At 50.0% G+C, this 62,726-nt stretch overlaps 2 protein-coding genes across 5 annotated transcripts in view; one reads left to right on the top strand and one right to left on the bottom strand.

The window, feature by feature from the left end:
* Positions 1-4,162: 4,162 nt before the first annotated feature.
* P4HA2 (prolyl 4-hydroxylase subunit alpha 2) lies at positions 4,163-42,170 on the bottom strand. 3 transcript variants are annotated; one of them, XM_068981281.1, is made up of 16 exons: positions 42,096-42,170; positions 40,319-40,448; positions 27,543-27,642; positions 26,829-26,925; positions 26,383-26,534; positions 23,314-23,451; positions 19,884-20,123; positions 18,474-18,667; positions 17,509-17,685; positions 14,132-14,202; positions 13,795-13,894; positions 10,019-10,072; positions 9,429-9,494; positions 7,649-7,717; positions 7,163-7,259; positions 4,163-4,606 (listed from the first exon to the last, which is right to left on the bottom strand). In XM_068981281.1, the coding sequence occupies exons 3-16, from the start codon at positions 27,622-27,624 to the stop codon at positions 4,536-4,538; spliced, it is 1,608 nt and encodes a 535-aa protein (XP_068837382.1). In that variant the 5' UTR covers positions 27,625-27,642; positions 40,319-40,448; positions 42,096-42,170; the 3' UTR covers positions 4,163-4,535. The 3 variants fall into 3 exon arrangements, with proteins under 3 accessions (XP_068837382.1, XP_068837381.1, XP_068837380.1); XM_068981280.1 differs by lacking the exons at positions 9,429-9,494; positions 40,319-40,448; positions 42,096-42,170 and adding exons at positions 9,545-9,604; positions 36,130-36,264; positions 36,749-36,856; XM_068981279.1 differs by lacking the exons at positions 40,319-40,448; positions 42,096-42,170 and adding exons at positions 36,130-36,264; positions 36,749-36,856.
* A 16,790-nt stretch (positions 42,171-58,960) lies between these two features.
* The window catches only part of PDLIM4 (PDZ and LIM domain 4), a 14,215-nt gene continuing 10,449 nt past the window's right edge, over positions 58,961-62,726 (top strand). For both annotated transcript variants that reach the window (XM_068981159.1, XM_068981160.1), the window contains exon 1: positions 58,961-59,066. In XM_068981159.1, the coding sequence (XP_068837260.1) occupies positions 58,974-59,066 (93 nt within the window). In that variant the 5' untranslated portion in view covers positions 58,961-58,973. The remainder of the gene's footprint in view (positions 59,067-62,726) is intronic.

Raw genomic sequence — 62,726 nt, 5'->3', positions numbered from 1 at the left:
GCTTATTTTATTCCAAATAGTGTTCCAAATCTAATATGATTTCCTAGCAGCATTAGGAGAAGGCAATGGCAACCCAGTACTCTTGCCTGGAAAATCCCATGGACGGAAGAGCCTGGTAGGCTGCAGTCCATGGGGTTTCTAAAAGTCAGACACGACTGAGCGACTTCACTTTCACTTTTCCCTTTCATGCATTGGAGAAGGAAATGGCAACTCACTCCAGTGTTCTTGCCTGGAGAATCCCAGGGATGGGGGAGCCTGGTGGGCTGCCGTCTATAGGGTTGCACAGTCGGACACAACTGAAGCAACTTAGCAGCAGCAGCAGCAGCAGAATTATATATCTCCCAAAATTCATAAGTTTAAATCTTGACCCCTAGTACCTTGAAATGCAACTGTATTTGGAATTAGGGTCTTAAAGAGATGTTTAATATAAAATTAGGTCATATGGGTGGGCCCTAATCCAGTATAACTGGTGTCCTTATAAGAGGAGATTTAGACACAGACAACACATCCAGGGGTGACCGTGTGAGAAAGTGGCCATTTGGAAGCCAAGGAGAAAGGCCTCAGAAGAAACCAAACTTCCTGAAACCTCGATCCTGGACTTCTAGCCTCCAGGAACTGTGAGAAAATAAGTTTGTTTTAAACCACCCAGTCTGTGATATTTTGACAGCCCTAGCAAACTAATACGTGTTGTAAATTTGCTTTGAATTTTATTAGACAAATAAAGCACAGATTCCTTTTTATTATAGCTATATCAACATTATAATGACTATAAGTTCAATTAAATTAAGCTACATACATAGTTTTTGGTTTTTCAACTTTTAAATTCAACTTATCCTGGATATTAAAACAAGCATCCGAAGTATAACTGACAGAATTTGGGAAGTTAAAAGGGCATGTGAAAGTTAATTTTAACTGGGCTAGACTGTGGTAACCAGTTGCTTGGTCAAACACTAGATCTTCAGCTCACATAGTAAAATATCAGAAATGTCACCTTAGGCTTACAAAACAAAAAGGATGTTTGTGTTACCAGGCAAAGAAAGGACTATTAAAAAAAAAAATCAAAAAGTGACAAAAGGGAGAGAGAAGATGTAATAGAGGATAGTGAACAAAGCTAGATGATCATCTCTTTAATTTCTCAAGTGGAAAAATCAAGAGATAGCTTTGTAAATATATGATTATAGTCAGAAAAATTAGACAATTGAAAAAGGTTCCCTTAAGAATGGGGAATAGAGGAGGAGAGAATAGAGTAGGAAAGCATTATTCATGGTAAACTCTTCTGTTTCTTATTTTTAAAGCCATGTGCATGTATTTTAAACTGAGATTAGCAGACAAAAAAAAAAAACAATTCCTACTTATTCTTCAAGACCCAGATCTAACAATGTGGTAACTCCTGATTAAATGAGACCTCTTTCTCCTGTGCTACTCAAGCACTAAGTTCTTTGTTACCAAGCCTCTCAAACTTTACACATCTATTTATGATCCTGGAGAAGGATGAATCTCAGGTAGGTGAGCCAAAAGTCTGGTTTCTTTTATTCTTTAATTATTTACTGATTCTACACCTGAGATAAGAGACTGAGAAACCGGATAAAGAACCCAAGTAACAGGTAACTGCTAAAAGAGAAACCAAAACAATAAATAAATAAAAAATAAAAGAGAAACCAGCAGAGATCTTGGTGATCTCAAAGGGCACTGAAAGACAAAAAATTAGATTGTAATTTTTTAGAATACTTAACAGGAGAGAGGAGTACAGAACTCAGGCAACCACTCACCCTGTTTACCCATTAGGACATTTTGTAAATTCTGAAGCCATGCACAATGGAAAATTAAGAAGCTAAGCAGAAAACCTCCGGGGGAGAAAAAATGGATTTGAGGAGCAGTGTCTAAATACTGAGGGTACAAGGATTAGAATTATAGATCTGCCAGTGAGACAAATCCAGGGAACACTCTAGGCAGAGAAGTTGCAAATCTCTATTATTTCTGATTCCCTTACTCACTGGCTTCCTGTTAAGTTCTGATGGTGGAAGGCACTAGAGGAAGATTGTATGGCTGTCGATAGGTAACAATTTCCCTAGAACCAGTGATTTTTTGCATGAGAGACGGTTTCATTAAGCCACTAAGATTTAGGGATTATTTTATTACACTACCACAAGCTTCAGTTCAGTTCAGTTGCTCAGTCGTATCCAACTCTTTGCGACCCCATGAATCGCAGCACGCCAGGCCTCCCTGTCCATCACCAACTCCTGGAGTTCACTCAGACTCACATCCATCGAGTCGGTGATGCCATCCAGCCATCTCATCCTCTGTCGTCCCCTTCTCCTCCTGCACCCAATCCCTCCCAGCATCAGAGTCTTTTCCAATGAGTCAACTCTTCACATGAGGTGGCCAAAGTATTGGACTTTCAGCTTTAGCATCATTCCTTCCAAAGAAATCCCAGGGCTAATCTTCAGAATGGACTGGTTGGATCTCCTTGCAGTCCAAGGGACTCTCAAGAGTCTTCTCCAACACCACAGTTCAAAAGCATCAATTCTTCGGCGCTCGGCTTTCTTCACAGTCCAACTCTCACATCCATACATGACCACTGGTAAAACCATAGCCTTGACTAGTTTGACTTATTTACTTTGTTTACTTGTTTACTTTGACTTATTTACTTTATTGGCAAAGTAATGTCTCTGCTTTTCAATGTGCTATCTAGCTTAGTCTCTCCTAATAAAATACGTAAAAAGAATCTCTTTAAGTAGATTCTTGCATCTCATACCATATACAAAAATAAAACCTAGGTGTATTGTATTAAAGATATAAATGTAAAAGACATGACTATAATGCTTTAAGGAAAGAATACAAGAAATATCTTCATGATCTTGGGATATAGAAGAATTTTTTAAACAAGGCATAAAAGCATAAATCTAAAAGGAAAATCCTGATAAATTTGACACAGAAATTAAGAACTTTTGTTTAACAAAAGAACTAGGAATGAAAAGACAAAGTAGAAAAAAGATATTTGCAAAACATCTAACCAACAAAAAGCTTGTGTCCACAGTATGTTAAAAATTCCAATAAATTAGTAACAAAAAGATTTGAATAGACAAAAATAAAACCTAAAAACTAATAAACAAAAAGGTGTTCAATGTCATTAATAATCATGTTAAGATAGAAAAACTATATAATAAGCTAGCTAAAATGCAAAAATGTGACAGTATCAGATATTGGAGAAGACTGGGATAACAAGAACTTTTACTTACACCTGGTGGCAATGTGTGTAACCACTCTGGAATACATTATACGTAAGGTTGAAGACCCACCTACTAAGAGTCAGCATTTCCACTTCTAGGTATATATTCTAAAAAATGTTTATTTGCACTAGAAATCACATATAAAAATGCAACAGCAGCCTTATTAATAAAAGACTGAAACCAATTCAAATATCTATCAGTGGTATATCAGCCTATTATGATACTGTTCTATGATAGATGCTAATAAAACTGAACTACACAAATTAACATAAACTACAGCTTCACAACAACATGAAAGAGTCCTACAAACAATCAAATAAAAGAAGCCAAACACCCCCTAAAATATACTCTTGCTTCCACTACAAAAAAGTTCAAAATCAAGGAAAACAAAATAACTACTATTTATTTAGGGATATAGACCTGGACAGTGAAGCTACACAGAAAAGCAAAGGCATGACTACCACAGATCACTAGATAGTGGTTACTACCGAGGTACTGGGGGCAGGTCAGAGATGTGATCAGAGGGGCTCGCAGGGGCCCCTGAGGTGCAAGTCTGAAAATAATCTCTTCTCCAACCCAGGTGATGGTGACGTGGGTGCTCATGCTCACTTTCATAGTCTTTAAACTGTACATCTATGTATCACAACCAACTCTGTGTGTATGTCTCAAAATTTTAAAGTAAGACATTTCACATTATAACAGCATCACAACCATGTTCTCTGAGATGCAAGGAGACTGTCTCTCTCACTTTCACTTTCCAGAAAGAACACTGAAGCTTAGAGGAAAAATAAGTGTTGAAACCTGGTTTGGAACATCAGGGTTTGCCTCTCAAGTATTCATTATCCAGATTCATTATCCAAATGGTGAACTTGGTAAAAGCTCCCCATCTTAAAAAAATACTCCAAATAAGGCTCTTTAAGGCTTCTGGCAGGGACATTTTATTTTTGGTTAAAGCCACATTAATAGAAATTCCATAAAAACAAGCATGTAAACAAGGTGTCAGAACTTTGGTTCACTGAAACATCTCACACCTAAAGCATCTGAGGTACAAAAGCACCTTGCTAGGTGCAGACCACCTGACTCTGCTCCAACCCTACCCGAGCGTCCAGAGATAGCATGGGCTGGCCAGAGAGGCTGGGACCCAGGTCATCCAGGACCTTCCCTAGTCCACTCTCTACTCCACACAAAACATTCACGCCTCCAGAGACCCGTCTGATGGGACTGGAACATAGACAGGAGTCTGTCACACTGGACTTGAAGACAACACGACTGTGGGGCCAGGAAGGCGAAGGGCAGAAAATGATGTCAGTCAACTTCTGTCGATCCACACGGCCTCAAGAATTCCTGTCCTCGTTCATGGAACCACTTATTGGAGACTGTGAACAGACAGAAAGTATGTTACATTCCTGTTGGTTAGTTTAGCAGCCAAAATTAATGATTCCTTCATGATGACTCCTACAGTAGGCCTGGGAATCAGACATGAGTAAGACTTGGTTTCAGTCATCAAGTTGCTTATGAGCTAGTAAAGAAAACAGATAATTGTACAAAAGTCTGTCAGTGACACAAGATATATGTATGTAAGTTGCCACAGAAACAGAGCTAAAGAGCGTTTAACCATGTAGGGGAAGAGGAAACCCTAGGGCTTGGACAGAAAGCTGAACAGGAGTTATCCACAGAAGGAAATGGACAGAGCAGGTGGTTCCTATACCAAAGGGGTCTGGGAAGTGGGAACAGGATGAGAAAGAGAGCAAGGCACGACCCGCGCTGGTGTGTGTGTCAGGGACCCCAACAAGTCTGGCACTACTGGAATGTGGTGGGTGGGAAGTGAGATGCAAGAGGCTAGGAAGCCTGTCAGGACTGTGGCAGGCCTGGAGTCGACCTCAGGGGCTCTGGGCCAGCAGATCGATCCTGTGTGTTGTGGGCAGCAGGGAAGCAGAGCCGGTGCTATCACCTGAAGTCATGTCTTAAATGCTCACAAACCACGCTTTTCATTTCACAGACTCATAATGAATTTAGAAAATCGCTTTTAAGGTACGAATGAGGTCATGGCACTTTTAAAATACACTTTGTGATAATTAAATCATACAGGTACTTAGATGAAAAAATCAAATTGTTCTACAAGGCTTCTAATGATAAATAGTAATCTCCTACCTATCCCTTCCCATCACCAATCCCCACTTCCACTGAACATTTAACTCCTTCGTCTCTTCTGGTATTTATCCTCATTTTTCTAAGTAACATAATGTTATTGCTTGACTTTCAACTTTAGATCTTATATGTTGATAGTCCCATGGAAGATGGGAGCTTTGGAATTTTTTACACCACTCTTAAAATACATATTTCCCCTTCCTATCCCCGAATATAGTTATATCACAAGTTCTAGTTAAATTAATATTCAGTATTTACATTATTATGTCATGTAAATATTACTCACACTTGAGCTACCTAATAGATTATACAGCTGACCATTGAACAACACATTTGAACTGGGCAAGTCCACTTATATACATGGGTTTTTTTAAAAGATTTATCACTTTATGTTTAAAATTAAATCTATCTTTTGCTGCACTGGGTCTTCACTGCTGGGGGCAGGCTTTCTCTACCTGTGGCAAGGTGGGTACCCTCTAGTTGTGGTGTGTGGGTTTCTCGTCACGGTGGCTTCTCTTGTTGAGGAGTGCAGAGTCTAGGTACATGGGCTTTAGTAGCTGTAGCATGTGGAATCTTCCTGGACCAGGGATCACACCTGTGTCCCCTGCATTGGCAGGCAGACTCTTAACCACTGGACCACCAGGGAAGTCCTATTTTTTTCAGTAGTAAATACTACAGTACTACATGATCCACAATTGTATGAATTTGTAAAGGCAGAACTTTGGATATGGAGGAACCGCATATATGGAGGGCCAACTATAAATTACACATGGGTTTTCAACTGTGTAGAGGGTCAGCACCCCTACCTCAGTTCAGTTCAGTTCAGTCGCTCAGTCGAGTCCGACTCTTTGCGACCCCATGAATTGCAGCACGCCAGGCCTCCCTGTCCATCACCATCTCCTAGAGTTCACTCAGACTCATGTCTATTGAGTCCGTGATGCCATCCAGCCATCTCATCCTGGGTTGTCCCCTTCTCCTCCTGCCCCCAATCTCTCCCAACATCAGTCTTTTCCAATGAGTCAACTCTCAACCCCTGCTTTATTCAAGGGTCAACTGTATTTCCTTTCTAGTACAACTTTTTTCTTTTTTCTTATTTTCTTTCTCATTTGCTTAATTTTCTGTGGACCTATCACTATTTATCCTCATAACTCTCCAAGAGGGCTATAAATTCATCTCTTTGCGATCACTTCCTGTCACATCCTGCTTCAAGCCTCTCCATGACTCACCACAGCTGCTTCCAAAACAAAGCTCAACTTTCAGCCTCTACAGTTTGATTTCAGCCTCAAGCCTCATCTCTCAGTCTCTAAGCCACAAGCCTCCCCTTGTGCAACAGACAAAGGCAGCTAGTCCCCACACCTATGATGTTGGTTTTAGCCTGAGCCTTGTTCCACGTGGGCTTTGCTTGCCTGAGACACCTTTTCCTCTTTCTGTTTCCACTTCTCCCCACTGTGACCTCAGAACCCTTGCCAGAGCCCACTCTTCTGGGGGCCATCCTGGACCTAGGATGCCTGTATAGCTATTCTTCCTTGGGGCTTCCTTAGCTCTCTAGGCACCTCTGAAAGTGTTCCCAACCAAATGTCTTAGCACATAACCAGCTGAGTGGACAGCTAACATGGCTGGGTGGGACTACTGGTTATCAAGAAAAAACAAACACAAAACCCCAAAATCTCCAAAAGGGAGACGGTTTTGACTCTGTGAAAATTCAGCAGCAAGTATCTCTCAGTTCAGAGTCTCAGGCTGACCACCAGAGCCCAGAGGCCACCACCACAACTGAAGCCACTCACCCCACTTGCAGCCTACAAGCACGGGGCAGGCAGCATGTCTTGTTCGGTAGTCACCTTCCCCACTCCGCAGGAGGTTGTACCAGAATACAGCTGTGCCCTGGAAAGAGAAAGCCTGTCATGCAACACCCTTAGATACTGGGCCCAAGGACCTGATGCTGAGGACCACAGAGCCCCCTCTGAGCAGAGACACTCTCACTCACCTGGGTTCAGGGGCACAGGACTCTGGGACTCCAGCGTGGAGAAGTTCCCTGAAAAGCTCCTACCCTCCATGGTGGGGTAGATACTGAGAATCCCACCTGGCCCTCAAGGAATTTCCCTCTCCATTCCATCTCCCAAGGTGAACCCTCCCACAGGTCAGGGTTCAGGCAGGAAAGGACTAGGGTCCCTCAAAGTGACAGTCAAGCAAGCCAGGAAACTGGACTAGGAGACAGGAATGAGGTCTGGGCCCTGCACTTCAACTTTTGACTCCCAAGAACCACAACTTACCTTCTTAGGCCAAATTGCAGCCCCCAGATCAGGAAAGACGGTGGCACCACCAGCTTCTACATCACTCATCTGGGAATACAAGACACAGAGCTTGGCCCTTCTGCTCCATACTCTCAGAGCAACTGGGCCACAAAGGACATGAAAAGTATGTGGACTGTCCTCCTCTGAGCATCAGTAGCTCCACCACCAGCCCTCTGGCCAGAAAGGCTCTTCCCACACCCTGCCCTTCCCTAAACCCTGCTTAATCTGAGTGGTTCATCAGGGCAGTCTCAGGAGAGATGTAGGCCTAAGGAGACCCATACCCTGGCTGTCCTCAAATGGGGAAAATCTGAGTCTGTGCTGGGAAAATGCCTGGCTGACCCCCACGCCCTTTATCCTCATCCAGGCTGGCCCTCGCCTAAGCCAGTGTGCCCTGTGAGCTGCCCTGTGGCTTCTGTCACCATCGGTGGTCCCAACTCTGCACTGTTTCTCCAGCTCCAGTAACTTGCAGCTCTAGTCAGACCCTCACCTTCCCACAACAGCCACCCTCCCAGGGCCAGCTAGGGTACTCTGTCTTCAGAGGGCCTGCTTCTCCCGCAGTTAAAACCTCCAACTAAATGGAACACAATTTCCATAGCAGCAAGGCTGCACTCATGCCCACAGAGCTCAGCTCATGCCCGAAGCACTACTTCTTTCTCATCCGGCTCTCTTAATTCAAGTTTTTTGCCTGTAAGGTAATAAAATGTGAAACTAAAATATTTCCACAGGACACTTACCAGACAGACTGAAGGGCACCCAGCAGACAAACGCTATATGTGGAAAATGACAACCCCTGATGGCCTCCCACCAGAGCGAGGATCAAATCCAGGCTCTTTTCTAAAACGTGAAGGTCCTGGCAGTCTCACCTGCCTCTCTCTCTAGTCACCCCAGATTAACACACTATCTCTGAGACACACCACCCTTTTTTCTCTTGTTCCAACATCCCAAGTTCCTTCCCTTTTCCGGGCCTCCACACATTCTCCTCTCTACCAGAAATCTCTTCTACCAACAAATTTCCACTCAACCTTTAAGTCTCAACTGACATATTACTTCTCAAGGGAGGCTTTCTCAGAACCTCCACTCTGCATTACTTCTTCAAAGCACTTATCACGATGGTAACCAAACAATGACCTCTCCTGTGTCTAAAGTCTTTCATATTAGACCATAAGCCCAAGAGAAACCACACATGTCCTGCTCACCAGCACGTTCACAGCAGTCCCCAGCACATAATAACCATGCAATGAAACTTAAACAAGACACCAAAGGGGAAAAAGGACACAGGCTTCTGTCTCTAAGTTACTTCTATGCCTCTTCAGGGCTACCTCTTTCAGCCAAGGGGAGAGGAACCTGTTCCTCGTGTGAGAGGTAGACCTAACCCTGGCTGGAGTACAGGCAGCAGGTGGGAGGCAGGCAGGCCACTGAGCTCCGGGGAAATGAAGGCTGCTTCATCTAAGAGCACTTCCAGGCCACCTCCTCACTCTGATGCCAAGCAGAGACCTCTCCAAGACACCCATCCCCAAAGTCCAGACTAGCACTGGGCCCATCAAAAAGGAGCCAGGGTTGTAAATCACAGGAGTTGGGAGAAGCACACAAATGGAAACATGGGGCAACACTCTACTCCAGCGAAGAAGGGTGCTGAGGGCCAGGAGGACCCAGCCATTGAGCAACAGCTGGTGGTATCGGCTCTGATGGGAACATATTTAAGAGAGCACTCTGGACCCGGGCTCCCCTTAAGCCCACACACTGCAGGCATCATACTTACGTAGTTTAAGAACGTGGCCACACGATTCCCCGTCCCTAAACGCTTGAAAGCATCTTGCTCATCTTTCTATAAAATTAAGTGAGAGCACACAGGTGGGCCTGTACCCAAATACTTACATAGTTAAGAAACGTCGCTAACCTATTCCCCTCCGTTTTGAGGCCGCTGTCAAAAGGTCGCTGCAATAGACAACAACTTTCACCCAAGTTTGCAACTGACTTTCCCCGCCACCCACAGGACTGAGGCCAAAAAGGTCGGGGGAAGGTACTAAGCGGGAGTTCCATACATAGGCCTGGACCAGGGGCCAAAGTTGCAAAGGAAATCCTGGCTGGGCATGGAGGAGAAGGGGCAGGAAAGAGTTCACAGGGATCTAGTGATGTCCTCTGCTTCAGTCAGGGCAAAGAATGGCAGGGTTGGGTTAGGGGGACCACTCCCAATATCAGGGGAAATAGCCAGGCTGCACTTGGCTATGACTTGGGCTTCTTCAGTAACAAAGAGAGGGCCCTGGTGAGGCGGGGGCTCTAAGGTGAAGGCTACAGCCTTTTCAAATCAGTTAGAGCAGGGCCTTTGAAAAAACCTGAGCGGGGTCTTACCCTGGAGAAGTCAAAATGTGGCTCATACTGTCCTCCCATTCCATAATTAGCAACCTGGTAGGAAATAACAGCATTGGACTTTGTCAGCAGCACAAACCACCTTGAAGCAGCCCATCTCCCCAGGTAACAACCAGAACCCCGAGGAGCAGCCTCTGAGGAGGGTAGCTATGCCCTGCCAGTTTGGGCAGAACAAATGCTATAAACAGGTTTATAGTTGTGTCCAAGAGGAAGGGTGCAGCACACCCAGAAAGGACATGATGGGCAAGCTGCAGATGGCCACCGCGGAGAAGCTCCAGCCCTTGAGGGACACATGAATGGCAGCAGAGGGAGCCCTCCTTCAGGCAGGCCATGAGTATTTGCAAGATAATGAAGTGGTAACCCAGAAGAATGCCAACAATAAATTCAGAACTGGTTTGTTGAGGGGAGGTTCTTTTTAGTACTAGTCTGGGAGCTACTCAGTGCCTGGCCATGCTCCTGCCACCTCTGTCACCAGGCCCCAGAAACTCATCTTGGTCAGGCTGAATAGGACAAACAAATCCCACCCCATCTCACAGTGGTCCACTGCACGGACTACTTCTGCAACCAAGTACAGCATCAGGGCCTGGGCAGCTGGCTGCAGGGGCCCCAAAACTGCTGCTCTATCTCAGTGCCCCCAAGTGGAGCCTGAGCCCAGACCAGGGCCTGAGCCACCTCAGGTATCACTAATTGGATCAGAAGTCATAAACACCTTTGTGAACAGTTTCCCAGCACAATGTAAGTTCTAAGTCACAATGGTTATTTTAGCTTGATGAGAGACGAAGTTCAAGATGAAATGCAAAATCTGACATGAAAGCTGATGTACCAAATGGTACCACCAATGTCCACCTGGGAATACTTGGCTACTGTGTCTTAAGGAAACCATAAAACACTTTGAGGATTCAACTATTAGTCCTCAGAAAATTGGTTTCACATAAACTTTGTGGTGATTCTAAGAGTCAGGAGAGAGATGCTGCAAAACTGGCAATAATGGCCATCTATGAACAGGATGGAGGGAGAGGGAGGAGGGGCTTTACAAGAGAGAAAATCGTCCTTTTGGAGTATAAAACAGTATTTATTGAATGCGATGAAACGCAGATTTGGGGCAGAATGATTTTTTCCAATGTCCGTAATAATAAAAACATTGATAAGGAGAATCAGAATCAGTGGAAGAAAACATCCTGTCACACACTGCTTCGGCCTTCAAGTGTCCCACACCCAAAATACTATCAACAGTGCAAGGAGGCCTAGTTCAGCAGGTGACCCTGAGACTGAAGATGCATGTAAGGAGAGAAGTGCTAGAGGAGCTGATGAAGTGATATCACAAATGATTTTTCTTTGGATCCACCATAGCCAAGAACTTGAAGAAAACTTTAAACATGACTGCAATCAGTTTGCCAGTGCATTCAGGAAAGTTCACTCGCTGCTTGTTGCAGGAGGTGCAAGGTATGACTGCATTTTCCAACACTCCCACTTGCTGGATGGAGTGCTTAAATTTTCACTACCTGGGGATAATGAAAGAAGCTACATTGTTACAGGTGGCTCATCTTTTAGCAGTTTTGAGAATCATGGTGATTCTCACATTTGATCATAGTGTTCAGGCTACTGTACCTATACTATTTAATACCATCCCCAAACAGTACAAGTGCCATGGGAACTTCTCACCATCTGGGAAACTCCAGGCCCCAGACTCATACCTTACATAGAAGAAGCTGTACATCAAAACTGATTCCTGAGAGGAGGTATTCATCTGTCACAAAAGTATTAAGAGTCAGTCCTTTGAAAGATGTGGGTATTTACAATTCTGAGGTCAGAGTGAAGGGGGGAAAAATAGTTAGAAATCACTTTTTTGGTGAGACTGAGACATCAGCAGAGTCTTCAATCTTCAGGAATTCTGGCAATGCAGAATCTCTTCCACTCTCAGACAGGCCCTCATCCAACTCAAAAGAAAGCCTCGATCGCCCTTTCTTCCAAATGATCTAAAGCAAACACATCAACTACAGATGAGAGTGTCAACAGACAGCAGAAGAACCTGTTCCTTTCCAGAAGCCTGTAATGCTCCCATGGGGACCCTGATGGGAAGGCTCTTGCTTGGCATGTATCACACTATGTGGGATGAACACTAGGAGACAGGTTCTGTCCGTGTAGGATCAAAGCTTTGAACAATACTGGCTGGCAAAGAAAATGCCAAGACAGTTCCTAGAGAATGAAAGCAAACAAAAACGGTCTTCCGGAAGACCCTGACCCTAAAAGACCATACAGTGGGCGCTGCGGCATTCAAAGCCCATTTATCAACTGAGTTACAACATTACAAGAGCTCAGTTAAGATGAAGCCAGACCAAGGACAAAGCTGCGTCTTCTGGGGTTGCATGTGAGATAGGGTACAGCCTGGAAGTCATCCAGGAGAGCAACAGGGGTACAGGCCTTGTACACTCTTTTCAGCCTCTTGGTCCATGGTATGGAGTCAGCAACCAAATGGAACATCATCCTCAGTAAGGGCCATGATGGTCCTAACACTGGCTCATTTGCAGGAAGCAATGGTAGATGTCTTAACAACAACACAAAACCTGTTCCAGGAAGGTATGAATCGCAACTACACCGACAAGAATGCACTTGGGGCATGGAGACCCTTTTGCTCTTGAAAGGGGTGTGCTCTCCCACGTAACAGGCGAGTGGGAGATGTGGCAGAAGTCATCTCTTGATGCACTTATCTGCAGATCTTACCTAAAAATTAGACTTACAAACTCAACACTAAGCTCAGTGCAATTGAAAAAATTACATAAAATGTTCACAAGACTGTAAGATAATCAGCATGCTTTAAAAAGAAACAAAACCAACTCTGGTAGACTTCACACAAATCCATAAAGACAACCTTCAAAATTGGTTTTGGTTGCTGACCCAGCTATGGAGTGGGGAATGAGTGCTGATTTGCTTGGATGTGTCCAGGCAAAGGTTCAGAGAGTATTTTCCAAGTGATCTCAGTTCAATATTCTACTGAGAGCTTTGGTTGATCAGTTAAAGTGTGAGATCCTTAAATACACAGAACTTCTGGCCAAACAGATCCAGGAGACTCAAGAAAAACGCCAGTGAAACTTTTCTGGCAGTGTCTCAGGGCATCACTTTACAGCAGAATTCAGAATCTGGGATGTTCAGACGGGAGCATGCCCAGTGCTGATTTGAACTCAATAGAACAGAAACACATAAGTAGGAGCTCTGCCCATAATGTTCAGTATGGTGCTGCTGTGTGTCTTCACCTCTGAAATAAAAAGCAGGAAGCCACAGTCCCACAGAATTACTTAAAATGCAGTATTTCATCTTCATCATCCAACCAATCTAGGCCTGTCATTGCTGAAGTATTATAGAACATTTTACCTCCAAGTGTGCTTGACTGAGACTCAGAACCATACCTCTGAATATATTCACAGCTCTCAGAGGTATCCCTGGAACAATTCAGGATATCAGCTTCTGTAGTCAAGATGACATAAATGGACCTGCCATACCCACCAACAATCCCTAGCACCTAGTGTGATACTTGGGCACAGAGGAGATATCCAGGTGGCATTTGCGAACACTAACTGTTGAATGCCAGTGGGCCTACTTAATTCTGGCTTCCCAATAGGAGGCCACTCCATACTCGTGGCATCCTGGAGTCATACAGTTTTTTGGGCAAGCTGCCCTAGGCCCAGCCCTGAGCACCCTGGGAGGTGATCTAGCTAGAAACACTCCCTTCCCAACTCCAGGGTCCCAGGAACAAGCCATACCTGCAACAATTCTGCAGTCTTCACTGTTAGCCCTGTGATGTGCTGCATCCGGAGATTCACCCGCGCCACAACAGGGTCATCGTCCTCCTCCAGCCAGGAGCTACACCAAAACAAGAGGGAGAGAAAAGCAGGGCAAAGCAGGCTTAGATGAGGTCCTCCACTCTCCCCAGCCTCAGGGCCAGCACTGAAGGCAGCACAGAGTGAAAGCTCCCTGCAGGCGGGTGCGGACACCAGCAGGGAGGACAACCACCCAAGCCACCCGCCCTCAGCAGGAACTGGGAGGCCCCAGAGTTGGGGCGTGAGCAGCCATCCCTCCTCCACCATCACCTTTGCTAACCTTTTGGAAACCCTGTAGCTGGCGACAGTGAGCACACCTGTCTTGGGATCACGAACAGTGGCTCGTGCAAGCTGGAAGGCAGGAAGAAAGGGCACACGTATCATTCTTTGCCTTGAGTGTTTTCCCGGAGAGGCTGGGACCTGATCTGCCAATCAGACCAGGAAGGGAAGGAGCTCTGCAGGCAGCGGCTCTAGCCAAGGCCCCTTGATCCTGCAAGCCAGGCCAGGGCAGTGGTCTCCAAATTCCTGTTCTGCTGTCAGAGCCTGGCCACTGCCCGCCCCTGGCTCCCAGGTCCATGCTGTCTGCAAAATTATGCCTACGGAGTCTGTTTAGTCTATTCACCCAGCTGCCTGGACAGCCCCTTTCTCCCCAGGCCCACACACCACACCAGCCCACGCCTGGCTGCTCCCACCACATTCAGACTGTGCTGCAGTCCCTGAGTCTCAGTCTTGCGTGCTCCTCTAAACACGGTCAAGTCCACTGACCTTCTGAACCTCAGCAACCTCCTTTGCCCAGAAACCTACCCAGACACTCTCCTACTGCACAGCCCCTGCTGGTCTCCTACTGCACAAGGAACAAAAACAGAAAGCACAGTTTTCACTCCCTTGGGAGCTTTGTGAGGTCAGAAGATAGAGTCAGGAAAGGAATCTACAAGCAGCAGTAAGTGAACGGCTGCTGGAAGCCACCCACCTCCACGTGCTCATTCATAACACACACACACCTCACCTATCTCATACCCCCCAGTTTCCACAGACTGGTGCAGTGATACTCCCAGGAAGGGCCTGCTGCCTGGAGCCAGCCCCCCAGGCTCCAGCTGTGGTCTGTCTTAACTGGTGCTTACTCATGTGCCTAGCACAATGCTGGGTGACCAAGACATGGCCACTATCCTCACACAACTCAGTCAGGTGGGAAGGCAAAAAACTAGCTGGGTAGTCACAGCACAGCATATAGAAGCCAGGAAGGGGGACGCTCAGTGTCTGGGGGAGCGCAGTCTACAGGGTCAAGACTGGTGTCCTAAGGGGGTGATGGGGGAACCACCTCGCTGAGATTTGAATGGTAAGCAGGAGTTAGCCAGGCAGGAGAGCATTACAGGAACAGGGCAGGAACAGCAACGCAGGAACCCAGAGGTCAAAATGGATGTGGCGTATGACTGTGGATTAGAAGTGAGAGGGAAGAGATGAGAACAGGCTGAGGAGGCAAGAGGGGGTTGAGCTGGACGTAACCTGGGACCAGTGAGAAGCAGGGGAGGGACACCACAGCCTGAGTGTAAGAAAGATCACTGTGCATACATCATAGAGGGTTGACAAAGGAGGGGTCAGAGCAGGAACAAGGAGGCCAGTGAGGATGTCAGAGAGAGGTCAGGACAAGAGGTGGCAGAAGGGATCGGGGAGGGTGGATGGACCAGAAGGCTGGCCAACCTGGACAGGTGCTGCTGCAGCACATTTGGGTAAGACCCACTGCACCCAGAACGGAGGGCTTCCCCGAGATCCCACCTACTGTTCTTTCCTGATGACAACTGCAGCTGTGGCTAGATCCCATCCAAGCAAGTGAACCACAGCACCGGCCTGATGCCCACAGGGAGGCTCTGGGCAGCTGTGCTTGGCTCCCAGGGACAGACAGAGCTATTCTGAAAGCAGGCCAGAGACCCGTAGGCAGCTGCCAGGCATTCCCCACAGGCTAAGTTAAGCTCATGGGCCCTACTTCAAAGCCAGGCTAGCATCTGTCCCTCACAGGCTCCGGAAAGGAGAGGTCAGCCTGTAATAGCCTACATGTTTGGCCCTTCACGGGGCTTCTATTCAAAGACTAGCTTCCCAGCCACTCTCCTCTTCAGCCACACCCATGTGCACACACACACCCAACGTGAGCACACACACACACAGAACAATGTTTCTGCCTTGGTCAGAGGGACAAGGGAGGAATCTCTCAGGAGGGTCTGGCACCACAGTGCATCTCTCACCTGACAGCCAAGAAAGCAGTTTTCTTTCCCGCAGGAATCTGGAGCTGGTCCAGGGAATGGAAGAGAGTGGGGGTCTGTGGTCCCCATTCTCCACACACACTGGCTAGGCCCTCCCTCAGCAATATCAGTGACACTAACAACTGGCTCTGAGCCCTGGAGATCCTAGTACCTCAAAGCAAGGTTGTCCCAAGATGCAGTCCAGGGCCCAGGATGGGAACCTATCCTAGGTCTCTCCAGGAGTGCTGGCCTCCTGGCCTCGACAGTTCTCTTAGAAGCAGAGCAACAGAGGATCTCCAGCTAACTCCTCGCTCCTGATCACCAGTGACAGGAGAAGGGTGGGGACATGGCAGCAAGCAGTTCTCTTTGAAAGATGTCAAATGGGAGAAAATCTTTTATGAACTAGAAATAGAAGAATAATTTTGTAACATGATGACGTATATACAAAACCAACAGCCAACTTGCACACTTACCAGTGAAATACCAAAGGCATTTCTAGGAAATTCAGGAACAAGACACAGATTCCTATTATAAAAATGCTCTAGAAGCTCTGGACAATTCAACAAGACAACAGAAACAGAACTATAATGTCTACGAAGGAGAAAACAAAAATTTTCTTAATTGCAGCTGCTAGTACTACATGGACAACCTAAGAAAATTAGCTAAAAACCAAAAGAATAAGAAATGAGTTCAACTACTAGCTGTGATCTGCACCGGGTCCATTTCCTTGTGGGTAAAATGAAGATGATGGCAGAGCCTGCTGAACAGACACAGCAGTTAACATATGTTAAGGACTTAGAAGAGGGCCGGCCACACTTCCGAACTCAGTACACATTAGCTATTATGATGATATATGTTTTTACAATCAACAGTTTAGCTTATGATGGTAAGCTGATTTAATAACGTAACCAGTAAACTCATAATGATGAAAGGAACAAAGTGAAGTTACAATAACAATAATAACAACAGCAACAAACTGCCTAGGAATAAATTTAACAAGAGACGTGCCGGGCTTATGTGAAGAAAATATTTAAAGTGTGAATACACAGAGAGACCCAGCGTGCTGCTAGATGAGAAGACGGTCCTGCAGACACTCACTCTCCTCCAAGTCAATCACTTCTCCGCAGTCCTCATCAGGAGCTCCACAGGACCCAGCCTGGCAGTACCCCATGGCATACTTCCTAAACACTCACCCACACACCAGCCACCAACCTGCCCAGGGTGCCCTTATCTCCCACCCTTTCTGTCCACATTGGTTCCCTCCGTGGACCGTGACCCTTCAAGGTCTAATCGAGTCTGCAGTACCTTAGTACCCAGCAGTGGACTCACGCAAGCCACCAGCAGAGGCCAGCGGGGTGAGCAACCAAACGGCCCCATGGCACCTGGACTAAGCGGCCTGAGAAGGAACGGCGGAGACACCTACTTTGGGTTTCGCAATCTCCTTGATCCTCTCAATTTCCTCGTCAGACATGACGTCGTAGTACCTGACGATGTGCGGGCTGTCCCACTCATCCTCCTCTTTGAAGGGGGCGATGAGCAGCTGCGGCACCCTGTTGCCATGGTGATACCTACAGAAGAGCCTCTTCTGCCTTCGGGGGGTCTGGGGAATACAGAACAACAGGCCCTGAACCGAGTGAGTCCTAACCCTCAGTCCCAGACTAGCTGGCTGCAGACACTGGTCTCAAACCCTGTGTCCAGCAGTCGCTCCCTCCCACCTCACCAGACAAGAAAACAAAAGCCCCTCAGTTTGGCTGGCATGAAATGATATGCCACAAATCACGCAGAGGTTCTCCTTTCCCAGGAATACCTCATTTGACAAGTTCTGTGGCAGGGTGTAATTCCTGACCCTTCTCACAGAGACATGAGTAGGTGAGGAGGGCTGGGGCAGGGGAGACATCTTTCTAGACAGAAGAGCCAGAGGGAGCAAGCAGACACCGGCACAGAGAAGGCCAACAGACTGACTCACATCTGAGCCTCTGTGAGGAAGCACCGGGGTCCCAGGGCTGTCCAAGGCCAGTGATACTTCATACTAAGCTCTAGCAACTTTCTTTTCTTTGCTAGAGATCATGACTTCCTTTGGGGCCCAAGGCACATCAAGTCCCACAGGTTTTCTTAGAACAGTGAGTCAAGCAGAAGCCGGCCTCTTGGGATAGGGAGGGGTGCTCAGCAACAACTTAGAAGACTAAAACTCTGCCTGGGACCTCAGGGAAGACAAGCCTCCTATCCTGTACCTCAGAGAACATCCACATGTCAGCCTCAGCAGATACGACCAAGAATTGAGAAAACCACCTACAGACAGAAAACCGCCTAACATCTTCCTCACATCTGTCTGTCCAGAGCTGAAATCTGGGCCCGCTGCCTGGGCCCTGACCCATCCACGTGCCTCACCAGTTTGACACCCTCCCCACGACAGAGGCTCTCGTAGACATCCCTCTCGGGCAGGTAGTCCACAGGCCTCTCGTATATGCCTTGCTGGGCTGCGAGCTCAGCTTCTGTGTGATTCGATAACATTTTTTCTCTTTCTTCTTCCAACAGCCGTTCAAAGTAGTGCAGATTCCCTCCAGCTCGTTCATGGCTCGGGTCTACAAAAGGAAAGAACATGAAGGAAAAGGAAACCACAAACATCTGTTAGGTCATTCAGAGAAATTATTCTGTAAGCGGTTTTCTCCCCCAGCAGCTCACTTGCACGCAGCATTCTGGCTTCCACAGCACCTAAGCGGGGTTTGCTGGTCATAGAGGAAAAGCCAACAGAGGTTCTCTCCACTCTGGTCAGAGATGAGAACGGAGCAACAAAGCGGGGGGTGGAAGGGATGCTGCGCCACTGATGCAGATCTCCTCTCAGACTTCCCTGGAAATCCTGAGGACACGGGTCCAGAGAAGCAGCCCCGAGTTCTGCCTCCTTCTCCCAACCTGGCTGCGTGCTAGCTTCATCCATGCCCTAGAGTCCATCTGCTCCATCACTGGTGAGCGCATCACGCCCTGGCCACAGCGAGAAGGCAGGCTGAAACACCAGCAACAAGAACAGCCACATGACACTCCCATGGCTTTGTCCTATTATGGGCCTCACGACACGAAGGAGCAAGCCAGGCAGGAGTACTGGGCCACCCCTCAGAGGAGGAAACTGAAGGGGAAATCCAGGTGACCCGACTCCCTGTCCAAGGCTCTTACCAACATGACAGAGTCTACACAGCTCTCTTCCCATATCCATCTAACAGACATCCACACTAGCTGGCCTCAGATGCAGGACCCATGAAAAGCAGCAGCAAAAGGAAGCCTTTGCTGGCCAGTGAAATCCCAAACTATGATATCCCAAATATTAATAAGAAGAGGAACAAATAGGTTCTTGAGACACAGTGCTTCTGATCTCCTTCAGTCTAACATCACAAGACACTTAAATGACCAAAGTCATGGCAAGTCCATCAGTTAGACCTCAGGCCTCTAATAACAGGTCAGGTACCTGTCACTGCAGCAACACTGAAATACAGCTTGCCTCTCGAGCTACTGTGGATGTAATAAAGGCTCCACCGTACAGAGCAGCAGATATACTGCAACCCTGGATCCCCATTTATAAATGGAATAGAAATCTATGTGCAGGCCTGAGTGTATCCATCAGTGACTGGGCAAGGGTTAAAGCCAGAACTGAGGCAGGTAAAGAGCAAGCTGGCAGCTAGCCTGGGCCTGAAGGCAGCAAAGGATTGGTCGCCGGCTAGGCAACTGGTCAGACTGGCTTGGTCCCTGACAGGAGCCAGGCCTGCCACCTCCCCATCTGCACCTGACCTTCCCCCAGAGGCTCCTTACCCAGGGAGAGCAGGCGGCGGGTGAGCTCCACGGCACGGTGCAGGTCACCCAGCTGGAAGACAGCGTAGCTCAGATAGTCCAGCACCTGGGCCTTGGATGTGGTGGCCTCCTCCCCAGCATCGAGCTGCTTTAGCACCTGTTCCATCCACAACACTGTGTGGTAATAGTCGCCTTCATTGTAGGCCAAGCGGCCCATCCCAAAGCAGTCATCCACACTCAGCACGGCCTGGTACTTGGTTCCTGCAGCCGGAGAGGCATGTAGTCAGGCTCCAAAGGGCCTCTGGGTTAGGGAGAGAGATTTCCCCCATTGTGGGAACCTGGACCCCTGCGAGGTGGGGGCGTCACCCCAGCAGAGGCCCACTAGGATTTCAGACCACACACCTCCAAGGGCCATGAGTCCAGAAAGCACAGCCATGCTGGCCCTGTCTCTGGCTGGGGTGCACAGCCTGTCTCCTATCCTCAGACTCCCCTCCTTCCAAGGGGGAAGGGGCCTTTATTATGGAGGAGCCCAGGATGCCCAAGAAGTAGTGTTCAGGAGAGTAAAAAGGTCCTGCGTGCCGCACAGGAGATGTCTGCAAGGTAGCTGGCCATTTGAGACTGGAAGTTTAGAAAAAATAACTTGAATATAAAAAACAGAACTAAGGTGGCAGGTAAAGCCATGGATGAAGATAAATGCTTCCAGAAATAAGTGTCAGGAAAGAGAGACACGGTAGTTGAGGCCAGGGCCCCAGAGGCCACCTGTACAGAAACGGTGGAGTGAATAACACTGAGAAGTACCTAAGAGGCAGAAGAAACGGAACAGGAGGGGCCCCAGCAGATGCCAAGGGAGAGCAAGAAATAAGACTGCAATGCCAGCTTTGACCACTAGGCGGTGGGGCCCTTCAAAGGGAAAGTGTTCGTCACTCAGTCCTGTCCCACTCCTTGTAACTCCATGGACTGTAGCCGCCAGACTCCTCTGCCCACGGAAATCTCCAGGCAAGAATATTGGAGTGCGTAGCCATTCCCTTCTCCAGGGGGGTTTCCCAACCCAGGGACTGAACCCAGGTCTCTCACACTGCAGGCAGATTCTTTACCGTCTGAGCCACCAGGGTGGGGCCCTTGGTTAAGGTCAATTCTGCAGGTCCTCTGACCATAGGTCATCTGCTGTTGGTTCACGCTGGAAGTGACCATGAAGAGAGTTTCAAGTCAAGAAGGAGATGTGATGTGTAAGCTATGGGGAGAGGCAAGGTTTAACCTGTGACCCTCCTGGAAAGCAAAGGAACTTCCCTACAAAACCATTAATAGCAACCCAGGCATGGCTAACAGTGGAGAGTTGCCTCAGAGTGGGCTCTTTCTGCCTGATAGCCAAGATGCCCAGAATGAAATCCCTGCTGCCATGGCTGGCTTCAGGGGCTGCTCACCAGGATGGCTCAGGAACAGACAATGTAGGACAGGACAGGAAAACGGGGAAAATAAACACCAGACAGAGTTAGCAGCAAGACCATGGATGGGAGAAGGGAGGCATCCTTGAGTCCTTGTTCACTCTCCATGAACCTCCAGATCTCTGGTTCTGTGGGTGCAGGAACTCAACACTGATGGAGGCAGCATAACACAGGTGAGCCGGTTGGACAGAGTAAGGCCTGTGTGGGCCTACCTATGGCACCCAACAGCTGTGTGACTACGGGCAAGTTACTTAGCCTCTCTGATTCTTAGTCTGTTACCTCTAAAAGGAGATAATGCCATCAATTTTAGAGGACTTGTGCCAAGAATTCAAGAAGACAATGTCACATGAAAATGTCTCCTATGAGTCCTTTGAGTGCAATAAACAGTAGCTATTACCATATATCTCACAGATACCAAGAATGTCAAGAATGGCTCCCAAACACTCAGTATCTTTCCCAGAAACCAGTGTGAAAGTCTGCTCTCTGGAGAGTGCTCTCGGGAGAATACCAGCTGAGCTGAACGCTGAAGGGCCATAAAGGTAAACCTGCAGAGTTTGTGGGATGAACAAAGAAGCCAAGCAGTGGTGAAGCTTAGTACAACGGGCAAGGAGGCCAGGGAGATGGCACCACGCAGGACCGCAAAGACCACGTGTTAAGAGGAATTTGGATTTAGCCCTAAAAGTAAAGCACTGTGAACAGGGTCCTGGAGAAGGTGCTTAGGGAGACACCAGGTAGGAACAGTACCCTGGGGAACAACTCCCATCCACCCCTCACTGCCCCTCCAGGATACACACGGGGCTGTTACTGAATGTGAAGGGTCAATGCCTGGCTCTGGCTCCTCCTTCCCACCAACCATTCTCATAGCTATAGGGTGAACGGATCCTGCAGGTGCCCCAAGCCACCTTCTCTCTCTGGCCTCCTGGCCTTATCCAAAATCTGACTGAGTGAGGATTAAGGAGACAGCCCCAATCTTCCTGTTGGCTCCCTGGGCTTCCCAGTGCCAAGGCTCTGACTAGCCAACAACACAGTTCCTCCCTCTCCTACACACCGTGATTTCCTCTGCTGCGCCTCCTACAGGGTCCCCACGGGTGAGGGAGCCTCCAAGATCTACCAGAGTCTAACTGAATCCCTGGGTTTATTGCCCTTTAATAGCTACCAAACCCCTACACATCTTCTTATAAACATACCGAGGTAGCCAGTTGAATTGAAACAGGGCCTGTAAAAGAAATGAGAGAGAGAGGTGCCAAAAGAGAAACAGCTGAGATCAGTGTCCCAGAATTCAAAGGAGGGGAGAATATCAGGAAGAATCAGGCAATTAATATGCTGAACGCTAGTGAAAAGCTAAAGAACATTCGGCCTGAAACCTGTCTACTCGCTTTACCATCCAAGTGGCCCCTGGTGATCTTGCAGGGGCAGAAGGAGGCCAGACTTTGTGTGTTCAGGGGGACACAGGAACCAAGGAAACAGGAAAAGAGTGTAGATGACTATCCAGCTGCCCAACCAGGAGGGAGAAGAGATCGATCAATCCTGAGGCAGGGGTATGTAAGATGAGCAGGAACAGAGGCTTCCAAGATGAGCCCAGGGGGAAGAGTCCAGAGAGGTGGACACAGAAGAAACAGGGGCAGAGACTGTAACTGAGGGTACACAGGCCATGGGACAACGAGTTCCAAGATCAGTCCTGGGCGAGAGGACCCTGGAAGGTGGGAACAGAAGTGGGTCTGGATACAGTCCTGACAAGGAGGTCCTGAGCAGCAGCCTTGGCATTCCCTGAGCTGAGAGAGGGGAGGCCTGGGCTGGAGGGAGGTGGCTGGGGAGGGGCTGAGGGGAGGCAGCTGTCATAGACTAAGGGACTGGCACCAACTGGAAACAGAGAGAACCACTGACGGTGACGGTGACGGTGATGGTGCCCCTGAGGGTAGAGACCACGAGTCAGCAGTGGCTCCAGCCCTGTCCAGACACCATAGCAGACTACACGCGCTGGACAGGCTTTGTCTGGAGTGGTGAGTTACCTGGAAGTTCCCCTTTGGAAATTGTATCTGGGTCCAGTTTGTATGTGTCCTGAAGTCTCATCAAGGCCTTGGCGGCTCCTGTTTCATCTTCATCAGTGGGGAAGAACTGTCGCTGCACTGACAGGTTTGCAATAAAATCTTCCAAAGGAGAGAGTGAGAACAAAAGGTTACCTCCATCCAGGAACAGAATTTCACCTGGAACCGGACAGGCACCCACAGGAGGGTCTCTGGCTAGCGCCAATTCCTTGCCCCTTCTCATGAGGGCCGTTTCCCCTTTCTCCAGGAAGCCCTTCCTAGCGGCTCCAGTTCAGGGAGACGTCTCCTTTCTTACTCCTCACTGTGCCAACTGCCTGTGCTGCTCATCTGAACTGAACAGAACAGCCCCCTCATACCAGTTAACATGTGGGAGTCTGAGATCCAAGAGTCTTGGACAGACCTGGTGGAGACAGAAGGGACAGAGAGGGTAACTGACTGGGACACAGGAAAGGACTAAGGGAGGACCTGCTGACCACTCAGCAGAAAACAAATCACACGGTAAACCTTGATCTAGGATTATGAGGCTGGCCAGGTAATCACAGCTTCGTGGCCCACATCTCAGATGGAGGAGCCCAAGGGACAGAAGAGAGCCCAGCTGGCCACTCATTACCGACCACTGGTCCTAATCATCCAGAAAGGTAATGACGACAGTCCTGGAGGTGTATGGCGCTCTCCCCTCACCAAGATTAGGGATTAGAGGATCATCTGAGCAGGCCAAGTACTGAGATGGGTTGCACATGCCCTGTTGTGCGTGATTCCCCCGCCAGACCACACCGGCCGGCTCTGCTTACTAAGATAATTCCTGCCACTCCAACTCATACTGAGCTCAGGGCATGAGCTCCCTGACTGTGGTGCTCAAGACCACAGCCTGGAGTCTGGGAGAGCCCTAACCACAGATGCAACCAAGGAAGCTATTCTGTGACTCCAATATCCAGCTGTAAAGCAAGATATACATGTCCTGCAATCTTAGGACTCCCACTGGGGGCCAGGCTCTCCCATGCTGATTTAGGGGCTTCAACTGTGCTCAGGAGCTGAGAATTGGAAGGGGAACTCCAAGGCCATTTCTTTTCCAGCTTCTTCCCACAGCACCCACAACCTCAGGCACAAACATCCACTTCTAGCCATGCCTGAGGACCCAGGAGCCAAGATGCTGCAACCTTGTCTCTTCATGGCTGCATGGTCAGGGACACTGAGAGTTTACAATCCAGAGAGAAAAAATGCTTTCCAGAAAAAGCCACATTGTTAGTGTTATCTCCCTGCCTCCTCACTCCACATTTCAGGGGCAAGAACTCTGAAAGAAAGAGGTAAAAACAACCTATTGCTTTCTGGGGCTGTCCTATCTCCCTCTGGGTAATGACTAGGTTTTCCAAAGGAACCAGATGTTGATGGTGGGGGCTGGGTATAGAGAACAAGACTGGAGAGCAGATCATCATCCGGGCGGGCTCATTCTCCTGCGGTGCAGTTCGGAGCTACAGGCCCAGGCTGGGAGGCAGGGTCTGGGAAAGACAGCCACGGCTTCTGGAGGCAGTGAGCTCACCGGGCACAGCTCCAGCCCGGCTGAGTTCACCAATCCCTCCCTGGAGGCCACTCTGCTCCCAGCCAAGCCAAGCCCATCCCAGTCTGGCCACATGGGCTAAAATGCCTCAGCTTGAGAGACAACGAATCTGAAGTTAATCAGCACTTCCAACTCAGGGAGGAGAGGCAGTGAGTCCGGGGGGCTGGGCCCAAGGCTGGAAGGCCCACCTCCAGGCCTACCCCACCATCTGCTGCTGAGAGGAAAATATTAGAGCATAGAAAGTACTATCACAGTAAAAGCACTAAGCAGAGTTGAAGTTTTAAAAGAAAAGTTCATACTCTGGCCTGCAAATCCCACTTATGAGAACTGATCGTAAGAAAATAATCAGAGGTGGGTACAAAGATAGGGGTAAGATTGCTGATAACTTGGGAACAATTCCATGTCCACTGACGACCATTTTCACACTACATCAGTGTGACATATTACTGCTGCTGCTGCTAAGTCACTTCAGTCGTGTCCGACTCTGTGTGACCCCATCGACAGCAGCCCACCAGGCTCCCCCATCCCTGGGATTCTCCAGGCAAGAACACTGGAGTGGGTTGCCATTTCCTTTCCAATGCATGAAAGTGAAAAGTGAAAGTGAAGTCGCTCAGTCATGTCTGACTCTTAGCGACCTCATGGACTGCAGCCTACCAGGCTCCTCCGTCCATGGGATTTTCTAGGCAAGAGTACTGGAGTGGGTTGACGAACTACTGAGCCAGACATTAAGATCATGTGGCAGAAGAATATTTAAAAAACATATACAGCAGCTGGAAAATTCAAGGAAACAGTGTAAGCTTATGTCACAAATCTGCCAATGGATATGTCTTCTTTCTAAAAGATATGAATGGGAATGAATTTAGAGGAGGCCCACACCCCCACCACTTAGCCCACTTAACCTTTGTTAATTCCTTTGGTCCCTCAAACATTCCCTGGTATGGTTCCATTTTATACACGTGTAAAAAAGACTAGAATTTTAATAGTGATTATCATCAGGCAATTGGATTAAAAACTGTAATTTTCTTATATGATTGTTTTTGTTTTCCAACTTATCTAGAAAAATATATTACTAAAGCATAATTAGAAAAAAGTCACTACCCCCCACCCCAAAAGGGACACCAAAACACTAGAAAAAGGCAAGAACTGATTTTTTTTTGGGCCATGCTGTGTGACATGCAGGATCTTAGCTCCCTGACCAGGGATCAAACCCATGCCCCCTGCAGCAGAAGCACAGAATCCTAACCACTGGACCACCAGGGAATTTCCAAGAACTGATTATTATTAATATCACAACTGAAAGCAAGGACAGCCAATTGCCAGGTCCCCACAGAGATAAGAGCCACAGGACTGGCAGCTGCTGTTCACACACTGCACGTGCACACCAACATCCTGAACCAGGACAGGCTCAGACCCACACGCCGCAGGCGCAAGCCCAGGGACACACCAGCTCATGCAACCACCTGCTCACAGTCCCTCACCTGCGGCCGAGTTCTGCAGGACAAGGTCCTCCAGTGCAGGCCAGTCCGTGTTTAGCCGCTTCACCAGTTTATAGGCATTCACAGGGTGGGCCAGGTAGCCCTCAGGGTCAGCAGCTGACTTGCTGGTCAGGGCTTCCATTTTGTCAGCCCAGCTGTGGAACCACAGAGAAAGGTAGACTAACACACCCATTCACGTGGATCTTGACCTCTGGTAATTTTCCTGGTGAGATTCAGGGGATCTCTATCCAGAAAGGAAAAAGCAGTGATCCTCAGCCCACATACTTAGCTACTCTGGGGGACTGGCATGAAGTAAACTCCAGGCCAGGCCCATACTGCCCCCTCAAGGGCTTCCTCTTATGGGCACCCTGGGTGGGTTCCTGGTGGGGGCTCCTGCCACCCTGCCACCCTGGCTCAGGGTGGCTGTGGGGACTTAGGACATCAGACACCTCTTAATCTTGGAGAGCTTGGCTTCCTCCACCAGGATGTACTCCTTCAAGGACTGCACCAGGTCCTTCTCTGCATAAATCAGGTCTGTCATGTGTCCTGCGAGGGAGAGATAAAAGGGCCAGTAAGTGGATGAGGGACATCCAGCTCCCAACCTTCAGGCAAAACACATCAGCACAGAGGCAAGCTGAGCCAGGCGCATGTCAGTTCTCTTGGGGTCATGGGGACCTAGGGTTAAAGGAGGCCTAGGCACCCATACGGTCCTGGCCCCCAGCTTTAGGAAGAGAGAGGCAGAGGCTCCAAGCGGATGGTAAGTGCACTGAGGACACCTTAAGGAAGAAACCCCGAATCTCGCTCTCCCACTGTCACCCAGCTGGGTCATGTTCCTGGGACAAGGATGTCCTGGGGGCTTCTCTGCTCAGAACCATACTGTAGTCCAGGAGAAAATTGGACAGAAATGCCAGGCAGCCCAGGAGCACCCTGCACTTTCCAGGGTGGAGGCCCAGCTGAGACGGCCACCTACCAGGAAGGATATCCAGGTCATCAGGGGTCAGTGGCAGAAACAGCAGCTCTGCAAGCCCGACTCTCCCCAGACCTGGTCAAAACCAGTGGACGAGGCCACCCCACCCTGAAGGAGGACAGGCCTCAGGCAGTGCCATCTGCCGGCACTTGAGCCAAGGACTGCCCAGGCAGGCGACAGTCCTGTTGGCACATACCAATAGAAGTGAAGAATTCAGCCTGCACACAGCCCAGGACACCAAGCCAGGCCACCAGCAACGTGGACTCCCAGGGTTTCATGGTCACAGAGGGCAGTGTCTGCAAGGCATTCAGTGACAGTCATTAGATCAACAATGGTAAAAAAAACAACTTAGAAGAGGACACATACACACGTGCACATATACGAAGACACTGAAACATGCCAAACTCTGAGCCAGCACCCAGAAGTTAAGGAAGATAGTCAGGATCACCAGTGGAAAGACACCAGGGTGTAGAACCAGGGATGTGCACTTAATTCTGTCCCCTGCTCTGGGAGGCTGAGTGCCCATGGGAGAGACTCTGCCCTCTCAACTTCCGATAACCACTTACAACATGCGAAGGCTAAATGGGGAGGAGGGACAGTCATCCCTGGTTCTAAGGGTCTGTCAGTTCAAGATTCTAACCCAGACCTCTGCTGCTTGTCTTTCCTTCCAACACAAGTGCCAGGACAGTGCCCAGTGCTGAGGACCCAGATGTAACACACCGCCCATGGGCAGAAAGAGAACTGGACACAATATGCCCCAGGGGGTCCACACCCAAAACAAGGTGTACAGCAGATGGTCAGCCAGAAGAGGAACCAAACTGCTCCCTGCTGGTCTGCGCCTGGCCACGGTGAGAGCAGGCTGGGCAGACACTGCTCTTCCTGTAGCGAGGCGGCTCGGCAGACACTGTCCTCATGGAGAATCACCATTCGCAAATATTTACTATGCCAGGCACTGAGCTAGGCGCTTGGGATACAAAAATGAATCAGCCACACAGGGCCAAAACCTTAGACTGGGCTGGGCTGGGCTGCTGACATAAGTAAGAGGCTGTCTTCCCATCAGCCTAGAAATAGCCAGACGCAGCTCTGAAGGCAGAAGGCACACCATGGGGCAAGCCCACTGGCAGTGGACCCAAATACACAACGTGAGCTTCAGACATCATCTCCCAGCTTAGCCACGCGGCCTGGAGCACGCAGGAGGAACATCCACCTGAACGCCAGTCCCTCCAGTCCCTCCTCTTCCTGCTCTACTTCAGCCAAGCCCCACTGGAAATTTACTGAGAGAAAACAAGGAAAATAAAGGAGGTTGGACTCAGAGGGAGAGGGAGAGGGTGGGATGATTTTGGAGAATGGCATTCTATCATGTATACTATCATGTAAGAATTGAATTGCCAGTCTATGTCTGACGCAGGATACAGCATGCTTGGGGTTGGTGCATGGGGATGACTCACTGAGATGTTATGGGGAGGGAGGTGGGAGGGGGGTTCATGTTTGGGAACACATGTAAAAATTAAAGATTTTAAAATTAAAATAAAATAAAATAAAATAAAGAAAATAAAGGAGGTACAAAGGCCTTCCCTCCAAACTGCAAGCCTTATCTAACAGGATTCTAAGGCTGAGCTGACTAACGCCAGCTCATCAGTTTTTTGCCTGCGATGGCTGACTGGACGCACACTCACACCCATCATTCCTCACTTCACCCTTCCAGGAGAAATTCCAATCTACTGTGGCTCCTGGGCAGGCTCAGAGAAGCCCAACCACGACCCTAAACCCCACATGGATTCCTGTGTGAGGAAGAGGGGGGCTTCCCTGGTGGCTCAGCTTGTAAAGAATCCGCCTGCAATGCAGGAGACCTGGGTTCGATCCCTGGGTTGGGAAGGTCCCCTTGAGAAGGCAAAGGCTACCCCTTCCAGTATTCTGGCCTGGAGAATTCCATGGCCTTTATAGTCCATGGGGACACAGAGAGCCAGACACGACTGAGCAACTTTCACATGAGGAAGGGGAGAGAATAAACGAGTGTCCCCCTTTGCCCCCTGCCAAATGTATGCAGAGCTGACATCATGCCATCTGTGCCCTAGGTGTTAGCGGCCCAGAGATACACAGGACAAGACTATTCAGCCCAGCACCTGCTGCAGGGTAGGGAGGATGGACTAAGGGGTCCACTATAGAGTTAGGGCAGTAGAGGAAAGCAAGTCCCTGAGAAGAGGTGGCAGGGCCCAGTCCAGCCCTAAGGGAGAGCCCAGATCCTCCTTTTTCTAGTCATTGATCTGCTCCCAGACCTCAGCACCCTGCATCCACCCCCAGGATTCTAGAAGGCCTTTCTTCTTGCTTACATAAGACCTCTTCTCAGGGAATGAGGTCTGCTCCTTGTACTTCAAGAGGCTTCATCAGCCTAAGAGAGCACCTTCTGTACACATATAGGGAGGAAACAGTAAAAACCCAGAGCCAGGAGGCTGCGTCTGCAGACAATTCAGACAACTACCTGTCAGGCTGGGGTGCTGGGAGAATAGAGGCCAGGCAGGAGGCCAGACTACACACGGCTGGAAGTTGAGGGGCAAGGGTCACCGTTTGTCCCCTGTTCCATCACCAGTTGCAGTGGCATGCCTCCTCAGAGATCAGATAACAAACTTAAGGAAGGGAGAAACCTCACTTTTTCCTTCAAATTAGTGATATTGGCCATGGTTCATGCTCTATGGTTCATGCTTTATAGCACTCAGGAAAAAACAGCCAGGTTCCTTCACTACATGAATACCAGCTGTCATTTCTCTGGAATGTGCTATCTGGCTTAGACTGAGACTATCCATGAATCCCAGTCTGGAGACAGAGCCCAAAGAATCACAGATGGGTTTCTGAGTGACCAAGGGCTTACAAAGTCCTCTTCTGATGGAGGAAGGGGCTGACGACCCTGCTGGCCCAGACAGCTAGGCGCTCCCACGCAGCCCCCAGACCACTCAACCTAAACTGCCACCCCATCCCATTTCTCCTGAACACTAATTTGTATTAGGTGTACAAAAGGTCATCTAATCAGGGTCAGGTTGGGAGGCGGCAGCCTCCAAGAAGGACTGCGGGTCCCAATGTGGAAAAAACCAACCAGCTGCATATGCCCCTCCCATCACATACCTATACCAGAGCTTGCTGAGGACAGAGTAAGTGGGGGCCTGTGTGCCTGCCAGTGCTGCCAGAAGCCCTCCGGGAACCAACCCTCAGAAATCCACGCTGAACAGGCCTAGAAATGGGCAACACTGAGCCCCCTTTTATGAAAATAAGGTAGCACCAAGCCTGAGCAGAAAACCCATACTGAGTTTTATGTACGCTGCATCCCAATTCTGGCCCATATCTGGCACCCAACGAAAAGGAAAACCTCACCACAGATTTGTTCCTGCCAGGAAACTATAACATCAGAAGATGTTCCATTTCTTCCATACAATGGATGGTTATGGATTGTGTAGGAATGGATACTGTATGCTTTTTAACACCAAGAGAAGACCAAAGCATCTTGTTAAGTGAGAAAAATAGGCTCCCAAACAATATATACACTATGCTTTCATTTTTATAAGGAATAATTTTTATGTATGGAAATTTACATACATGCATATATATGTAAGCAGAGAGTCATAAATCTAGTTGTTATCTTGGTGAAATAATTCTATTTTTCTCTTTATGGTTTATTTGTATTTCCTAATCTTTCTAAAAGAAGTTCTATGGGAAACTTGAAATATACTTTATATAATATCTAAAATGAGAAGAAAATAAAGCAAGCCCTCTCCAATGAAATCCAAGAGACCCAGCAGCCTGAGTTGGGACCCCCACAGGGAGGTCCTTCAAAGCTTGCCAACACCCCAGCGACAATAATTTGCCCACCAGGCAACCGGCACTATTTCTAAGCACAGGACGGTTCCAAGACATACAATCACAGGCCCCAGCAAGCCGGCTCTTTGGAGAGGATGTTCACAACCGGGCCAAACAGCCATGAAAAGATGTTTCCAACTGCAAACCAGCAGTGTCCTTAGCTTCTCCCCTTACCTCATCAGGCAGGAACCTATGCCAAGCTCCCAGCTGCAACCCAAATGCAACAGCTTGAGTTTTAACAATGTATTTAACAGCCTAGAGACAGAACATGGGTTTGCCAAGAACAAACAGGTCTCGTTTGGCTCCGAACAAAAGGATGCCTGCCTTCTGCGAAGGGGCAAGATCTGCCTGAACAGGGCTCCCTCCAGTGGCCTTGCCTCCTGGTAGTGTGGCCAACTCTGCACGGCACAGCCAAGAGGACTTGCGTGCTCAACCGAGCAAGAGTTGACAGAGGCTCCAGAGGCCCTACCACCTATGCACATGGACGGCCACTGAGGCCCATAAGCTGCTCTCCCTGGCACCCCAGGGGAGGGATGAGAGGTGCCCGACTCTCCTCACCTGATATCATGCCTCAACTATCACCCTGATCTGAGCCACCCCTAAGTCCTTCTTACAGCCATACTGGCCCCTGCCTGCACTGGTCTCCCATCTTTATGGCCTCCCTCCCACCTCTGCTCTACAAAGTCGCCAGCACAGCTTACTGTATCCCCTCGTTTGGTCTCTCTCTCCCTAAGAACCCTCCAAAGGCTCTCCACTATTCTCAGAATAAAGTCAATTCCTTAGCACTTTTTGACTCTGCATGACCTGGCCCTACTGCCCTCTCCAGCCCCATCTCATGACTCCAGATTTCATACCTTCAACAACCACATCACATGAAAAACAGTCTCCTTCACTGAAAACCTAAAGAAGCCTAGGTGTTCCTGCACATCTCTCCTTACGCAGCTGTCCCTCAGGATCCACAAGGGATTGGTTCCAGGAGACCCCACAGACACCAACATCCACGGATGTTCAAGTCCCTTATATACTAGGCATCGTACAGTCAGCCTTCTGCATCGACGGGTGTCACATCTGCAGGTAGGGAGGGATGACCGTAGTTTCTCTATCCAGCACCTGGACATGCTGACTTGTACTACCCACGTGGGTACCCTCAAAACCACAAGGTTCCTGCTTCAGTAACTAGACAACGAAGTAGCAGAAAAGGCTGTACAAATCAACATTCAAAAGCCAGCTGGGTTTGCGATCAGAGTCTTGGCAAAGACTCGGCAGTCTAGGCAAGACTAACTTATAAGGAACTATGGGAAAGAAGAAGACCCACACACTGCTATACTGGATGTATCTACAGGACCACCTTGTACTCTCTTGGCCTCACCTGCCTCCTGGGCCACTTGCTCTACCTCAGACCCAGTGAAGGACACTGCGCAGGCTCCAAATCTCAAGACTCTTCCTGCAACTTCTAAACTCCAGTGAAGTGCCTTGCTGGCCTCTCTGGGGACTGCTAGAGGGCCTGGGAGTGCAACTGAGGACTGACCAGGGTTGCGGGGGGTGGGCGGAAATAACTCCTCCTTGGGCAACTGCGACCAATGAAAAACAGAAACAAGAGGACATCAGCAGATAAATCCCCTCTCCAGGCCTGCACTGAGAAGCAGCAGAGCTCACCCAGAGATGCCCTGCACAGCTGAACAACTAGAGCACCTCTGTTCAGCTGCACTTTTCTTTTCCCTTATACTTGCTACTCTGCAACTGTACCTTCTAACAAAGCATCAAGTACTTAAGATCTGTTTTCTGAGAACTAGGTTAAGCTAATCACTATTCATGTTTCCAAAAATCTTTCACTTCTGCCATCTAATCCTCACCAGCACTTTGTAAACCAGACAGATTTTCATCCCCATTTCAGATAGAGATATGTAAAATACATAACTGAAACTGCTCAAACAGTAAATCAATGGCAGAGCTCAGACTCAAAGCCAAAACATATATTCCACTATTTATTGCTGCCTTCAATCCTACTCCATAACATCTGTTGCCATATAGCATCCTAAAGACTTCCCAAAAGGAGGAGCCACACTTTGGCCTACCAGAACAGGCTTGCCTAAGTCAAAGACTTTATTATGATTCACAAAGCAGCCTTATGATACCCATGGCTGGATCCCACCAGAAGGCAGAGAGCAACATGGGCTCAGAAAGACAAAACGTGGTGCCTCCAGTTCAAGTGAGCAGTCAGTCCTGCCCAGACATCACAGCACTCACAGATGACCAAGTGGCCCAGCTCAGGACAAGACAATACAGTCGAGCAGGCACACCAACCCTGGCGTCAGATAGTCCCAGAGTTAGAACTCAGCTCCACAATCACTTCCAGGTTTCAGAACCTTAGACAAGTTACAGTCTAAGGAGTTACAGTTCCAAGTTACAGTCTTGGAGCCTCAGTTTTCCCATCTATTTAACAGTGATAACATCTCATAGGGCTGTTCTGAAGACTGAATGTGCTGACAGATGTCAGTGGGCAGCCTAGCACCAGGCACAACTTCCACCAGTCATCAGCACCAAGGGCACTAGAGGAACGGCAACAGACCTGAAGCCGCTGACCCCTGGAGAGAAAGAAAGTCCAGCCTATGAGACAGTGAAGACGAAAACGAAACGGAAATCGGAGAACCTCCATGTCCCAGGAGTGTCAAAGGAGATTCAGGAGAGGGTGGAGTCAGGCCTAAAGCAGCACAAGGACCGTCGGGAAGCTAACTTTGAAAACTGGCCAATCACTGGCTCTCTCACCAAGGAAGGAAAGTTCTCTGGCAAAAAACAGGTGACCGGATCTATACTCTGGAATCTCACCTATTTCTATGTCTCTGACCTGCACACTCTGAGTTCCTACAAATACCAGGTCTCAGGATCACGGCCACACCCTGGGCCCTCAAGAGTGCCAGGTACAGAGCAGGGTATATTCTAGCAAACACTTCCTGAAACGTCTAGAGCAGATGCTGGTCTGTGATCAGAGTCACATCCAGTGAGCTGGAGAATTCACTACCCAAACATGTATAACCCTCTGCCCTGAAATGACACCACTTAAACACATGCTTTCCTTAGATCTCCAAGAAGTCTAATCCAGACTTTTCAGCCCCCTCTGCTCCTTCTGAGAATAAAAACGATATCCCTCATTCCACATCCGCAGCTCAAACCCAGTGACCACAGGGGCTACCAGCCCTCTCTGCTCAAGAACAGACTCATGTCCCACCCTGGTGCACTTCAAAAATCCAAAAAAACTGCTAGATTTTTCGAAGTTTAACTCTCACTCCAGCACCCTGTCTGGGCTTGCACGTGCCTGCATCACATCATTTCCTGCCAACCTCCATCTGCATAAAATTAAACTTTCTACAGATCCCAGGAGCCAGGGACACACCCAACAGCCCAACGCACACCATGGCCAGCGTGGCCACACACTGGCCAAGGTCTTAACATCCAGTCTCAGGCCCTCCCAAGGATGTGGGAGGGCAGAGTCAAAAAGGGAGGTTCTCTCAGGAAATGAGCAGACCCTAGATTTGCTACCCAACTCATTCCTCAGGGCTATACCCATGCAGTCGCTCCTCATGAGCACTCACACTCTGAGCTCCTCCCTGGCATGTGACCAGCTGCCAGCCTGAAGCAGCAATCTCAGAGAGATTATGAGCTACCCATGGGCAAGGATTATAGCACCATCATTGTCTCCTCTCCCTCCTCCCTCATTCCAGCCCCAGGCACACTTTAAGCAAAAGCCCAGTACACAGGAGATACTCCAGGAATGAACAGAGATCAGCCAGGCTAAAACAGTGACAAAGCAGGCACTCTCTGGGGTACACCATTTCAGAGCACTAGACAGGATAGAAGGGCCTATCATAAGCCACAGACAATACTCAGTTGCCACCATGTCTGCCTGCAGATCTCTCAGAGAACTAGGGTGGCCGAGTATGACAGCATCTCTGGGATGAGGCCCCCAGCCAACTCACCCCATCTTTGCAACGTGGCTTCCTTGGCCGGGACACACAGTGGACAGAGTTGGCCGTCTACAAATGAGGCTCAAGAATAAAAGGATTCAAAGCCCAAATATTCTATGAGTAGGGAGAAGTGAACAGAGAGGCTGGACCTGGAAGCCCAGAACAAAGTGAAAAACTGCACCCTGGAAGCTTCAGAGACTCTCTGAGCACAAGCCAAAGGAAACCACGGTTCATTTAACAGAGAATTAAATCATGGAAAAAAACAAAAACAAAAACAAAAAATAAATAAATAAACCATGGAATCTGCTATCCCAGATATGACGTGGGCAGCAGCTTGCAAAACCGTCCTCTAAATTCTTAGGGGGACAGTGGATCTCTGCAAAATCAGGAACATCTGAGAATGCCCTAAGCTGCAAAGCAATGTTCCCCAACTCTTGATCTCAGGGCCAGGACCTCCTCCAGAAGGGCTGAGGTTGTTGAGCTTCAGATGGTTTACATCAAGCAGCACAAGCCTCAGGTATCACTCTACAGCAGAAGACACCAGCCTCAGCCTTGGGAGGGACTTTGATATTCTTCTCCATCTGAAAGGTGTCAATTAGGAAACAGAGACCAGGGGCCTCTGCCCTGGAAAAGGAAACTTCCCGCATCCACATTCATGCTGCAAGGATTCACTGAGCACCCTCCACATAAAGGACACAATACCAGGCACTGTCTTCTCACTTGAGCTCTCTGGACAGGATCTCTAGGCAGCTATCCATTAAAGCGTCCCTTCCCCCATTTCCTTGCTTCCTCTAGAGTGCCCAGGTCAGCTTCCATTCACACAGGCTATTCCTCTGTCTGGGTTACCCTTTATTCAACCTTCATCTGACCACTCCAGCTCATGGGTCACCTCCTCCAGGAAGTCCTCTGGCCTGAAGCATCCTGTCCTCTACCAAGTACCCACAGTCCAGTGCTCCCTCTGAGCACAGCACTCACCACACTGACCGGGGCCTGGCCTTTCCTGGTCTCCATCCGCGTGCCCCACTAGGCCAGCAACTCCTGATAACACTGAAGGGTTCGTTTCTTGAATTAGTTAACTAGTTACAAGTCTCCGCGGCTGCTGAGGCAAAACTGGAGAGAAGAAGAAAAAAAGAAACTTTTATCATCCAATAGCCTGTCTTAACGGGAACCAAACAGGGTCAAGGCTACAGACTCCCAAGCCTCTGGATGGAGGAGGGTGGACCTAACACCAAGCGGCCCCTAGAGGCCTGCCCGGCGCCCCTGCTTCCTCCAAGCTCCGGGTGCCCTGGGGCCGGGCCGCCCCTTCCCGGGAGCCTGACCCTCGGGGCGGCCACGCTCCCCACCCGGTCCGGCCGCCCCGAGGGGACCGGCAGGAAAGGCGCCGCTGACCTCACCGCCCTAAGCTCGGGGAGGGGACTCGGCGGCGGGACAGGAACCCACGCGGGTGCAGAAACAGGGCGGAGGGCGCGGGGCTGCGGCCCGGACAGCGCGACCCCCGGCCCCCAGCTGCCGGCCCCGCGCGGGCAGAAGGTTCGGCCCGGTGACCCCGGCCGGTACCAGAGCCCCGAGGCTGCCAGGCAGGCGGGACGCTCACCCGGACACGCGCCGCTCCCGGCGTTTCCAGAACCTCCCGCGGCGGCGCCGGGCCCGCTCGGCACCTCCTCCTGGGCGGCTCCGCCTCCCGCCGCTGCCGGGCTCCGCCCGCTTGAGCCGCCGCCACGTCCCCACCTCCCTCTCCCTCCGGGATCCCTACCTCCCGGCCGCCCCCAGCCCCGCTCCCACCAGCACCCCCCGCGCGTCCCAGGCACCCGGTTCCGCGCCCCGACAGCCTCAGCCAGGGGGCGCCACCGCCGGCGACCCCCGGGAAGACCCGGGCCGCCCGGCCGCGGGGGAGCGGGCCCGGGACCCGGCGGGGGCCGGCCGCCCGCGCCCTTCATGCGGCCGGCCGCTCGCCGCACGTACGCGGCGCCCGCCTCCCCTCGGCGCTCCCTTGTGGGACTCTGCCCGCCCTCCTCCCCCGCCCCCTGGGCGGCTAGAGAGGCGCGCACCACCCGAGATTAGTGCGGTGGGGGGAGCATCCCTGGATGCTGGCCGACTCCCCTGGCCCCAGCTCAGGCCCGTTTCCTCGGTGGTCCTGCTGGATATACCGCTCCTACCCTCGCCTCCCCATCATCATCACCATCAGGTGACGGGGGGTGGGGTCACCCGGCCCTGGAGCTGGATTATCAGGGGTTATCAGGGAAGGGGACAGTGGAGAAGGACCTGAAAAAGATCTGGGATCCACCTCCAGGACCAGGTTCCCAAAGGGATTCAGGCTGTCCCCAGCTCCTGGATCCGGCACTCCTGGTGATGAAATGTGTGGCTGAATAGGTTGATGAGAAGGGGAGACCATCAAAGGCTGGTCAAAGCGTGGGGAGGTGGGCGGGGGGGGGGGCGCACATTGGAGTCAACCTTTGTTTTTCCCAAGCCCTTATATACAATACGGGCCAAAAATAGTGGACGCCACTTTCAGCCAATCCAGCGTGGGAGGGAGTGAAGGCAGGGATGCTGCAAATCTCGGCCTGAGCTAGCCGAGGCCCTGGCCACAGAGCAGGTTCCCACGCCTGTTCTGTGAACCTTTCTGCTCATGAATGAGGGGAAATACTGTCTGAGAATCTCATCAGGGAGCTAGCCCGGAGTGGGAGGTGCCCAGCCTCCGCCCAGACCAGTGTGGGGATATTCCCTGTAGCACACTGTCCAGGCTGGCAGCCCAGACCTGGGGAAGGCCTGAGCACACCCAGAAATACACACAGCACATGTAAAACACGGAGTGACCCACTGTTCTGGCCTTCCTCAGCCACCAGCTGATCTCCCCAGAGCTCGGCTAAAACCAGAGAGACTCTCCTGCCTCTGCTAGACCCTGGTATTCCACAGGGAGCCTCCCTCTGTTTGCCCGGATCCTCCCATCCATCCTCTCCCCCTTCTCAGGAGCTTGCCGGATGGATTATCCCCTCTCTATCTTGAATGTTCAACCTCCTCTCAAATGGCTCCACCCCTTGACCTATAAATATTGACAGGCCTTGGGACCTCCTTAGTGGTCCAGTGGCTAAGACTCCATGTTCCCAGTGCAGGGGGCCCAGGTTCAATCCCTGGTCAGGGAACTAGATCCTGTGTGCTGCAACTAAGACCCAGTGTAGCCAAATAAATAAATAAATATTTTTAAAAATATTCAGGCCTCTACTGTGGAAACAGTAAAGGGCTTCCCTTGTGGCTTATCTGGTAAAGAATCTGCCTGCAATGTGGAAGACCGGGGTTAGATACTTGGGTTGGGAAGATTCCCTGGAGAAGGAAAGGCTACCCACTCCAGTCTTCTTGCCTAGAGAATTCCATGAACTGTATAGTCCATGGGGTCGCAAAGAGTCAGATACAACTGAGCGACTTTCACTTTCATTATAGAAACAAAACCGCATTAGACCCCACCAGCTACTGCAGTATCTCTCTCCTTCTCGACCACAGCAAAATTCTCTGAAAAAGCAATCTATCCTCACTTTTCTCCCAAACCTCAGAACCTTGCAGTGGGCCTTCTGTCCCCCTCGCAAGACCAAACAAACTCTCCATAACCTCCAAGTCTAAATTCAACAGCCCACTCTCCTCATTTGACAAAGCCCCCAGCACCACCTGACACCCCAGCAGCCTTTGGTCACTGCCTCCCGGAAACGCTCTTGTTCCACACCATCCTCTCTGGCCATGTCTGCCCATTTTCGCCCCCACCTCGTCCCCCTCCCTCCGCATTAGTCAATAAAGTTTGGGGGTTCCCTAGAGTTCAGGCCTAGGCACTCTACTTTCCTATTCTTTGTCTAGAACTTCTTCCTATACACAGATGAGGCACATTTGTCTCTCTACCCTTGCCCCTGACTCCTGAACTCCAGACTGGCTGCACAGTATACATCTCTGCTGCGTGTCCACAGGTTCCTCAGTCAAAGCATGCCCAGCGTGGAGTTCATGCTCTCTCCCCTCCTCCTGCTCCACGCCTCTGGTACTGCCTGCCTCACTGGGGAGCCCACCCCACCCCCACCCCCAGTTACCTCACTGGAAGCCTGGGAATCACCCTCAGCACTTCCCTCTTCCCTGGCCCAGGCTGTGTCCTTCCATATCCCACATCTGTTCAATTCTACCACCTAAATCTCTCTCTAATCCACTCATTTTTCTCCATCCTCTTTCCTTTTCTTAATATATGACCACGGGATGCCATCCTTTAATAACTTGGCACAGGCGTCTAAATATCAAAGAGATATGTACTTAAAAAAAAAAAAAGCAAAACATGAGAGTTGCGAATTAGGTTTTATTTGGGGCAAAATGAGGACTGCAGCCCGGGTCTCCATCCTCTCGCCCTTGAATGACAGCAGCAGTTTCCCAGCTGACTGGCCCCTCCATTGCTTCCTCCCATCTCTCTTCCATACAGTGACCTCCTCAGAATGCAGCTCTGAACCCATCACTTTCAGCTTAGTAAACTGCATTGTTCTCAGGAAAAAAATCCTCAAAGTGACCCATAAGGCCGCAAATGGTTTGGCCCCTGCTCACTTCTCCAGCCGCACTGACCTTCCCCTCCAGGCCCTCTAACTGGCCATTTCCCCTCCCCATTCCACTCCGAGGCCTTTGCACAGTCTTTTCTTTCTCTCTAGCAAAATGTCCCTCCTCCCCAATTAAATCCTTCAGATCCTCCCAGAAGGAATTTCCTCGCTTCCCTGACCAGGTCAAAACCTCCTATAACAGCCTTTCATGCCCTACATGCTTTGTAACACTTGCAGCAGTTGCTATAGTTGAATGATTGTTTAGTTTAATGTCTGTTCCCCCTGCTCTGCCCCCACTACACACACACACACACACACACACACACACACACACACACACCCGCTGGCCTGGGGTCTCCAGGAGTACATAAACAATGTGTGTTGTCAATCATCACATCCTCAGCAGCTAACACAAAACTAGGACTCAATAAATATTTCATGACTACATGAAGGGATGGATGTCTCCTTAAAGCCTTGTCATAAAACTGTAGCCAAAAGGTTGACTGAGGCCCCCACAGAGCCTCAGCATCCTGGGCCCCACTCATTCCTAAGTGTCTGCTTCTACTCCTCTCCTGTCTCATAGAAGGATACTTACTGTTGGACTTAGGACTCACCTGGGTAATCAGGATGATCTGACTGTCATGTCCGCTTCCTTCACCACTTTGCCTTCCTAGGGAGGGAGGCCGCTTCTGGGCTGTTTATCACTGTGTCTCCAGGTCCAGCACAGAGCCTAGAACCCAGAACCTAGACAGAGAGTAGGAAAGAAAAATGCAGGAATGAATCAATGGACATGCCCCACTAATGTGGCCTCCACAGGCTTCACTAAGTACACCCATTTTGGGTCACTTAATAAATCAAGAGTCATTTTGAGCAGCCATGTCACACCCCCTTCCTCCCAAATCTGCTGTGTAAATAAAGCCACACCTCCCTTCTGATAATGGCTGTATCCTATTCATTTGTGCATTCACTCCACAAACATCTGATGGGCACCAGCTGAGGCCCTGGCTAGGGGTTCAGGGACCATGAAGATCAAAGGGGCTCTGTCTAGTGGGGAAAACTGGCAGGTGAACAGATGCCCACCTAGTCCCAGTCTTAGAGACCCTTCTTGGGCTCAAGATCAGGTGACTGCCACCTTTGACCCCAGCCTGGTTTCATCTGGGGCATCACCAAATGAAACCTTTCCCCCATGCTGTCCCTAAGTGGTAACCCTGGCCAACGGCTCCTCAAAGCAGGCTAGACATGTCTACCCACCACCCCCACCCCAGAGAAGGACCTGGCATCTCTCCAGAGATGACAAAAATATCTGTGCTAGACAGACAGGTAACTGGATGAATGAGAGGGCAAGTGTGATGCAGCCTTTTGCTCTAAACCCAGGGGGTCCCCATCCCCTGAGCCAAGGACCAGTACCGATCCACACAGCAGAAGGGCGAGTAGTGAAGTTTCATCTGTATTTACAGCCACTCCCCATCGCTCACGTTACCGCCTGACCTCTGTGTCCTGTTAGATTCTCATAGAAGCACGAACCCTACCAAGAACTGTGCATGTGAGGGACCTAGGTTGTGCTTTTCTTATAAGAATCTAATGCCTTATGATTCTGCATTGTGGTTAGTTGTATAATTATTTCACTATATATCATAATGTAATAATAATAGAAATAAAGTGCACAATAAATATAATGTGCTTGAATCATCCCAAAAACATTCCCCTCCCTCATCCATGGAAAAGTTGTCTTCCACAAAACTGGTCCCTGGTGCCAAAAATGCTGAGGACCTCTGCTCTAAGAGGCAGGGGTCTGAAGAGGCATTCTGAGCCTGCCCTGCTCCTGCCTTTCCCCACTCGCCTGTGATCCCTGACCTGGGAAGCAGGAGGTCTCCCAGACTGCTGATGACCCTTACAGGGCCTGGGAACTACCACAACAGCCGGAAATCTGGCCAGGGTTTATGAGTGCCTGGTCCCTCCGTGGAATTCCCCAGAGCAGCGTTCCTGAGATCAGTGCCGCAGAGGGTATTGTGCATGTTGACACACACCTGTACCCTTCAACACAGTCAGCACGCAGCTGGACTTTGGGTCCAACCCTCCTCTCCAGGTTCCTCCCTTTAGGGACCAAGAAAAGACTGGATATATTTTGACTCAAGGCCAGCGAGAGAGGGCAAGAAGTGCAGCTTGAGTGGGGCCACCTAGTGGCGGCCTTGCGTGCATGCCAAGTGGCTTCAGTCGTGTCTGACTCTGTGACCCTATGGATTGTATAGCCCACCAGGCTCCTCTGTCCATGGCATTCTCCAGGCAAGAATACTGGAGTGGGTTGCCATGCCCTCCTCCAGGGGATCTTCCTGACCCAGGGATCAGACCCATATCTCATATGTCTCCTGCATGGGCAGACAGGTTATTTACCTTTAGCACCACCCGGGAAGCCCAGTGGTGGCCCGACTGCTTCAGAAATATGGCCTCGCAGGTCTAGTCTTACAGCCTGGTGTAGGACCCTGGGGTAGACAGAGAGAATCTGGCAGAATCCCCAGAAGCCTGTGGTGCCAGCCCTGGACAGGGCCAAGTGGGTCCCCCCAGAGCATCCACTTGGTGCATGCAAAAGATGAGACAGACCCAGTGGAATGGCTACAAGTCCCCTCCTAGCTGCCTTCTCCATGGGCCCTTGCAACTCAAGACAGCAATGCAAGCACAAGCTGGGCTGTCATTACAGGGTGGAGAAAGGCATCCAGGGCCTTGGGAGCTATAATTACCCAGCAGGTCCAGGGCAGGCCCTCAGGGTAGAGACAACGGGCTTAGACTTCGTCTTTCCTCCTCACCACACTCGTCCCACTTCCATCTTGAGCAAGAAGCTCCTGGGTTGGTGCCAGTACCCAGAAGGCCAGGAGTTAGCTAGGTGCAGTGCTTAGAAATCCTGATATTATAAATATGTTTTTTTAAATTATTGTTATTACAACACAGAGCCCCATCCTACCCCAACCGTCACCCTGTCTCTCCTCCCCCAGCCTTGGGTGGGGGGAGGGATTAGGGATGGCTGAGGATGAGGTGAGAGTGGGGATAGCTATCGAACATCTGACTTAGCTACTGTTTAAAAGGCTGAACATTCAGTGGTTTTACTAATTTTTTTTTTTTTCAGGCCTTGTCAAAATGTCAGGAAGCCAGTAGAGCAGAGGGCAGAGGAGAAACAAGAGGGGAGACTGCAGTGTTCTCGGGACAGAGCACCCTTGACTTCGCGGGCCCCCAGAATGGGTTTGGATATGATGCTGAGGGCAGGGAGCAGCTACCCCAGGGTGAAAGCTAGGGAGGAGCAGGATCCCATTTGGGATCTAGGGAGAGCATCCTGTCTGCCTGCTGTTGGGAGGAAGAGAAGGAGCAGAGCCTGGGAGTGACTGCGGATGGGGGTGGTGTAGGGTCTACATGACAGCTGATGCTAATATCAAGTAGGGAATGGCAATGCATAGAGAAAGAAGCTGGTAGATTTAAGGATTAATAAGGAGGTAGACCAGGAAGCCTATGTTCATTCATTTATTCAGCAAATATTTATTGAAAGTTCTGCTCCCCATTCTGCACTCCTTCTTCAGGTTGAAGCCCTAATTCACACCCAGAACGAGGTCTTTTCATCCTTGGCTCCCTTGACCCTGCCACCCCAAAGCAGGTCTTGCTAAAGGAAATCAGTGGCAGCTCTCAGAAAACACAAGAACAGGGAGAGGGTTGTTTACCCCTAGAGATCACACCAGCACCCTTGAGAGTTTCAGACTGACATGGAATCCTTAATCACAGCGTCTGGTTTCCTCCGTCATGAGGCTCCTTCCACAAACCACCCAGTTAATCATGGTCTTGGCACTAAGTAACATCACCCTTCCTCACCCTGTGCTTCATTTCCCCCCCACCCTCCTATTTTTAAGCGAATGCACTTCTGCTCTAGTGATGCACGTTTCTAAGGCACCTCATACCCTGTCCGGAATGGGATGGATATCCATCCACGAGTGACCCTAGCCCAGTCAAGTTGTGCAAATTCTGTACTGCACAAGCCTGGGGCTCCATTCCCATCACAGACACTGTAGATATGATTATTTATGACAAGGTACCAGTAGATAGAAATGAAATGAATTGCAAATGGGGTATTCTTTGCTGATTTGTACAAAACAGTTGTATGATTCGGTATGTCTGCTTCCACACAATCACAGGATCCTGAGTCACCCTTGTGGATGAGGCCTTCAGGAGTCCAACCCCTCCTGTGGGCTCTCTCCAGTCCTCAGCCGCCTGGCCTGTATCAGCTGTGGTTGTGGCCCTGACTCTCCCCCAGCCCCTTGAGGAGACCCAGTCATCTGATCTTGCTGGTGAGCCCCGTCCTCTGTCCAAGGAACTCTGCGCCAGACTCTGACCCACCACAGGGAAGCCAAGGCATTCATTTCTCTGGAGGCCCTCACTACACCACACCACATCAAACTTACTCCAGTACACTCACATCTCATACATGTACATCTTGTACTTACCCAGTAAAAACATGGCTGAGTTGCAGTTAACTAGTTTCCATGACATAACATTATAGTTACTAGCATTTCATATTCACAATTTTATTTTTTGTAGTTTTCTACATTTTTCCCCGTGTCCATCATTCACATGAACCTGTGAGAAGCTTGATTGACCTGGCCACAGCCTTTGGTAGGAGGATCCTAACCCACCAGAGCTTCCCTGGTGGCTCAGAGGTTAAAGCGTCTGCCTCCAATGCGGGAGACCCGGGTTCAGTCCCTGGGTGGGGAAGATGCCCTGGAGAAGGAAATGGTAACCCACTCCAGTATTCTTGCCTGGAGAATCCTATGGACGGAGAAGCCTGGTAGGCTACAGTCCACGGGGCCGCAGAGTCGGACACGACTGAATGACTTCACTATACTATACTCTTTACCTACTGGACACGCAGGCGCATGCATGGAGGTGTGCACGCATGCACAAGCTTGTGGGACTTGGCTTCTCACATGAGAAGGAGGAGATTCTGTGCTCTGTACCTTGGCTGTGCCCTTAACCTTGACTCTGTCTCACAGCTTAATGTTAACACGGAACCAGAATCTTACTTTATCGCTAACCCTGAGCCAGTCAGTTGACGCTTGGAATCAGAAAAATGTCTGCTTCTATCACCCGCAGGAATCACACCTCCAAGGGGAGCAGGAATAGTTTGGACAGGGTATCTCCCTGGCTGAAGAGTGAAGGTAGAGACATGGCTATCGTGCGGTGTCTGGCCATCAGACACTGTCATGTGTCAATAGTCAGGGAGCAAGCATTATTCTCTCATCCCAACAGTCACCAAATACGTCTAGGCAAGGCTGACCCATTACCTTCATCAAGACCTGAAATGTTTTTTCTTTACTTCATCCCAGAACAACAGCAGTTATCTGTGTCCCTGGGCTGACATGCAATGGGGCCTCAAATCTCTTAGGAAAAATTCTGCTACTGTGGTCTTGCCCCAGTAGCTCCAGCTGCAAAAATGAGGATGGCCAGCAGAGGGTGCATGGAACCCACCATGGGCCACCCAGTTAAAGGAGCAGTCCCAGTTTTGCTCAAAAAGCCCCTCAGTTCTTGATTGGGCTCTATTCCTACAACATGCCAAGGTTTAACGGGAACCCTTATGCCTAGAACTGCATAAACAGGAGCAACGATAAACATGGGCAGATAGAGATGTTTTCCAGGCCATATGGAATACCTCCAATGCTGGGACCTCTGGTAGTGGGAAAGGCAGAAAGGGTACCATGGGTGACCAAGGCCCTTCACAGCCAGTTAAGTTGACTTGCAGCCTGGGGAGAGCCTCAGGCCATAGGATCCAGTAGGCCTAAAGAAAACCCAAGGGCCAGTAGCTCAGTGAAGTTAGGTAAGGAGATGGGGAGGCGGCTGATAGGACTCTGAGCGTGCCTGGAATATCATGGCTCCTGTTGAGGTGATTCCTTGAAGAGAGGGGCCACAGGAGAAGGGATAGGCAGTCCTCTTTGGGGTTCCCCTGATGCTCCATGTGCTTCTCTGATAGGGCAGCTAAGGGATGGCGTGCTCTCGCCGGTCCAGGGAGTGGAAGCTAACACTTCACAGACATCATCTGCAGAGGACACTTCTGCTGCTCCTTCAGACCCTTGTCTCTCTCTCCCCTCCTGCTTTGTGCTTCTGACTGCCAGCCTACATGATGACACAGCAGGTGCTCCTGCCCTGACTTTTGGTTGGATTCAATCTATGGGGAGCACCAAGCCAGGAGGAAGACATGGACTCTGGGAAAGTTGCCTGCAGCCTACACTTGGGGGTCCAGCTCAGTGACCTACCTAATTTCGGGACTGCCCTGGCTATACTGAGGGGCAGCCAGACCCATCTGCTTTCTTTCACAATAGGATCACTCAGCCCAAGGCCTCAGAAGCCTTCTACACCCTCACTTTCAGTCAGTCAGTCAATAAATAATTGCTGACACATTGTCTGTGCCCAGTCCTAGATGCCCAGGGACACACACAGAGCTGAGGTGAGTCTGACAGAAGCCTTTGACAGAGCTAATGGGGTTCTTTTTTGGCAGGGGAGGGGGCAACGACACAGACAAGGAAATTGATGATGAGTCACAGGGGCTGAGGGAACCTGCAGAAGGGTATCTCATCTCCTGGTGGTCAGTTGAGGGAGTGGGGTTTGGGCCTCTGAGAAGTCAGCCAGGGGGAATAATGGAGGTCTGGGAGACAGAACGTGCAAAGGCTGGGGTGGGGGAATTCCCTGGCAGTTTGGGTAGACTCTGGCATTTGGTGATGGACAGGGAGGCCTGGCGTGCTGCGCTTCATGGGGTTGCAAAGAGTCGGACACGACTGAGCGACTGAACTGAACTGAACCGAACCAGTGGTTAGGACTCTGTATTCTCACTGCTGAGGGGCCACGTTCAGTCCCTGGTGGGGAACTAAGATCCCACAAGCCATGCTGTGTGGCCAAAATTAAAAAAATAAAAAGGCTGGGGGAGGGGGGTGACTAATTCACATGGAAGCCTGTGCTGGCCAGGCAGGGCCTCCTTCTGCCCACTGGAAAGCTGCTTGAACTTCATAGACTCCTGCCAGCAGGCGTGGAATGGCATGTGCAGCCAGGGCCACTTTAAACTTTTGTTTAAAAACGTATTAAGATACAATCAGGTGGCACTACATAAGAGATGTGGGTTCGATCCCTAGATTGGGAAGATCCCCTGGAGTAGGGAAATGGCAGCCCACTCCAGGATTCTTGCCTGAATCAGACACAACTGAGTGCACACACACAACACATACACACACACAATCAACAAAAGGAAAACTGCTTGTCTTAATATATAGCCCAATGTGTTTCACATACATGTAAATTCATATTACCATCACTTAGACCAAGATATAGACTATTTCTATAATGTCAAAAGGCTCCCTTGTAACCCAATGATAGTCAATAAACCTTCCCAAAGTTGACTACTATTCTTTCTTCTTTGATTATGTTTTTCAGATTTTGAATTTTATAAAAGTGAACTTATATACTATATACTTTTATGTCTGCTTCTTAAATTCAACATTATGGTTGTGGTAGTGCCCCATCTTGCTGTTTTTGGTAGTACATCATTCTATTTCATTGCTGTATGGTATTCCATTATTTGAATATATCATAATTTATCCATTCTATTGTTGGCAAACATTTGGACTGTTTCCAGTTTTTAGTTATTTTAAATAAAACTGCTTTGTATATGGAGAAGGCAATGGCAACCCACTCCAGTATTCTTGCCTGGAAAATCCCATGGGTGGAGGAGACTGATAGGCTCCAGTCCATGGGGTCGCTAAGAGTCGGACACAACTGAGCGACTTCACTTTCACTCTTCACTTTCATGCATTGGAGAAGGACATGGCAACCCACTCCAGTGTTCTTGCCTGGAGAATTCCAGGGACGGAGGAGCCTGGTAGGCTGCCGTCTATGGGGTCGCACAGAGTCGGACACGACTGAAGCAACTTAGCAGCAGCAGCAGCTTTGTATATATTTGCACATGTACATTCTTATTTCTTAGTGGAAATAAACATTCACTTATGTAGAATATAAACCCAGAAGTGGAATCACTAGGTCATAGTATATACACATATTTAGCTATAGTAGTTACTTCCAACCATTTTTCTAGATGGTTATACAAAATTACTCTCCCAGCAACAGCGTATGAAAGTTCCAGTTGTTCCACACAACAATGTGGGAAATCCTCAGGGGAAAAGCCAGGGTAAATGTGAAACTCACTACACATTATTCCCTTTTCTCAAGGATCATAATCCTTCCATTCTTACCTGCATTAGTTGTTCTCCAATGTCCTCAAAGAGTTGTCCTTTATATTTCGTCCAAGTTTCTTAGCTGTTTTTGGCAGGAGTATTATTCTGATACTACCTGCCACCATGGCCAGAACTGGAAGTTTTATTTGGTTCAGTTCTGACACCAGATTAGAAAATACTGGAAAGGGATGGGCCCCACTGGCCCAGCTGTTTTCAGCTCCAGCTTAGAGTCCCAGACACCTGTGGCATCACATCCAGATTCTGAATTAAGCCTCCCTATTTTCCTTTCTTCTTTTAAAATTTTATTAGATTCCAACCATGGGTGAGTAACTGGTAATAAACTAACTTCTCCACTGTAAACAAATACAAAGCTAGATAAAACATTTACAGTAACTGATTACAGGCATTGGACATCAAACAACCTGATCCTTGAGAGAAAGGAAACACAAGAGGTGAATTCCACATTCACTAAAGTTCTTTGCCTAGGGCATTTTCCAAACTAAGGCAGAAGGAAGTGGAGCCCAAACAGAGCAAAGCAGATGAGTAAAGGAAATAGAGATCAGAGATAGAGGATAGTGAGGTGGCTGAACTTGTGGGGCAGGGTATTAAAGAGTAAGGAGGGAGCTGCATGGAGAAGGAGCTCTAGAAATCTGCCCAGACACACTCTTGAGGCTTTGTCTAAGTTGCATAGTTGCAGAGAAAGACTCTTTGAAGCCTGATGGATAAAAAAAACTCTGAGTCTGTGAACTAAAGAGAGGTTCCAGAGTTCACACAGGGCTGAGACCTGATCTGGCCAGAGTGGAAAGACCTTGCTGAAAACCCTGAACATTTAATTAAAATCTTAGAAAGTCTATACCTTAGGAATAGGGCCACTCTAGCCATATAGAACTGTGGTGTTGGAGAAGACCCTTGAGAATCCCTTGGACTGCAAGGAGATCCAACCAGTCTATCCTGAAGGAAATCAGTCCTGAATACTCATTGGAAGGACTGATGCTGAAGCTGAAACTCCAATACTTTGGCCACCTGATGCGAAGAACTGACTCATCTGAAAAGACCCTGAGGCTGGGAAAGATTGAAGGTGGGAGGAGAAGGGGACGACAGAGGATGAGCTGGTTGTATGGCATCACTGACTCCATGGATATGAGTTTGAGTAAGCTCCAGGACTTGGTGATGGACAGAGAAGCCTGACGTGCTGCAGTCCATGAGGTCACAAAGAGCTGGACACAACTGAGCAACTGAACTGAACTGAGCCACACAGAATGCATTACTTTACACCTGCCCTAACAAAGCCTCAATAAGATCAGTTTAAGCCTCTAGTAGATTTACTGCCCAATGAAACAAACTCAACACTCCATAAAGAAGAGCATAATCCAGACTCAAAAATGTACTGTCCACAGTTCCCAACATACAGTCAAATATCACCAGACATATGAAGATGCAGGAAAATACGATATATAGCCAGGAGAATAGGAACAGATTCAGAGATAACACAGATACTGGAAATAGCAGATAAGGACTTTAAAACACCTATTATAAATGTTCAAGAATTTTTCAGTGATAAGATGGACATAATAAATGAAAAGATATGCCATCTCAGCAGAGAAATGGAAACTGTAAAAAAGAACTCAATGGAAATTCTAGAACTGAAAAACATAATATATAAAATGAAAGTTTTACCAGGTAGTCGTAAGAGTAGACTGGGCTCTGCAGAAGAAAAGTTCAGTAAACTTGAAGTCGAGTCAATAGAAATCATTTAAATGGAAACACAGAAAGAAAATGGACTGGAAAAAAAAAGTGAGTAGAGCTTCAGGGAAATGAGCTGGAAACAATCTCAGGCAGACTAGTATACATAAAGTTAGAGTCCTGGAAAGAAAGGAAAGAGATTATGGTGAAACTTTAAATAAAATAGTGACTAAAATTCTAAATTTTATTTTAAAAATTATTAACTCATCATCCCCAAAAGCTTAGGATTATAAAACCTCAACCAGGATAAATACAAAGGAAACCACATCCAGGCACATCATAATCAAATATCTTAAAACCAAAGAAAGCATCTTAAAAACAATGAAAGGCACAAACACGTTACATTAAGAGGAACACTTATCCATCATCAGAAGTAATGTAAGCCAGAAAACATGGAAACATAAAAAATATATAGCATATTAAACATGCTATTAAAAATCAACCAAGAATTCTATATCCAGAAAAACTATCTCTATAAAAGAAATGAGAAATAAAACTATTTTGAATTTTTGAAAAAGCTGAGAGACTTTATCACCAGTGAACCTGCATTACCAGACATGTTCAAGGAAGTTCTTAATGCTGAGGAGAAATGATACCTGATGGAACCTTGGCTCTAAACAAAAGAACAAAGATCTGTAGTAAGTAAATATAAAATACATTTTCTTGTTTCCTAAACAATTAAAGAGATAACTGAGTATTTAAAGCAAAAATAACAACTCTTCATTATGGAGTTTATCATGTTTGTAGAAGCAAATGTACAGCACAATAGAAAGGAAGGGAAGGGTAAGTGGAAGTATATTAGTGTAAGGCTTTCATATAAAAAGGAAAGTTTATCCTTTTCTTCTTTTCTTTATTTTTCATTTTATTACCTTCATCTTTCTAGTTAAAATACAATATAGATTTATTTACATAAAATTAAAACCCTGACAAAACCTGTAACCTAGAAATATAAATGTTTCAAAACATTATCACCAGCGGTAAATATCAGTAGTTGTGACTTAATAGTTTAAAAAGGTATTAAAAATCTGAACACATATACGAATATGCTTTATTCTGCTCCATCTGACTAGATCCCTCTACTAGTCATGGGAGTTTTTCAATTGATTCTCCTGGATTTTATGAAGACACAACTATGATAACATCTGCCAGTAATGACCCTCTGACTCTCTCCATTACTTACTTCTTTACTAATCCATTATTTCTTTTTTTTTTTTCCACCTTATAGTCCTAGTAAGGGCCTCCAAAGCAGCCCTGCACTGCAGTAGTGAAAGGGACATTGTTTGGATAATGTCCATTGTTTGGACATTAATGGGAGCTGTAGAGTTGTAAGTCCAATATTGGCTTTTGGTTTCCAGTATATGTCATTTAGGGCTTCCTCGGTGGCTGAGTGTTAAAGAATCGCCAGCAATGTGTTAGAACCAGGGTTACTCTCTGGATTGGGAAGATGCCCTGAAGGAGGAAGTGGCAACACACATCAGTATTCTTGCCTGGAAAATCCGATGGACAGAGGAACCTGGTGGGGTACAGTCCATGGGGTGGCAGAGTCAGACATGACTGAGTACACACACACACACACATATGTTATTTAAAAAGTTAATGTTTCCTCCTCTTCACGATTTTCCAACTTTTTACTGTGAATAGCTGGTGAGTTTCCTCAAATGTCTTTTGGGCTGATCACAGTGTTCTTTTTTTCTCTTTAATATATTAATCAATGGATTTTATAATGTTAAATCAAGCTTGCAATCCTAGAAAATCACCAAGTCGGTAACTATTTTAACATACTATGGAAATCACTTTGCTGTATTCACAAATTAGATGGATCTGCCATTTTCTTTGCAGGGGGCTGCCTTGGTGTTAGCATAATAAATAGATCTTAACAATAATTGTGGGAACTCTGGCTCAGGAACACCACAGTTCTCAGAGGGAGAATGCTTGTGTTCCTTGGCTGGGCCAACAATGCTGCATGCTTGAACGCCCAATGTCACAGCTCTTTGTGGTCAGCTTGTTTAATTCTAGACGCAGCTACCTCTCAGGGCCTGCTGGTTCCAGAGTTGTGGGCAAGGTCCATTCCAACACTCAGCGCATGTCTAATCCAGATCTGCCATTTTCCCTTCCTCTTCCCTGAGATGAGACAGTTCTTGCTTAACTCTCAGCATGTAGAAAGCTCATTATACATTCTCTTTGAGCAATCCTGGCTTCCCGTGTGGGAGAGGCACCCCTCTACACCCCCTCAACCCTGCCTCTCCTGTTTCTTAGGCAATCCTACCTTCCTGCAAATAAGATGATCTCACAGGCAGCAAACAGTCTGATCAGGTGTCCTCTCAGCAGGGGCCACGACACATGTACACTCTTTGTAGGGGGTGGGAACAAGAGATGTGGGGTGTGAGGAACTCAGACCCTGACACTGAGGACTCTGCCCACGTCCCACTGCCGAGCCTGGGTCTGCACAGCTATGGGCCTAGCCTTGGGAGGAAAAGTAAGTGGGAAAGGATTTTTGAAGATTCCTGGGAGCCAAAAATATAGCCACCCAGGACATGAGGCTGACTCATGAATCCTCCTGCAGCCCATTCACCCCATGGGCCTGGAGTAGCCTGAACCCAGCTTCACCCTTCCAGGCCTGTATCTGGCTTTTTCTGCTCTAATCCCCATGGCCCCCTGCACCTGGATTCCCATACCCTGGGGCCAGCTGACAGCTGCTGCACTCTAGGGGCACAGTTCTGCTCCACTCTCCTAGCAACACAGACGGCCAGGCTCACACCAGGTGGTCACAGCTGGGGTGCCCCAAAGCCAGGCCCGGAGGTGAAGTCAGCCTGAACAGCCCATGCCAGCCTGTGACTCAGTCGCTAGAGGCACCACAAGCACCGCTTGGCAGTGCTGGGCACCACCAGGCAGGGCATTTCACCAAGACAAATCAGAGACTAAAGTTGCTGGTGCTGTAGAGGGGTGGGTGGCCCTTAGAGACAGAGGATGCAGCTGGGACGACAGGCTGGACACAGGGCCATGCTTGCTGGACTCTTGGGGAAGTCTTCAAGGCCTCCGCCAATCTCATTGTGGTCTCTAATACTCTTGGGTAGTAGGAGACAGAGGCTAAATCTATACCAGTAAGAAAGTTATGAGGGGTAGGGGCTGCTAAGGTTCATCTTGAGGAGGACTAGGCAGTCTGGAATTTAAATCTTTGAAGTTATCTCCAAATGAGGCTATACATTTTACATGTGTGTTATAAGCGTTCAATACTCAGGCCTAAAACAGTGCCTGACCCATAGGAGGCTCTCAAAAATATTTGTTGAATAAATGACCAAAGCATAAATATCATAAACCATGACTCTTGAAACACAATTTTCAGGGACTTCCCTGGTGGTCCAGTGATCAGCCCGCCAATGCAGAGGACACAGGTTCAATCCCTGGTCCAGGAACTAAGACCCCACATGCCAAGGGGCAACTAAGCCTGTGCGCCACAACTACTGAGTCCATGCACCTAGAGCCTATGCTACACAACACGCGAAACCACCACAGTGAGAAGCCTGTGCACCACAAGAAAGAGTAGCCCCCGCTTGCCTCAATTACAGAAAGCACGCGCACAGCAATGAGGAGCCCATGCATCACAATGAAGACCCGGTGCAACCATTAGATAAACAAATAAATTTAAAAATCCTTACAACAAATAAAAAACACTATTCTCACATTTTTTCTATACTTGTTTCACTGAAAGCCTAGAAATATGGAAGTGGCCTGGCCTTCTCTCTGAGTGGCCTCAGTGTCAGCTCTAATGGTCAGAAGAGGAGGAAAGTCTTCAGCCAGGAGAACAGAGTGTCCTGGCCAGGTCCCTGCCAAACGTGAGTGTCTGTGGATGTGTGGTCTGGGGCAGAGCTAAGCTGTGCCAGGACTCCAGGCCCGGGGAGCCAGTCCCAGGCTGACAGAGGAGCAGTGGCATGTGTCTCAGGAGCCTCAGTAATTCCTGGGCCACCTCCCACGCTCGTTCCTCTTTGTCATCCTTGCACTTTTGGTGGTCTGACCTGCCCCGACAGCTCACGTCCCCCAGAGCTGCAGAGGGATGGATCCTGAGCCCCTGCTTATGCTAGAGTATGGTGCTGGTCAGGCCAAGGCCAAGAGCGTCTAGGGAACAGAACGGACCATCCAGTTGTTCCCTGATCCCTCTGCTCTTCTGCCTGGAGAAGCTGATTTGTAAAAGAAGGCACCTTCTCTGATCAGGGACCCACTGTGGCTGGCTGATAGAAGCCTTCAACTATCACGGGAAGCTGGTGATAACCCCAGCATTGGGCCTCTATTTGGGGACTACAGGTAGCAGCACTGAGGCGTTTGGTGCTAGGAGAAGCTGGATGATTCTAAGGCAAGCTGACTGTACCCTCTGGGCTGAGCAAGAAGCAGGAGAGAGGGTAAGCTTGGGGGTGTCTTTGAGGCAGAGGCTGAGACCACGGTGCCTTTGTAAGCTGCTTTCTTGAAGAAAGCACTCAGTCGCATGGGCCTCACTCCCACCTCTGACAACCTGTTCTGTCACTTCCTTACTTGGGCTGGGCTGCTCCTGACTCTCCCACCTGTCTGCGGCCTCCCTCCATTCCTCCCAACTCCCTCCACTCCCAGGCCTCAGGGCCAGAGCCTCCTTGGGCCCAGCTGGGTAAACCTGCCCCCACCCTGCTGCCTGGCAGTCCCTTTGTTGGGGACCAGAGCAGATGGGCTTTCTCTGTAGAAACAGAGACAAAGCAGGTCCGACGGGGGTGCTACTGGGGACTGCAGGCATGATCAGGACATGTCTAGTCTCTGGTGCAAGGGGCATGGTGTAAGTCACCAATGCAGGGTCTAAACCCCTGATTGGCTGCATAGAAAATATATGAGCTTGGGGTGGACGCTCACCCTTCCCAAGGCTCAGTTTTCTGATGAGAATTGGTTCTGCTTTCGCGCCTGCCCTGGAATCTGGCTCAAGGCCAGTGACTAGGCTCCGATTGTCAGAATTGGCTTTGTCCCTGTTTGGATCTTCAGAGGCTGGTTTCCTCTAGAGCCTCTAGCTTCTCAGCCCCCAGGGGGGTTGTGGCGGGGTGGGGAGCCCCCACATCTCCAAGCCTACTTAATCAGGTCTAGGCTAAACACACAGCATGCATTCAAAAAGTTTGTTGAGGGATCAAATGGCACAAAACTAAAGCTGGGAAACTCCCTTTGTCACAGGCACGCCCTCCCCTGAGTTCTGCTGCACCAAACACAGCTCACAGGCCAGCTTTGTTGCCTCCTTGACTAGCCCTGTCATCCCAAGATATGTGGGGCATTGCCTTTAGTCCACTTCAAAAGCTACACCACCTCAGACCTTCTTTCCAGGTGTTACCTGGTGCCCATGCCCCTGGCTGTCTCTCCCCTGTGCTCTCCCCGTTGAGAGCCCCTCAAATCTTGCTAAGGCCTGCCTTGCTCCCTATCATTATAGGGCCAAGCTCTGGCCCTGCAGAAGGCCCCCACAGCCCCTCCCCATCCAGCCCTGCCCCAGACTGCTGTTCTCTCCACCCTGCACACTCACAGGTTCCTAGCCTTGACCAACAGACTGCTTAGTGAACAGACCCAAAGAAGGCCAGAGGCCATGGGGACCTGGAGTCAGGCCACATAGGCTACGCTGAAACGGGAGTTTCTCGGGTTCTTCTTTGGGTATCCTCTGGGTCCTGGAGTGGTCAGAACTGTGAAGTGGGCATCCCGTGAAGACGAAGTACCCCATCAAGACTCAGATCTCCTTGGAATCCAGGCTATTGACTGACAGGAGAAGGCTGGGCCTTGAAGGAAGGCTGTATTGGCCTGAATAGAGCAGATTGGATGTAGAGATCTGTGGCCCCAGGGCCAGGACAGGGCAGGTTAGGGTCTTGGCTCTCTGGTCAGCCCCTGGCACTTCACAGGAAGGTATCTGGTGGCTCAGAGGTTAAAGCATCTGCCCGCAATGCGGGGGACCTGAGTTCGATCCCTGGGTCAGGAAGATCCCCTGGAGAAGGAAATGGCAATCCACTCCAGTATTCTTGCCTGGAGAATCCCATGGATGGAGGAGCCTGGTGGGCTACAGTCCACAGGGTCGCAAAGAGTCGGACACGACTGAGCGACTTCACTTTCACTATCCTCAAGGGCTGCTTCATCAGTTTCACTACACACCCTACTCGGGGCTGCTTCCAACTCTGGGCGGTCCCCGGGGTTGGCCTCAACTTCAGCCGGAGATTGTTCCTGTTTCGGCCCTTCCCTCAACCCCCACCCTAGGCTGAGTCCCAAGGGCATCTCCCAAGGGCATCTGTTCCTGCTAGAGCCTGCCAGTCCATTGAGGAAAAAGCATTGTAGTTTCTCCTGACCTTGGACAGATCTGGCCGCACACAGCAGGCCTGGGCATAGTGCCCTGAGCTACTTGAGGCTCCCCTGAAGGACAGGGCCCCTGAGCATGCCTCCAAGACGGCAGGAACAGAAGAGCACAAGTCTCTGCCTCCTGGATCCCCTCACACCCTGCCTCTCTCTGGGCCATGGCTGAAGGATGAGCTGTAATAATGATTCCTGTAACAACAATAATATTGTTACTAACAAATGTTTTTGAACACCCTCTCTGTGCCAGGCTCTCTGTGGCTGCTGGGGAAACATAAATAAATAAGATAGACACAGTCTTTGTCCCTACAGATCTCTCTACCACAGCCCTGGGCAGGCATGGGCCCTGGCATATGGAAAAGCACTCAATATGTTTTTGTTGAATGAATAAAGAATGCATGAAGTGAGCAGTCTGGTTGTACCGAGCAGCAGAGATGCCTGGTGGGGTGTGCAATGAATAAGCGAAGGCCACCAGGGCAGAGGTGATGCATGACCCAGCTGCCATCATCCCCACCTTGGAGAGGGCTCCCAGACCCTGTAAACTGCCCTGTGACCTGGTGCTTCAACATGATAGGGATTCAGCAGTACAGCAATCCCCCAGGGAATAAGAGCAACAAGCCTGAAAAGGAAATTCTGAGAGTTTCCTGGAGGGCACATTGGGGATGGACTGAAGCAGCTTGCCTAACTCACTGTCCAGAAGCAGGGCATCTCAGCAGTGAGCCCACAGTGTGACTCCTAAGAAGGTCTGCCTCCAATCTCCAGGAACACAGCCTTGCCCAGGCCTGTGTCCTGTGGGAGGGTGCTGTCTGAAGCGGGCCTCTGACGTCCCCTTAAGTCAGAGGTGCCATCAAGGACCCACTGTGGAGGAGGACTGCCTTGGATCCTGGAACTACCCCAGAAACTGCTCAACGAAATGGGGAAAGTTTCTACCTCTGACTTTGGAGGAGCCACTCCCCACCACACCCCTGTCTTCAACCGTAAGGGAGAAGCCTTCAGAGATGGATTACCCAGCCCAGAGCCTCAAGGGCTAGGAAAGACATACTCAAGCTGACCACTCCTGGACAGGGGTGATATACTTCCCCCAAAGGAAGTAAAGAGGAAGGCAGTGAAGGAATTTCAGGATGGGGGTGGTGGTTGGGAGTCCTGAGGGTGTGTAAGCTGGGAGAAGTCTAAGGAAGAGTTTCAGGAATCCACTATGGGATGCCTTGGGCAGGAGCTTCCTCAGCCTCCTGAGGTCCCACCTCCCCACAGCAAAGACCTGCACCATGTACATTCACCGTGGCTCTCAGAGTGTCGATGAGGTGTCTGATCACCCAGTCATGCTGTGCACTTAGTTCTCAGGCAGTCAGCGACAGTGTTAGCTGCTCCCAATCTCCACATCATTCAGTGGGGTCCAAGTCTTAGGGATCCTCTGGCCTAAGGGCCCCCGAGAGACCATCCAGCCACTGACTCTTTACTAGCCCTTCTGCTTTGTTGGTCCCTGTTGGACACAAGTCTGTACAGAGTTGAGCAGAAACCTCCTTGCTCACAGAATTGAAAGTCCAATGGCTGGCACTCTCTGGTTATGTTCCCCCAACCCGTGCATTCCCATATATATCCTCCAACACACACACCACTGCCACACACACCACTCATATTTCTCTGCCACCTGAACAGACAGCAAACAGCACCCCTTCTCCCAGAGAGGCATCCACGTTCCACCTTGAAGAGCACACCCACTTCCTTGGACTACCCTAAGTACGTGCCTCTCAAGTCCTCTTTCTTGAGGTGTTACAGATCCGACAGATCCATCTTACCCCATAACCTGTTAGCCTCCCAAGGGCAGCGTTCTTAACAAGCTGGACAAGAGGGCACACAGAGTTATCAAGAACGGCTAAATGAGGGGCCTCTTCAGGGTCTGGAAGAGCACACAGGCTTCCCTGATGTAGCCAGGCCAAAGTGTCCACGGTGGCCTGAGAGGGGTCAGTGGGGCCCTTACCAGGCCATAGCACCTGCAAACGTGGCACCCTGAAGGACGATGGCACCCTTCATGGCACCCTGAAGAACAATGGCTGAAAGAGAAGACCAGGAAGGTCCCAAGTGAAGGGCTGCCCCAGATTCCACTCCACTCAGGTACTTCACACCCCTGCAATGCTTCACAGCCACAACCCGAGCCACACTAGTTGCTCCTTTCCTAGGTAGGCAGCTTTCCCAAACTCCTTACAAGGGAGAATGAAAAAGGGCCGTGAATGCAGGAAGAAAGCCTGGGAGGATAGGGCAGCTGGAGAAGGCCTGAGTGTCCTGGGGAAGCAGTGACACTTGTAAGGACACGACAGGGCGCCCAAGAGAGCCTTCCTGACCTCCCCAGACGAGGTTCGGGAACTTTTCTGTCCCCCCTCCCATGCTCGCACTGCCCGCTGTCAGCCTGCGTCTGCGACACCGGCCCAGGTCTGCTCAGGGGCAGGGCTCCCCATCAGTGCTCGCGGTTCAGAGGACTCCTCGCGGAGGTGGAGCCCAGAACTGCCTGCCAGGACCCTGCGGAGGTTCGAAGCAGGGCGAGGCCCCATCCCCCATCTGGGCAGCCCCTGCCCCTCATCTTTCCCCGGGCTGGGGCGCCGCCCTCAGAAGCAACTTCAAAGGACCCGGCTTTTGCTTCCGCAGCCCGCAGAACTGAGGCTCGGGCAGGCTCTCGGACGTTGGAGCCGTCAGGGTCCGGGGTCTCTGAGAACCTGGTCGGGGTGCCGGGCTGCAGGCGGTCGGGGCTGAGGGGCGGGTCCTCAGAGCCCCCTGAAGTGGGAGGGTCGGGTCAGCCGCGGGGCCAATCCCGGCGCGCAGGGAGCGGGGGCGGGGGCCGGGAGGAGGGGGGGTGAGGGGGCGGGCGGGCCGGGGGCGGGGCGCGGCGTCCAGGCGGCGGCGGGGACGGCGGCGGCTCCTCAGTGTCCGGCTCAAGCTCCGGCTGCGGCTCCGGCTCGCGATGCCCCACTCGGTGACCCTGCGCGGCCCTTCACCCTGGGGCTTCCGCCTGGTGGGCGGCCGGGACTTCAGCGTGCCCCTCACCATCTCGCGGGTGAGTCCAGCGACCACGGGGCGGCGGGTGGTCCTGAATCTTGAGACCCAGCCCTTGAGGTCCACTCGGGACCCGGATCCCCGACGTCCTGGAGGCTCGGAGGCCAAGTGTTGGCCTCGGTGACCCACAGGCTGTAGAGGCGGCTTCCAGGCTGGGCAGCGCCGCCCCAACCGCCTCCCCCTCTCCCTGGGCCTGCCTGCCCTGTCCCTCGGAGGACCCCCCCCACCACCACCACAAAGAGTTCACAAAGCAGCCTCCCTGCTGGCCTCATTTGGGGGGACTCAAGCTCAGGCCATGGAAGGACCAAAGTCATAGACCAGGGGTCGGGACTGGTCAACAGAGGCCCAGAAATGCTGCTTACATTTGAACCCTTCCTGAAGATTTGGGGCAAAATGACTGAGAGACCCCCCTTCCCTATCAAGGGTCCCTGCCAGCAGAGCTGTGCGACCCCAGAGAGGTCTGGGGTCCTCTCCGAAACTAAAGAAAGAAAGACTCAGCCGGTTCCCCTCTCTGGTTTTGGTCAGTCGCTCATTCATGACCTCAGTTGTCCTAAGGGGAAGTGACCAGGAATTTTTGGCTTCCAGGGAAGGGGAAGCCTGTCTGTGCAGTTCTGAGACCCCTTCCCCACAAGACTCACAAGGCCAGGGGCCAGGATAACCTCAGCCCAGTTCCTCAAGTTTCCATGGCCATGCACTGCCCCAGGCTTAGGACAGCTGAGGAAGAGGAGGGGGCACAGCCTGGGTGGTGGCTAATCCAAGGGGAACAGGGGAGCAGAGGGGAGGACTCGGGCCCTGTCAGGGGGTGCCCAAACTGGGAAAGACGGGATCCTGGCCCAACCTTAGGGTCCTGTATTTGAAGGGCCAGAAGTGGAGACCCAGGCTCTGCCCCTTGGAGTCCCAGTGTAGGGGACCAAAGGCGACAGAACCCTGCCCTTGGGGGCTCCCAGTGTGAAGGGAAGGCAGGCAGGGGCCTGGGCCATCCCTTGACCCCACACAGGCTACTTTGGCCCTGTGTCAATGGAACTGAGAACACCTTCCCCCACCCTTCTGCCACTTCTTGCCATGGGGGCTGGACCAAGCTGGCTGGGCTTTCCAAGACGTCTTTCTAGTTCTTGGGAGGGGTTGGGCACCTGGTGGAGCATGGCATCATGGAATACTCTTTCTGGGGGCCAGGGTGACAGGCAGGCCCAGCTGTCCTGGGAGGAGTCCCACATCTGCCCTCACCTCACGGCCACTAGGTCTCTAGGGCTGAGTGAGGTGGGCCTTCAGCGCATCCGGGAGCCTTTCATCTCCCACTTTCCTGAGAGAGCCCTGCGGGGTGTGGGTGTGTGTGTGTGTGAGGGGGCGGGAACACATCTGTGTCTGCCTGTGAATGTCATGCTGTGTGTCCACCCACCGAGGCAGGCCAGCCGGCCAGGCACCCTAGGCGTGAGGCCGCTGACAGGCTCAGTGGCGGCGGCTGACGGCCGCAGGCGGCAGGGAGCAGAGACATCTGTTGCCCACGCGGCTGCCTGCCCGCCGAGGAAAGGCCTCCACACGTCACAGCGGCAGCAGCAGCGGCCTTGTTTGGAGCCGATCAGGATGCAGGCCGCTGGCAGGCAGAGAGGCTGAAAAGGGTTTGCCGGGAAGAACCCCTTCTTTGTCCCCCAAAGTCACACAGCAGCAGCTCAGGCCTGAGGAGCCAGGATGGCTGAGCCTGGATTTGGGTGGGATCTGGGGAGATTTACGGGGCTGAGGAGGCACAGGCCACAGCTTGCCCAGCAGGTACCTCAAGGGTAATTCTACAGACACTGATGATATGTGGGAGTGTCCTCACCAGGGGGGTTCAAGACCCAACCCCTCCCACGCTCATGGGGCTTCCCCCACCCAATGGAGGCAGCCACACTCAGACAGAGAGGAGGCTGGCTGCCTGGCAGAGCCGGGACTATGCAACCTCAGCCCACAAAGCCTTGGGGAGCCCCCCTGCAAAAAAACACTGTCCAGGGCTCCTTCCTTGCAAACTATAGTGACTGCTGGCCTTGGCATCCTAATGGGTATTGCTACTACCAAGTCCCTAGGAACTAGTGCCCCAAACAAATACCACCAACTCCCAAATATGCCCAACTCCCTGGAGGGGCTTTTTGTATCTAGATCAGGTGGAGTGACACAGGGGCTTTAAAAGTAGCTGCCATAGGGGAGACTGCTGGTTCATGCCCCAGTCTCCCAGCTGACCTCCTTTCTCCTCTGTCTCTTCCTTTTATCTGTTTATCCTGCATTCAGCATCCAGAAAAATCAGCCTGCATTCAACTCTGTCCTGTGATTTCCCTGTTTAGAATCCTCCCTTTTCCCCAACTGCCCGGGAGAAATGCCAGCTTCTCTCCTGGGCCTACAAGGCCCGCAGATCTGGTCCCTGAGTTTTTTTCTGATTTCATCTCTTCCATTCTCTCCTCACCAGTGATATTTTGGCCACAGAAGCCTGCGTTCACTCTCACTCCAAGATGAGCCATTATACATGCTGATCCTCCTACTCAGAACACCTCTCTGTTTTGTAGAAATGCACACTGTGGTTAAGAGCAAAGGATTTGGAATCGGTTGGCCTGGGTTGAAATCCTAACTCTGCCGGTTATCAGCTGAGTGTCCTGTGCTTCTTTGGTTTCCTCATCTAGGAAATAGGCTTGCCTTGAGGACTAATGAAACAATGCATGTAAAGGCAATTGGGAGAGTCACGGTTTCCTGGCCTCGCGCCCTCTCTGACCAGAACTCCCGAGCTAGCAGCGCTGGCAGAGCCCCAGCCACCCCTGCTTTCGAGAACTTCCTCCACCCACAGGGGCCTGAATGCACCCCTTGTACTGGCTGAGTCATCCTGCCACTAGCCACCCCCTGAGAAAGAAGACTCCTCTCCAAAACGGGGAATGGGGCAAAGTACCCCATACCCAAAACCTCTCTTTCTTCATCTCTATATAAGGATGAGAACAGCCTCTGTCTCATTAGGTGGTTGAGAGGTTGCCATGAGCTAGTTATGGCTAAAGCACTGAGCAGGTATCCATGAAGGAGAGGGTCCTGGCAGGGCCTTGAGGGGGGAGGGTGGGATGGTGCCAAGTGGGTGCTTCCCCTGGGAAGACAGACCTATGTTGGTGCCGGTGTCCAACAAGGGAATATTAATGGTGGCTGAGGGAATCATGCTCTAGAAGAATATTCCTTGGGGCAGCCTATTCCAGGGCAGGTCAGCTTGGCAGTGCCCACACCAGAACTCCAGCCAAGGAGCTGCTAGCACCTCAGCTTTGTCTACTCACTACAGAGAACTGGCTAAGCGGAGCCTGGCCAGGCTTCCAGGAGCTCCCGCCCCATAGGAACAGTGTCACTGACAGTTCTTGAGCCATAGCTTGACACTAGCAAAGAGGCTAGGAAGAATGAGGGTCCCTAAAATCTCTCTCCAGAGGCTGTGCAGGGACCAGAGACAGGGTAAAGGATGTCCTATTTCCTGAATTCCCCCCAGGCTGCTCACTCAGGCATCCCATGAGTCTATCCCCAACCTCATGTGACTCATGTCAAGGGATCAGCATTGAAGGAGGCTCCAGTGTGGACGCTGCTGACCCTCTGGGGTCCACAGTGGCACTGGGGTGGCCTCAGTGCCTATCCTCCAGAGGAAAGGGAGCTGTGATTCAGGAATGCAGGCTGGCAG

This window comes from Capricornis sumatraensis, chromosome 9 (assembly GCF_032405125.1).
Source record: "Capricornis sumatraensis isolate serow.1 chromosome 9, serow.2, whole genome shotgun sequence".
Classification (NCBI taxonomy): Eukaryota; Metazoa; Chordata; class Mammalia; order Artiodactyla; family Bovidae; genus Capricornis; species Capricornis sumatraensis.
This window is presented reverse-complemented; position numbering and strand designations above follow the sequence as displayed.

Bases quoted from the DNA above. Each gene is read 5' to 3' on its own strand.
- P4HA2 (XM_068981279.1), bottom strand. From the start codon at position 36,165: ATGGAGACCAGGAAAGGCCAGGCCCCGGTCAGTGTG. The intron at 17,686-18,473 runs GTGAGGCACGTG...TGTATTCCCCAG, and splicing joins GTGGGGAGGGTGTCAAACTG to ACCCCCCGAAGGCAGAAGAG. The intron at 9,495-10,018 runs GTAAGACCCCGC...TTAATTTTATAG, and splicing joins CACATTTTGACTTCTCCAGG to AAAGATGAGCAAGATGCTTT.